General features: G+C 45.4%; 1 protein-coding gene across 3 annotated transcripts; it reads right to left on the reverse strand.

Annotated features, from left to right (window-relative positions):
* Window positions 1-29,986: 29,986 nt before the first annotated feature.
* On the reverse strand, window positions 29,987-60,479 carry XPNPEP1 (X-prolyl aminopeptidase 1). Of its 3 annotated transcripts, none has more exons than XM_064431254.1 (21): window positions 60,341-60,402; window positions 58,711-58,806; window positions 55,941-56,071; window positions 50,836-50,903; window positions 49,042-49,142; window positions 48,669-48,761; window positions 47,621-47,764; window positions 47,165-47,260; window positions 44,875-44,956; window positions 43,740-43,950; window positions 40,995-41,084; window positions 39,649-39,699; window positions 38,469-38,527; window positions 37,726-37,803; window positions 37,146-37,217; window positions 35,485-35,545; window positions 34,568-34,637; window positions 33,277-33,450; window positions 32,365-32,441; window positions 31,580-31,678; window positions 29,987-30,531 (listed from the first exon to the last, which is right to left on the reverse strand). In XM_064431254.1, exons 3-21 carry the CDS (start codon window positions 56,055-56,057, stop codon window positions 30,403-30,405), a joined length of 1,872 nt encoding a protein of 623 aa, XP_064287324.1. In that variant the 5' UTR covers window positions 56,058-56,071; window positions 58,711-58,806; window positions 60,341-60,402; the 3' UTR covers window positions 29,987-30,402. The 3 variants fall into 3 exon arrangements, with proteins under 3 accessions (XP_064287324.1, XP_064287325.1, XP_064287323.1); XM_064431255.1 differs by lacking the exon at window positions 60,341-60,402 and adding an exon at window positions 59,982-60,134; XM_064431253.1 differs by lacking the exon at window positions 58,711-58,806 and having other exon boundaries at window positions 60,341-60,479.
* Window positions 60,480-71,807: the final 11,328 nt, after the last annotated feature.

The raw sequence follows: 71,807 nt of genomic DNA on the forward strand, positions 1-71,807 counted from the left end.
AGAGCCATCATTTCAGCAGGAGCAGAGTGACCCCATTTAGTGCCTGCAGACCCAGACCTGTGTGATTTTGTCCCTGCCCACACTGGGTCAGCAGCCCAGAGCACTCCTTGCTGCTGCCATTCTCATCTCCCTGCACTGTGAGGCTGCCCCAGTGCCAGCAGGGAGCTACTGGCCAAGCCTCTCTGCCTGGGAGTGCTGCAAGCAAGAGATAAAATAGTTCTCCAGCCGAAACTGAGAGCAAGAGGAAGCTTATTCTCATCCAAGGCATGAGAAAGCTGTAAAACAGCACGATATGTGTGGGAAGGAAATGGAGCCTGACGGGTTCATATCATGAAAGCACAGAGCGTAACCCATTAAAAGGTTTTCCTATTACTTAGTGCTGTTGCAGCATGAAGATACTGCAGGGTGGGAATCCTGGGTCTGACCACACCACAGCACAGGAGAGAGCCAGACCTGCCCCTCTGCATGCCTGTGTGTCAGGCTGCGTGTGATGTAGGTCAGGGCTCAGTCAGAATACACCCGTTTGTTCAGCATTCCTCTCCTCCCCTCCTCTCAGAGAGAGAGGGAAAAAAGAGAATGAGAAATTTATTTGTCCATGAGGCCTTTTTAAACAGACAAGGTAATTACCTGAGCACATCTATTATATGCAGAGCTGCTCCAATCATCACAGAGCACGATTGCTCGACTATAATTAACTGCCAAACACCCAACCCTGTTTAAGTCACCTTAATGCAGGCACACGGAACAAAAATTTCTATTGTCAATCCCATTGTGCAGTGTCAATGAGAGAGCAGGAGGCCAAGAGCAGGGCTTCACCCTGAAATACATATCTTCAGCTCACTGTGTCAGAAATTCTTAGCACTGTATTTTATTTTTTTTCAGAACAAGTCTACTAAAGAGAGTTACTAAACATCCATCAGCAGCCCAACGCGGCACGAACGGGAGCGTGCGGCAATCAACCAAACGGACCGAGAGAGAGCCGGGAGGAAGAAGTGTGGGAGAATTGCAAGTGAATTGGTGTGTTCATAAAAAATGACAAATGGCCCAAAAGGCTCAAGGTTCCTTTTCAAGGAAAGATGGAGAAGCAGTGCAAGCCCCAGGAGGGGGGGTTAAAGTCAGCTGGGGCTGCAGAGCTTGTGGAGCTAGCAGGGCACAAACCCCACTCCTTCATCCCCACTTCTGTGTAGCAGCAAAGCCAGGTCACTACAGCTGGTGCCTTAACTCATATCCAAGAATCCAGTGACTGGGAAGAATTACAGAATACCAGAGCAGGAAAAAAGAAACATCTCATTTCACCACCCCCATTCCCATGTAATTCCACAGTGCTCAAAATCAATTTGTCCTGACTACCACAAGCATGGAGGGAGAATCAGGAGCTGCATATTTTTTGTCAGGGTGCTAAAAGGAAAAAAATAAAGCAGAGGGCAAAGCAATATTGGGGTTTTTTTTTTTGCTTTTTCCAGTCCTAAACTTACTGGAAGTAAGGGGCATGCATTCAGGGCAACCCCCAGAGACACCCCTGTCCTGCAGTTGACTTTGCCCATTGAGCAGATTGCTTAGTTGCATTTACACTACCTGACCCACTTTTCATCTCCCTGCTTGTAGAAAAAACAACATCATACAGAAAAGGAAGCACAGTCCAGATGCTCTAGAGAGGGGCTTTGAATTGTGAATCACATAGAAAGGAAAATTGAGGAAAAGAGAGGTCTCATTTTACCCAGGGAACAAAAGGCACCAGTGTCATAACCTAAACTAGATTTAGTCCCCAGTCCTGCCCCACATTACACATCATGATTGGTCTGATAGTAGACTGAAATACTGTTCTCAAAGTTCTGCCTAATGAATGTTATAATTTGGCCTCACAAATTATTTTCATCCAAATGAGAATGAATGGGCTTGGTCTTCAAATGAGAGACAACTTGCAGTTCTCTGAGGAGGAAAAATCATGTCTACATGATTCTCTATGCACATGTACTCACACATGCAATGAACAAATTTTGTCTATTTGTTACCAGACCAGACAAATTTCAGGCAGTCCACTCCAACAAAGTTTCTCCTTCTATCTTGCATTTGTTAACATAACACATCATGGTGTCCTATTTTCTCTTGCATTTTTAAAAGTGAGAGCTCTAGAGTAATTTAATGTCCTCATTTACCACGGGTTTTATTGAATATAGAAATCAATAACAAACTGCTGGTCAATAAAGAGCTGCTTATGGAAGGGAAAAGCTTCTTGCAGGTGCTAAAAAGAAAAAAATAGAGAAATAATTAGTATGTGTTTGACAGTGGCCACCGGGCGGTAACTAATAAGGGGAATGTATCATCTGTTAGGAGAAAGTTTCCATTTCATGGCTGCCTTGAAGACCTGGGGACATTTCTCTGGCTGTCTGCAAGAGCCAGGCATAGGTAGTTACCATCTCAGATGGATGTTTCTGCCAAGCAAGGAAAACTTATTTCATCTCTTTCAGAGCATTTACTGTTGGCACAGAATAGTTTCCTCCAGTCCCCAGCAAGTCAAAAACCACTCTTATGTTCCTGTGAAGCAGGACACAGATCCTAATACCCTCATTATCACCACCATCACCATCTGGCTGTATCTGTTGTCTCATCATGGTGCATACCCTGCTCCCTCACTGACACAGATCTTCTGGATTTTTCTGCATGGCTGAAGCTGCTAACTGCAGCCTGCCACCCTATCAGCCTGCCATGGTTCAGTGAGCTTGGTATCATCCAGCAGAGAGGCTGACATAGGCCCAGCCCAATGCACTGCAGAAGTGATGATATTCCATCCCTATTGAACTGGAGAAGAGCCTGGTCACCAGAACAGGCTGGCTACTGCTCGTGGGAATAAAGCAACAGGGGCAGGAAAAAAAAAGTTACAATTGATACTCTGCAAAATAAAGGTGCCCATAAGAAACAAGCTCTCAAAATGATGGAGAACTAAACACATCAACAGAAATTCACAAATTAGTTATTAGACAGTTTTAGGACCTTTGTCTATTCCCTTTGGTTTACAAATCCTGCAGTGAGCTGCTTCAGATAGTCAGGGTGCCATGATCAGCTCTGCTCAGCCTCACTCCTCTGACCCAGGGATCCACATGGCACTGACCTCATGCAGACCAGGTGCACAACCTCTGTGTGTCAGATTGCAGCCTCATTTCTTCCTTTCCAGATGAAGACAGAAAGATGGAAGAAGAGGATTTCAGTAGAAAATAGTGAGTCTACAAGGCAGATTTCAAACCCTTTTCCTTGACAGCAAAGCTCTGTCACCAAGGTTTTGTGGGCATATTCCTGCTGTTATATCATCCTACAAACAACTCAAATGCACTTTTTACCTTCTTTTGCTCCATAAGGTTTTATTTTCTCCTTCAGTGCTATCACATTTTAGTTAGAAGTGATCACTCTAAATTATCCCACAGCTGTGACCCCTCAGGTGCCTCAGCTATTAGATTAGACTGCCCCATCCGTGAAGGCAAGGATATCGATATCATCTGTACATCCATCCTGATGAACTGCTAACCACTACAAGATCACCTTGAGGGGAGAGACATTTAAACTGCCCAAGAAATGAAATTTAGAGGGGAAAAGGACAAAGAAAAGAAAAAAAAAAAGACAAAAAAAAAAAGACACTTGCCTGCATGGGCTACAAGTCCATGGAATAACTGCTTCCAGCAAAAGATATCTTCTTCTGATGAAGAGAAGTCGCTAAGTTGCTGCTGCTGTTGTTTTTATAGGAATAAGAACAAAGGACTGACCTGTTCAGGTAGGAGAAATAATTGAGCCTGTAATCAGTTATAAGTCTCCAGATGGAGGCTCATTAGCTTTCCAGGCAACATACATTAAAATTCTGACACATTCATACAAAAGTCCCAGCAAGTCAAAGCTCTCCCAAGCATGTCTGTGACCTGTAAGGATCCCTTGTAACCCTCACTGCTGCAATATTTTAGTTAGAGAGGCAATGAGGAGAATGCTCCAGCTCTGAATGCAATCCATTCACAGCAGCAACACAAAGGCATCAGGATGTAAACAGACTGACATTTGGTATATTTAGGGTTTAATCTATATGCAAATCTCTTGAACATACTTCAATAAAAAAATAATTCACAGAAATTTATGTTTACAACTTTGGGCGTGATTCTTTATGTCTTTAACTAATGGTCTCAGATCTGTACTGTTGTATTTTATAACACAGAGCTGATGGATTGTTTGAACAGGAGCAGAACGGAACATTCCCTTTTGTAAATACAGAAGAGACCTGAGAGTTTTTTCAGATGAGTAGCACACAGTGGTTACTTGTGGTAAGACACACAAGACCTCTAGCAAGTTTAAAGTTCCACTTTCCTCTCCCTGTCCCCAGCCCACTTGTCTTTTGAATAGGCACACAGAGCAGCACAGATGCTCCAGCTGGATCCTCAGGCTGGAGAATCAGTGTTAAGGACTCTGGACACCTCTGTGTAGGTCATGTGCCCCACAGTCTAAACACAGAATGCAGCCACTTGAAGATTTGCTGAAAGTGAGAAACAAAAATATCATGGAGGAGACCCATAGCATTGTCCTACGTGAGCTCCAACCAAACCAGTGTCAGGTCAAGTGCATTCCTAAGGACACACACAACACTGTCAGCAGGAGCTGAGGCCTCCAGGGGATCTGGCTAGACTGAGTGTGAAAAAAGAAATTTGCATCAGAGACATCATTTTAGGGCCAGAAAAGGGCCTTAAAGAAAGACATAGGTCACTACCTCCTCTGGTTTCTCCTATACTGAGAACCATAACTCTTCAAGACAGCCAGCCTTGATTGAAAGTCTTCAAGCAATGGAGATTCATCATTCCATTAATTCTCACAATTTCTCATTTCTATGGCAGCAAACCGTAGTTTTCATGCAAAATGAGAAGCAGGCATTTTGAAAGAAAATGTTCATACATACAGAAGAAATGAATCACAAATGCTCATACTTAATATCCACCTAAATCTCTCACAGCAACATGGAGGTTATAAACAAGGGACCCAACAATTTTCAGATCTTTATCTAGATGCAATGTTCTTTTTAATCTTAACTCCTGTATAATGCAGGAAATGCTAAAACATATACTTCTGCATATCACCAAGCAATTCATATGGAGATGTTTTAATTGCCTATTTCAGTCGGAGCCACATTAGTTATCTGTATGTAATTTCCAGAATATTTTATTCATATCATGTTTGTAAAAAGACTGAAAAAAAAGAGGACTGTATACACTTTGAAGTCTTTCTCTTTAAAAAGTAGGAATATTTACATGCCATATCTGATTTCAAATGTACCAGTTAGTAATATTGAATTGGGAAAATTTAAATATAGTTTCAAGGCAAAATACATGAGGAATACATAGAGGTAAGTTAAGAGCAAACCTGTTGCAAGCAAAATCAATAAAAATATTCATTAAAAGCCTTGGCTGCTCAGAGTTAATGGTTCTCTTAGAAGGCTCTCAAACACCTTAAGGGGAAGACAATGCACAATGAAGACATTTAATTAACCTTAACTCTGACCCCCATAGCAATAGTATTCACATATCTTGCAATCATTATTTCTTCCCTACCTGATATGTACCCCTGAGAGCACAGTTTCTCATCACCTTCTCATCACATGGATCTTTCCGTGCTCTGCTAAATTTCTCCAAGATAAGCATAAGGGACACTTATTGAAATCACAAAAGGAATCATAGGCGATGGAATGAGATTAAATATAAGCATAGTGGAGATCATCTCTTCTGCTGGGAAGGGAAAACCTCCAAGATATGAGAAGATGATCTGTATGGATGCAAATGCAGCTGTTCCTCTCCCCTGGCTGCACCACAACAGGAGATCAGTGAAGAGAGGGGAGGACTTACAGAGAGAGACAATCTTCTTTTTGATAAAAAAGAGAAACTACATGATTCTGGGAATGAGGAATAATCAAGATAACCCTGTTATCTTGATTCCCTGTTTGTAACAAATAATAATCATGGTTTTCTCATAGGCGCCAAGTAGCAAGCCCTTTGGAGGTAAGATGAAGGATGGGAGGAAGAGATTGGTCCAAGTTCCTTCTCAGAAAATTTGCTCAGAAAACTTCCCAGGTTTCTGCTAACACTCAACACTGTAACCAAGATTAGAACCTCAGACTGCAAATTGTTAAAGATTTACTCTTGGTAAGCTTTTTAACTCAGGTTCCAAATGCACAGCTAATTCACACAAGATTGCAAAGAACTCCTGAAAAATATCATTTGGAAAAAAGACTGGGGATTTTAAAGATGTGAATAAGAAACACCTGATTTACACACAGACCCCTCAGCATTCACAGAGGTCTGAGGGCATACCAGTTTAATGGAAAGGGAAAGAAACCCCATACTTCACAGCAAGTGAAAAGAAATCCCTACCATGGAAGGTGATATAAGAAAAGTGTCATTTCCTTGCCCTACAAAGAATAGTCACAAAGGAAGTCAAGCAGGTCTTAAAAAGGCAGATCTGCTAAAGGTCGAGGTGCATTAAGCCTTCAGCTGTGCTGGATGAAGAGCAAAAATCACAACTGAAAGATGCATTTGAAAGTTATTTGGAGAAGAAAAGAACTATCTGTTCTGCACAATTACAAAATAGACATCCTAATATAGCAGTTATGTGAAACAGTGCCAAAAAAACAAGAATGCAGACTATTTAAGAAAGTAAAATTTAGTCTAATATGTGTTATTTTTCCTTGACTTGTAATGGCAGTATACTTTTACTGTATCAAGTCTTAACTGTGAACCCAAAAATCCTCTTAAGTCAACAAAGAGACTGCCATTTACTTTATCAGACTATAACTCCAGTCCCAAAGAAGATAAGTGCAATGTGTCATTGATAAATGATGGAACTGAGGAGAGATATTTTCCAGCCATAAGCAGTTCCTCCAATCCTGAGAGCATTGTCCTCTGAAGCACAGCCTCTGCCAGGGCATCACAGGGCCTTTTAAACACAGCAGGACTGCAGCATGACCTGCTGTGGAGAGGAAAGCAGCTCAAGCACTCACACATGGGCCAGGAGCAGGTGCCATGCTCTAGGAATCCTGGTGGATCCCCCAGCTTGCCCATGGTTGCCCAGAAGTGTGTGGGTATGTTTAAACAGCTGGAAATATAAGAACAAATGTGCTGTCTCAGGCTCTCAGTGCCAGGAATTCAGTCTCAGGAGAGATTCTATGGTTCCTGCAACCACCAGCTCCACTCCCTTGGAAGATGCTAAGTCAGCCTAGAGGGATCTGGACATGCTGGATTGATGGGACAAGGCCACCTGTATGAGGTTCAACAAAGGGAAGTGAAAGGTCCTGAGCCTGGATCACACAATCCTACACAGCACTACAGGCTGGGGCAGAGTGGCTGGAAATCTGCCCAGGGGAAAAGGACCTGGAGGTGCTGGTCAACAGCAGCTGAAAACGAGCCAGGTGTGCCCAGATGGGCGAGGAGACCAATGGCACCTGGTCTGTATCAGAAATGGTGTGTCCAGCAGGAGCAGGGCAGTGGCTGGCCCCTATGCAGCACTGCTGAGGCCACACCTGGAATACTGGGCTCAGTTTTCATGACCAGAAAGACACTGAGGGGCTGGAGCGTGTCCAGAGAAGGGCAGCAGAGCTGTGTAGGGTCTGGAGCACAAGTCCTGTGAGGAGTATCTCAGGCAGTTGGGGGTGTTTAGCCTGCAGAAAAGACTCAAAGGAGACCTTATAACTCCCAAAGGAGGGTGTAGTGAGATCTAGTTCAGTCCCTTCTCCCAACTAACAAGCAATAGGACAAGGTCTTAAGATTATCAGAGTAGGTTTAGATTGGATATTAGGAAAAAGTTCTTCACCAAAAGGGTTGTCAGGCACTGGAACAGCTGCCAAGGGAAATGCTGGAGTCAGCAGCCCTGGAGGTATTTAAAAGACATGTAGATGTGGCACTTAGGGACAAGTTAGTTGTGGACCTGGCAGTGCTGGGGTAATGGTTGGACACGACCATCTTAGAGGTCTTCTTCAGTCCAAACAATTGATGATTCTGTGATTCAATCCTGTTTAATTTATGAGATTTGATGTGATGATAGGCCAGCCTATCCAACCTGAGGGCAATGGCCTTTTGCACCCATATGCAAAGCAAAATGTCTGAAGTCATTACTTGCTGGAGCAGATAGCCTGTGCTACATCATGTCATCATGCAGACTGTAAAAATAAATGGCTTTGAAAGATCTGGTAAAAGATACCAGAGGAGAGGCAGACAGATGGCTCAGATGTGAAAAGACAAACTTCATCAGAGCTCTGATCTGAGCTCACAGTGTCTTCATTGTTTCCTTGGACCTTTCTTTTCCAGGCCTTGCAGACCCTGCATAGACAGACTGACTTGCCTGCAGGTGAGCTGAGATAGCACAAAGAGAGAGTCCAGACCCTGTCTGAGAGAGCTGCTACCTCACTGCTGCTGTTTCACTCAGCCCTACGTGTAGCTCCAGCACAGCTTTGACATGCTTGCTAAGAGTGACTCCAGGGGCACCTTGCAGCAGAAGCTTGGTCCCTTTCTTTGAACCAGACATGGAAGGGCCAGGCAACACCACTGGCCTGGATTATCCCCACCTGAGCACCATCCCTGTGTCCTGGGTGTTAGATTCAAACTCAGGGACTCTTCGATTGAACTGCAGAAGAATCTCTCTGGCAGCAGATATGAATGACTTTGTGATAAATAATTCCTTCCCTGCCCTTTGAAATCCACATGATGATGATAACTCAGCTATTGAGTCATATTGGAAAAGAGTGGAGGCCTTTTGCTCTGCCAGCTCTTGTTTTAAGCCTAACTGCTAGTTCAATGCAGCCATGAATTTTTGCCTCCTTGCATATAATATTTTGCTATCTAAAGCAGGAAAAGCATGAGGGAAAAAAAAAAACCCTCATCCTAGAAGAAAATTAGCATCCTGCAGCCTAATAACCCATTCTCTGCATCACATGCAGGGTGGTGTAATTAAAGCCATAAAATATTCAGAATTGATCTCCCCATTTGGAAGATACACTTGCAACAAAACTAATGATGGCTGCTGCTGTGTGCCTAGGAGAGGATATCTCCCCCAGAAGGCTTCTCTCCCTAGGAATCCTGCTGCTTCTATCCTGCCTTCTCCGGGGAGATGAAGGTCAGATAATTCAGGTAGCAAATACATTCAGTTCCTGCCCAGCCCCAGCTCATGGGGTCACAACTCAACGCTTCAAAATTTGAGGTGGGCTGTTCTCCTGCACAAAGTTCCTGGAGCACAAAGCTCCCCAGAACACATCCAAGTCCAGCAGCACGTCCTGCTCAGCACAAAGCTCTCCAGAGCACACCCAGGCCCAGCAGCACGTCCTGCTCAGCAGTCACCAGCCCCTGCTCACCCCTCAGCAGTGACAGAACTCGTCACCAAAGCAAGGGGCACCCAGGCCTGGCAGATTAGTGGCTCCTGCCCACAGACTCTCAGTGCTTGTGGGATTTGCCCCAGTTCCCCTGAGGCTGATGGTTTACCAATGCACCCCATGGCACAGTGGTGTTTGCAGGTCTCCTCTCACCCAGGACTGTATTAAATTTCCTGCCTGTGACTTCTGCTAGACAAAAAACACTGCCCCAAACAAGGATTTTGTTTTGATGGTCTTGGTTTCAGTCTGTAAGTGTGAAAGTCTCTTCAAGTCTGTTAGCTCCCTTTAGAAGCAGGATAAATTCTCTAGTTTAGAAAGTTTTAAAAGGATGAGAAGTCAAGACAAAAAAACCTTTTAAGCAGAGTTGATTGACAGTAGTGTTTTAAACTGTACAGTAAACAGAAAGTATCTGATCTGCTTTAAGAAGGTATCTTTAAAGTCTGTATTGTATTTTTGTTCTCTGCTTTCTACCCCTACTTCAGCCACTGCAGTGACAGCTTTGCCATGTCTCTTCATGCTTCAGGGCAGGGCTCTGAAGCCAGTGCTCTCCTTGTACAACCAAGTGTCTCAGAAACATTTGGCAGGACATCACCAGACCTGGCCTCCTGCCAAGTCTCCATGCACCTCATCCCAAGAGAGAAGATGAGGAGCCCTGTAGCCAGGTCTAGCTGCACTAGACCTGCTGCAAAATATCACTTATCCCAACCTATTACATGGAACAAAACTCATTACTAAAACCCTGGACATCAGAGCCACTAACTACAAGAATTTACATTATAACCCAGTAGCTTCTCCCACTATATTCCATTCTGAGAACTAGATATTCTTCTGGTATGTGTAGCTAAGAAAGCAAATGCAGCCTGAGATCCACCCTGCAGCCAGCTCTGAGCTAGAAGAAAACTATTCCTACAATTCAGTTTAATTTTGCTTCCTGTCTGTTTCAAAAAAATAAAAAGCTCTCTTGTAGAAAACATTGGATGACTCCCCTTGATTTACAGCTGGAGCCTTTAGGAGATGTAAGTAAGAACTAATTATGACCTCCTTCTTAAATGTCTTGCCTCTGAAAGCCAAAAACAATCTGAATAAAAAATTAATTGATCAATATTCTCCCACCATTTTTTGCCAATTAGGCCTGTAAGTTAGTGCACCTTAAATAATGTGCCAGAGCAAAGGTTTCATGGGCTCAGCCTTGGCTGTTCACCTGTGAAAATTAATATGCTTAATTTTTATGTGATAACAATTATGTAACTTATTTTTGTAAGTAAATAATTCAGCACAGACAAGAGCCACAACACAGAAGAATGGACTGTACCTGTGTTTTGCCTACTGATAAGGGGCAGTTTTGCTGTCTCTTTGAATCCCTGCATGACCAGCATTAAACTCTGCAAGCATCTTGAGAGAGAAATATAAAATAGCCCTCCCAGCAAAGCTAAATTCCAGTGCCAGCTGACATTTGTTTCTTTTTATCTATACATTTGTCTAATTAAGAAGATACAGTGCCGTTTTAATTTTCATATAAACTCTTAACTTCAATGGGGATGCATTCTGCAAACCAAACAAGAATTTATTAAGATAATAAAGCAAGCACTTCATAAAAATTTAAATGCCTGCTCTGAGCATCTTTTTTTGTGGAACCAAGGGGCCAAACTGGGGGAAGGATCTGCAGCAAACCTCTTCAGCAAGCTCATGCCCAGGCTCATGTGTGAAGTCTGTGTGTGCAGGGGGGGCTTCCCATACCTGAGGCCACTTGTCCCCACAACACCAGCAGGATTTTAGCTGTGTGCCAGCTTTGCACCTTTTCAAGCACAGGGGTGCCCTGGTTCAAATTAATGGATTCATTTACAAGGACCTTGGCTGGGGGAAGGCATATTAGTTTCCCTTGCTTGTGCTGCATCGTCTGTTTATAACAACACAGTTAATCAAAGGAAGGGGAGATGAAGATCTTTTTTTGCCAGTGTGGCAGGAAAGACCGTGAAGCTTTAATTGACCCCTCGAGAGACAAAGTGAAAAGCTTGTGGAATTAGTTGAATTTTTAACACAAGGGCATGTTTTCCTTCCAGATCTGCTCTAGACACCAAAAGAAAGGGTCATGCTCCCAGCTCCCTGCTGCCCTGGGTGCAGCTGCTGCACCACCTCCTTACCTGAACCATTTCAGAAGCAATGCAGCTATTAATACCTCAGGGTAATGACTCACAGTAATCCCTTAAACCCCGTAATTGAAAAAAAAAAAATGGCCACTGCTGACTAATGATTTTGAGACTGGGGCATAATTAATTGACTTCTGGATAAGGTGCCTGAGGATTTTAATGTGGTTGGTAGTTCTGCCTCACTTGTCTGGGCTCTGCAAGCTGTTCCCAAAGGCAACATGCTGTGGATCAGGCAGGAAAAATGGTATCCAGGTCCTTTGAGACCAGGGCTGGGGGGCACAAGGATGTCCCATGTGCTGTGTCCTCCATCCTTCCCAATGCATGGAGGCACCAAGGTGGATTTGGAAGTCACAGCACTGGCAGGCTCCCAGCAGGGCAGTGAGGAGGGACCATGGTCCTTGTAACTCAATCAAAATTGTGCAAAATTAAAGAGGCTGAGAGAAGGCACCATACAGCACATCTGATTTTTTGGGGTTTTTTTAAGGTGGGCTGAAAAATTCCAAACTCGGCATTTAGAAAGATGGGGAAAGAGGAAAGGATTCTCAGAAATACTCAAAATGTGATGAGAAGCTCCTGCAGAGAACTGGTGAAGTGTGCCTGCTATTCCACAGGCTTTCACCTGGCAAACTCTTCTAGTTACCTCTATCAAATCAGGTTTTCCCCCTCCACTTTATTTCTGGGTGGGAATAGAGACCAAGAAGCTGAAAATACGTGTTACAGCACAGGGCAGAAAAGGACAAGCTTCCCACTCTCTCCTCCTTCCCTGGCCATGACTTACAGCAAGATTGCACAAAACTGAGGACAGGCAGGGATTAGCTGGCTGGCCAGATGAGGAAAGATGTGCTCAGGAGTAGTTTGTTACAGCAAGACCTGACCGTGTTGGCCCTCCACAAAATGAGCAGCAGGTTCCAGTGGTGAGGTTACTGAGGATTGCTGCAATTTGTTCCCACTGCTGCATGTGAACTCTGCATCTCCTTTCCTTCCACTCTCCTGATAAATCTGAAGTGCAGAAGCAGCATTTTCCTCAGTGGAACCAGTAGATGCTTTAACACGTGGAAATTCGTGAAGGAGATAAGCCTATAGCTTTCAAATGCAATATTGAGGAATCATTCTAGCCAAAAAAAGCAGATGATCTGCTTACAATTTGCACAATCACTCTGCAGATGTGGACACATATATGAAAACAATGAAAAAAAAGTGGGTTTAGAGGTTTTTTACCTCTTCTAAAAAATCTTTCTGCTCTTCTCTTCATACCACTGCAGCTCCAACAGTATTATCATAAATAATAAACATCATAAGCCATGTGGCAAGAAAATCTAAACAACACTATAGCTACTCATCACTTGACTTAAAATATTCTGGCTGGATTTTCTCTCAGCTGTAACAAACATTAGGGTTTTCCTCTTCTTCTCAAATAACTGTGACACAACCACAATGCAAGAAAGCTCCATGCAAGCCCCCAGCATTATGCAGCCTCATTAGGAGCTCTGATTATTTATTTGGCACATCTCCAGCTTGCCTGAGTGGCTGAGTCTGTCAGTCCTGCAGGCTGATTCATATTGCCAGTGGCTAACACAGTTCAAGTGCCAAAGGCAAGCCAAAGGGCAAAGTCAAAATAGGTAATGGCATCAGCTGGGAAAAGTAACCAATGCACGTCATGTCAGTGACCTCATGATGACCCCACTGAGCCTTTTTTTTAATGGGAGGCACTGAAAATGAAGATTTCATGCCGGGGGATGTATTGATAACTTCATGGAAATTACCATAGCCCCGCACTCTTCTTCTGTCAGTTGTCCTTTTAATGATTGTTAATCTTGTTTTAAGACAAGAAAAACTGCAGTTTACTTGAATACTCTGGGTCTACAGGGAGGTTTCAGAATTTCATTCTTCCCTTCCTTCCTCTGAAGTACCAGATGCTACTGCACAGGATTAGAGAGCAGTTTGAACTAGAATGCAAAAAAATAGCCTTAAGAAACATTTGCATTGCCTTAAAAGTCCTCTTGGAACCAGACATCCAGATTTTGGTCCTCATTTGAACCAGCTATTTTTTCCTTCACTGCAGCAGTGTTAAGGAGGTTGACTGAAAGTCAGCAAAGTTGTCTTACATATAATGTCCCTGGGACAACAGACCAATGACCCATTAACCATCTCCAGGTTTTAGTCAGCAGGGCAGAAACATACCTTCAGCCTTGTCTGGAAGTGCCCAGTTTTGATCTCTTTATCTTATACTAAAGTTTAAAAATAGCCCACTCTTCGTTTTGTAGGAATCAGTTTTTGTAGAAACATTTCCTCTGAATTTTCAGATCAAATCCTCACCTAGAAATTCTTCCCCACCATATCAAAATATAAGCGATGAATATTATTGCCAAAGGAAGCAACAGATGAATAATAATAGCTTTATTTTTAACTTATCCCTTAAAAGGCATAAGGACCCCAAAGCTGTCCCACAGGAGTTATACTTTACCACCACTGGGTAAATAGAAATTTCTTTTGGTTTATGATTTCCAAACCATCCATATTCATGTCAAACACATAGAGTTCCTGTCAAAAAGGCTTTAATCAGACACAAAGCAGAATGTAGGTTACTCTTACACCAATAGCTCCTGATATTGTGATCTAAAAAATGTCATAGCAACCAGTCCTGCATTAAGCTGGATTTTCCCTGAGTCCTATCAACAACTCAAATCATGTCTTGGTATTCATGCCAGAGCAAGGAACCAATCCCAGGGACTGCCAGCACCCTCCTCTTCAAGCTGGTGAGTTCCTAAGTTGCATTATAAGAGGAGAAAAAAAAATAAGTAAAAAAAAAAAAAAAGCCAGGAGGAATTTGGACTGCAAATGCACTGGTGTTAAGCAGTACATGAAAGTTGGAGCATTATGTTCAGGATCCAGCCTTTGAGAGGGTGAATTCCCCACTCCAGGGGGCTGCTGGGATGGGATTTGGCTCCAGGTACAACATCCTTCCTTCCTAGCACCCTTAAAGACCAGCTGGCTGTGCTGTGACCTTCTCAACATACCAGCTTGTAACAGGAGAGACACACCTAGACCCAGCCACACTCCTCCAGCCCCCCAAAGCTCTTGAGGGACCAGCACCAGAGGGTCATGACCTGGACATTTCAGGAGAACTAGAAATGTTTGTGCTGCATACAACTGATGCAGCACAGTGAGGCCGTGGTGTGGTGTCAGACAGAGAAGCCACAGAGCATCCCTCAGCAAGGCACGGTGTTATGGCTCCCACCACATCTCCAAAAAGCACTCTGGGACTCCACTGCTGTACAGCGGGCAGCTCCAGCAGCCAGGCAGAGCAGCTTTTCCCACATTGTGTTTGCCTGTGTTTCCTCCCAGTCTGTCCTTCACAGTGCAATCAGCCTTCAGACACCCCTCATCTCCTTGAAACTCAGATTCCCATCTCTTCACATGCACACCATGTACTCCTTGTACTTTGCTGGGGACAAGGAGAAAAGAGGAAGGGGTCCTATCCCCCTTCAGAAAATGCTAATTAGATTGTTCCAACCTGCTCCATTCAAAATGTACAGTTATGGACCAATAAATTGCACACGCAGAGGTGACATTCCCCAAATAAACGATTACTTAAGGATTAGTCACGCAGCTGTACGAAGGCACATGGCTGGCTTTGCAGGAAGGATTATTGGAGCACACATGAATACAGATGACTCAAGCAGCCAGGGCAGGGACCCATCTTCCACTTCAGCTGGGTATAAAGCTTCAGGCTTCAGCTGTCTACCTGTGTTTGGCATCTCCTAGGCACACCTACAACACTGCAGCTGGTAATTATGAAAGAAAACAAATCCTCCGCAAAAAGAAAGAGTGACAAACTGAAAAAAGTGTTTGGCTTCCTGAAAAGATCTTGATCAAAGCACTTAAAATTCTTCCCCCTCCAACTGGAAGTTTCTGAAGGACAGTGGAAAGACAAGAACATTCTGAGGCATTTTCAGCAGCAGAATTCATAGGGGTACCCAGGGAGCTCTTGGAGCAGCCTGAGCACATGGGCCTCAGGCTGCACAGCAAACGCCTCTCCAAAGGGCCATTCTCACAGAGAGCTGAAGCTGGGGAGTTTGTGTTCTCCTTCAAAGCCAGGAGCTGCACTCCCTCTAAGAAAAACTGTTCTCTGCAAGTGCATAATTCATATTTTAGCCTTGATTGGGTGAAAAGAAATGCTACAGCTGACTTCACTAAAGGTTTCAAATCAACCCCATTATCTGTTACATTAATAATTGCAGCTCTTAGCATAGTGAAGCCAGGCAGTTTCTTAGGATGCAGCAGATGCCCTTTGATTGCTCTGCTTTTTTTCCTATTGCTAATTTAGGATAATGGTTGGACTCGATGATCTTAGAGATCTTTTCCAGCCTTAATGATTCTATGATCCTATTTATTACTTACAAGACACTGATGGGACATTTCTTCCCTTTCTTTGGAAGGAGAGGAGGGAGCCAGGTATGACACTGGCTGAGGCACCAGCATAGCAGAGGCAAATGTTGTTCTCCAAGCAAAGACACCTGCACCCTGCATCCACCTAAACCCATAATCACTCCCTACTTGTCTTAGGGCCCACAAAATCATGAATAAGACTTACAGAGCAAGCTTGGTAGCAACAGGCCTTAGTTTTATCAAGACTACATAATTTCAAACACTTTGTCAACAAAAACTGCTGGAAAAACAGCAGGTAACTGGAAAAACTTGATTATTGGCTGTTTCCTTTCCGCCTCATCTGTTTTTCCTTCGTCCACAGGTCTTTCCCAGGCTGGCTGGCTCCCGCAGGGCACGGGGGATGCGTTTTGGGCCGGCAGCTCCCCATGGCCGGTCCGAGGGGTCCCTCTGCCGATGGGAAGCGGCGGCCGGAGCAGAGCGGGGGATGCCCCTGCCCGGAGCTGCCCGGGATGCGCTGGATCCGGGACAGCCCTGGGGACCACGCACCCTGCCGGGATGTGCTGGCTCCGGGGCAGCCCTGGGGACCACGCACCCTGCCGGGATGAGCTTGCACCCCCGATCCAGCCCAGCAACAGCAGACTCAGTTTTCTACTTTCGGTTTTGTGCTTGTTTTCAGTACCGGAAGAGCACCGAGGTGCTGGAGTGTGTGCAGAGAGCGCTCATCACATGAGGAGCATCTGGGGGAGCTGGGGTGCTGAGCCTGGAGAAAAGGAGGCTCAGGAGACACCTTGTCCGTCTCTGCAACTCCCTGAAGGGAGGGCGTAGCCAGAGGAAGGGCAGCCTCTTCTCCCAGGTAAGAAGTGACAGGATGAGAGGAAACAGCCTTGGGTTGCACCAGGAGAGATTTAGACTGGATATTAGGAAAAATTTCTCTGCCCAAAGGGTGGTCAGGCATTGGAATAGGAGCCCAGGGAAGTGGTGGAGTCACCATCCCTGAAGGTGTTTGAAAGAAGTGTAGATGTGGTGATTAGGGACATGGTTTAGTGGTGGTCTTGGCAGTGATGGGTGAATGGTTGGACTCAATGATCTTAGAGGTTTTCTCCAACCTAAACAGTTTTATGATTTAAACAGTTTTATGATACTCCCCACGTCCAGGGCCATAGGATTGCTTGCTCCTACAGAAGTGCAGGTGGCAGTGTGTGCCCACAGCATCCTCTCCTCCACCTCAGAGCAGGGAGGGGATCAGCAGGGCACAACCCAAACTCAAAACAAGGCACTGCCTGCACTCAGGTTGTCAAGCTCCCAAATAATCTGAACTTTCATTAATGGAAAACACTATTCCTCCCCAGGCTTAGGGAAATGAGTCTATACGTCCTCCCCTCGACAGGGACATAAACACAAATTCCAAATTCCCACACAGGAAGAGAAGGCAGAATGGGGCAAGGATGAATGATCTTAGTGCAGCAGGCAGAGGATGGACCAACAGCAATTTTCATGAGTTCAGCAGCTCATACCCAACAAATTGTCTTCAAATACTTTTCACACAAATCATCTACAGCACATTCCCTCTGATGTAGTCCAAAATAATGAAATCTTATTTAGATCACTATTTACATTCTAAGTGCCCCAAATCACTGTATTGAAGATATGGATGATTCACCACCTCTAATGACCTGTCAAACCTGGGTAGGGAGGTCAGAACCAAGGAGTTTTTCCTAAACTGCCCTGGGCTTAGTGGAGACCATAGCAATTCTACTAAGTGGAAAATAATTTGATGCTGGTTCCAATCCTTCTTTCACACTCATTTAGCCAGGTGCAAAGCTGTCAATAGCAGTGGCAATACACTGCTTTAACACAGGTATAATTTACCAGAGGGTCGTGTCTGCTTTTTCCCTGAAGAGCCTTTAGGAAAAGAAATCTGTCAGACCTTCCTATTCAGGTCATTCCCAAGTCGTGTTCTGCACTACAGTCCATAGAGAATAATGTAGAGTGTTTTCACTTTAAAGTGTGATGATAAAAGAATACCTGGTAACCAGCAGGAAATTTTGGGGGGTGAGAGGAGTCCTTCCAACTCCTCTGGGGGTCTGACATTACATACTCTTCAGACAAGTAAGTTATTAAGTTGCTTCATTCACACCCTTTAGTGGGAAGCAGAACTAAGTGCAAATCCAAGTCCCAAGTATTGCAGCTTTCATTCCTGGTTTGCCATATTAACCATAATAGGTGCTTCTCACCTGAGTAGCTCAGCTTTAATGGCAGAAAAAAAGTCCTCATGTTTGCTGAATACAGATGTTTGCAGCTGCACCTTTTCTGGGGGCAGTGTGCCAGCTTTCTGCCAGTGCTATACTGCAGCAGTAAGGTGTTCTACAAACCAGGGAGGATGGCAGCTCAGAAAGCTCTAAAGCATCTCTTCTACAGACCACAGAAACTGCTGTTCCAGCAGTGACACCCTCCAGAAAGGTCCCATCTTAATGTCCCTGATGGTGGCAATGACCCCTCATTCTCCCTGACACCTGGACTATCTAAGAGCTGTCTTAGCCCCTGATGTGGCTGGATGCTTTGCTCCATGATAACACTTTTCATGTGTTCACAGCTAATGGGCAGGACTGGCCTTGTGACCAAGTCTTCTGCAGAGCACAGAAATCTCTGCACACAAGCAGTTTCCTTTGCAAAGGCACTTACACATCCCTAAGCCATTTTTAGCTTAACAGAGAGGAGTTACAGGTGCCATCCTGAGAATGCTTTGCTCTTCTTATTACTTATCAGCAGAAGGTATTACTGCAGTCTTACACTGCACTCATGCTTAGTGCTTCCTCTGTCTGGAAAAAGAGCACTAACAGGAAACTTTATACTGCAATTTATTCCTATTTTACTTTCTTCTCATCAAAACTGCTCCCAGTCCAGCTTATAATGACAGTCATATTCCCCAGCAAGGCAATCCTCATACCCTCAGAGAGGCACTTCCCTCCACAGTTCTCACAGTTACTAATGAAACTCCACTTTCTTGGCACCCTTAACCACCAAGCACTTTGGAGGAGTGCCTGTGCCCCACTAAAGGGAACAGACAAACACACTGCCTCTGATTCTGATGGGCCCAAATTAGTCTACAGGGTCAACCCCAGTTAGCTCCATCTGCAATGGACTCCAGCTCTTTGCCTGATTTGCAGAGGACAAAAGCATTCAATAAGCTCCAAATATGAAATCAGTATTATGGATTGATAACCAGGTTTCACACAACAATGTTTTAATTGCCTGTTGTCCCTTTTCACAACCCAGGCTGGGAAAGAAAAATAGGTTTGTTTCACAAGCAGTACCATGCCAAAGAAGAAGCAGTGAGGACTTGGCAGTTCAGAAGCTGTCTGGCAGCTCTGGTGCTACCAAGAAACTTTGAGGGAGTTCAACACATTCTGCAAGTTCAGCACATTGCAGTGTGTTGCACAAAGAAGCCATAAGCTCTTTTCTGCACCCAGCCCTGGGACAAGGATCCATTTGATCCATATCCCTTTGAGGCCCACCAAAACTTTCCCATTAGCTTGGATGAGGTTTGAGTTGCATGCAGAGACTATTTCCTAAAGAGTCACCTAGCTTTTGATAAGGTCCAGTATATGAGGATGTGAGGTATTTGTCCCTGCTTTGTGGATTTAAGATGTCCCTGTTGTAAAAATAACAGGGACACCCACGCCTGTAATTTCTGACTGGCAGGAGTGGGAGGCCAGGGCTGGAAGGGAGGAGAGCAGTGACTGGGTGCATCTCTCCACCCAAAAGACAGACAGAGCTCACCATCCCCTGTCCCTGCCAACCAGCTAATGAAGCTCTATTTTGGCACCTAGGTAAAGGTCAAACTTTCCAAAATCATGCCCTAGGCTCTCGAAGGGTGATTTTCCCAAACATATGAAGGAAGAGAATATGCCCAAAGCAAAATTAGGATATAGACATATGAAGTGTGAAGCTGAAGGCTTATGGTACCTTCAATGATGTCTCAAACTCCATTAACAAGTTGATTTCTTTTCCAGAAGGGTTCAATCCTGTTCCATACTTAGGGAAAGGCTGGTAGTTCACAGTACTTCAGGCTTCCTTGAGAAACCCCTCTCTTGTTCCCCTGACTGGAAGCAAGGGCAGGCAAGATCTCCCACTTCTCTAGCACAGGTGGATAAATTAGTGCCCAGGTGCCTAAAGATGCAATTATCACAGATTTTCTAAGCTTTGGGACTTCAAAGAGTTAAATTTGATTCTGCCTAGTTTTGGTAGACTGTGTGTGTGCAGGGATATACTCATCCTGTCCAGAAAAAACAGAGCCAGGAGCACATCAGGACAACCCAGCCTTAGCACACCCATGGCAGGCAAAATTAGTGGGTGGTGCACAATATTAATTCAGCTCCTTACCCATGTGCGCCAGGATGCTGCCTTTAATTAAATTAGCATAAGCTATCTCTTTGACATTCTGATTTAATATTATAGACTCAAGGTTTTATCCCAGTAAATGCATAAAATGTGAATGCATCCCAGGGTCATTTTTTCATGTTTCTCTATACGTTCGCTGTTTTTATTTTCTTAATGACCCCGTTTGTCTTTGCCAGCTGGAACGTGTGTGTTACAGTGCAAGCCAAGGTTTGGTCCTCAGAAGTAGAAGGCAAATCACTACACTTTACTGCAGCCAGGGTGGAGGGGTCCCCAGTGGGATGGAGGAGATTTATGGCTGCCAGCTTCCCAAAAGTCATCCTGAGCCTCAGGAACAAGCAGTAACTGAGACCAGTTTGTGCTGGGCTTGAATCTGCTGCTGCCCCATTCACCAGGGCAGATCTCACACAGGTCCCTTGACCATCCTCCAGCAAATTATGAGGGCTATGGAAAGACTCCTCTTCTTGGGCTGTTTCCTCTCTTTTAAGAGCATTTTGGCACTGTTGAGTCCTGTGAAAATGTCACAGATAGCTGAGAGTCATGTTCAATATGCAATATACACAGCAGGGCTGGGTCCCTCTGCCTTCCTCCTCCAAGGAGATCCCCTGCACTCTGTTTGGGTGGGATTCCTTTCAGGCTCCTTGTGCATGAAGTCTCTGGACCACATCTGGACCACCTGGCCAGGCTTATGTCCAGATCACTGCCCAGCACCCTCCTGGATGGGTTTCTGACACCCAGGAGCCAACCCAAACACCATTCTGGACCTTCCCCTTGGTACCAGCACTTTTCCTTCAGACTGTGTTCTCTCTTCCTGTGTGCAGGAGGTTTGCTCTGGGGTGGTGAACCCAGGGGAGCCAAAGAACTGAACTCTGGTTCTGCAGCACGTAATCTGTTGCTTCCACACAGCCTTCACATTTGCATGTTACTGAATTAATCACTTTAAATTAATGCTTGCTGGTTTTCTTGTCTCAAGAAAAGCACTGAATGCAAAACAGTGTCATCCTTACAGGGACTATTTCTAGCTGTACAGCAGATTAAAACTAAATTAGCTGATGTTTTAAAACTGGCAAAAGCATGTATCTGCTGTTCAATTTGTAATGCTGGCAGACTGTTATTAATGGTGGGCATGTATTAAAAATTCTATGTTTATGAAATGTACTTTTAAGTGCTTGGCTGTAGCAGCAGAACACTCCCTTGCTTTGTTCTGTAAAGGTAAAGGGAACCTGCTCTACTCAGGGTCATTATCAGGTAGGTTGTGACTCTGCTGCTTATCTGGTACCATTGCATATCTCCTCTTGATTCAGCAGTTGAAATTTTTCTGAATTTTTACAGGGTTAACACCCCACATTGGGAACTCCTCCTGCTTCAGGTCTAACTGTGTCCCCAGTGTTTCACCCTACAAAGAGTATCTGGGCTGTGATTGAGTGATCTCCCTCTGCACACAAAGAACTGGATAAGTGGAGCTGGAACATCTTCTGGACAGCCTCCTCTGTCGTCCTCAGTGTTTGTACTTTTCTCTTGCAGAAAACCTCCTACTTTTTCAGGAACTTTTGCATTTATCCAGATCTTGCACAGCAGCCTGTGATCACACACATTGCATGATTAATTTCATATCCTCAGGCTTGAGGAAAAGATGGGTGTCCCAGCTGCTGTTAGGATGGTTTGCACTGCTCAGGAGGACGAACACAGGCAGGAGAGGATGGATGAACCCTGCCCTGGAGCTCCAGAACAGGAGTGACAGGACATAGCAGTCCATATTGATACAACTGGGAATGCTCCTGGGCAAGGCTGTTCCCTGGGGACAGCCCACTATTGGACAGTGCCAACACCTTTCCTAGAGTGTTGAATTCACATTATCTCCACTTTTTGTTAAACAGGACAGACAGGCACTGTGCCACCCTCCCCGAGACAGCAACAGAGAGCTCAGGGTGCTCAGCTGGTGATTAAAGTGAGATCCACGCAATTTTACAGCGATGCTTGGTAGGATTCAAGGTTTATTTCTACTGAGAGATGATACTTAAAAGCAACAATAATTTATGGTTGTCAGCTTTTACTGCCAGCTACTATTCCTGCTCTCCACCCTGGTGTCAGGGCCCACACTGCTCCCTCTTTAATACTGGCAGCTCCCTGGTGCTCAGCTGGGGCTCCTTGCAGAATCCAGAGTGGGTATGAAATTATAGCCATTGCTGCAGGAGCAGGAGAGAGCATGCAAAAAAGCTGTCTCTACTGATATTTCACAAAGAAAAATTGAGTCCCACTAAGCCTCCTTGTAGCTATGCAGAACCTTTAGTATAAAATGGGTGTGCAGCTTTTGGTGGAAAGACCCTGTGAGCAAAGGTGAGGGAGCTGGGAGCTCCATCAGGCTGCTCACGTTACCATGATGTTTTCAGAGGAGTTTTTGCAGGAGAGGTTGTATTTCAGCCTGGCTACTTAAGAGGCTAGTTGCCCCAAAATAGACATAGTCTCACATATTGCTTCCTGCCCAGGAAGAGGTTTGTGTTGCTGATTGTGGGACAAACACAAGTTCACCTCTCATGGTGGTATGGAAACACACAACTTTGCTCCTGTAGTAATAATAAAACCAGTGCACTTTTCCTTAAAGAGTGCTCTTGTGAAGAGGGGCTATTTTGTAAGCAATGGCCCAAAGAGACACCTGCCTCCCATCACCTCCACTCTGCAGCAGAAGCAAGGCAAACTGCAGGAGACATCTCCATCCCATCCCACCCATCCCCTGCACTGCCAGGCGTGCAGGTACCCACAGCCTGCAGCAGGGGAAATGCAGGAGCACCAATGCCCAGGGTTATTTGTGTTGCCAAGCAGAAACATTTGGCCTTAACCCCAGGACAGTAACAGCACCTGCTGCCTCTGCCCCGGGTGGGGAGCCCTTTCAAACTGCCTTGCCATAACCCGGGCAAGAGTTGGACAGACACAGCTCAGCTGTGGGCAGCAGAGGTGGGGTGCACACGGGTCTGTGCTGGCTGCCCCCAGACCCCACAGACACCCCAGCAGCAGCAGGGATGCCCAAACAGCTGCTGGCCACAGGCACAGTGCAGCCAGCTGCTCACCTGGCAAGCTGCTCCTTGTGCAAACACAAGGTCGGAGCCCCCAGAGGATGAACCCACACTTGGATGTCTCAGCTTGTACTCCTCCTTCTCAGAAGCACTGCAATCACTCTAGCAGATTTTCAGCAAAATGTTTTACTTCAGGGGATTTTTTTATGCTTTTGTGTTTCTTGTCTGAAAAGTTCAGGTTCTTCAAAATTCAGCCCGCACAGGAGTTTAGGGCCAGGTTTCATCAGGTTTATGTCAAAAAATATTTTAACAGTGTTTCAAAAAATGTCAGACTACCTTGCTCCAACAAATTCTAAATGGAAAAACTCTAACTAATATTTTTCTAATGCTTTGAAAACTAATCCAATCTTTTCAGTTTAGTTAGAATAGCCAGTATTTACAAAATATCTCTATAATAATAAAAATTAAAATAGTTTATGGATGTGACACTTTCAGCTCAACAATTTTTATGGTTTATTGTAAATAAAATTTTTTATAATCTTATCATCTCATCCCAGAACAGGATAGACCTACAAAATATTTTCAAAAGGCAGAAAAAAAGAATGATTTTCTGTTTGTCTCTTGTTTTGACCAAGTCTAAAATTGCTGCACTGTTGAGTTCCCATAGGCATTCAGCCTCCTGAAGGGAGAAAGTGAATGCTAATTTCATGGTTGGCTTTACTTAACGAAATAAAAATATTCTTGCCCAAATATTGTGCAAATAAGGCAGAATTCTTCCCAGACTCTTCCCTGATCAAGCTGCACTCAGAAACATGTGATCTGATTATCCTCATTTGAGCAAACTGACTGTCAGGCTTTGTGCCCCAGCAGGAAGATGGGCTGTTAACAAGTCAGGTATTTACAGCACAGATGTCAACAATTTGGAGTATTTAATCACAGCGCATTTCAATTTGTCCTCAGCTCAGACAAACGAGCTGCCTGTGCCAAGGGTCATGGGTGTGTATGGAACTGGTCTGGGTCTATCTAATTTCATTTTATATATCCTTGGTTTCATACCAAAAAAAAGAAATAATCTCTAACCAACAAGTGCTGGATTAGCCCATCCCCAGCCAAGGCCATCTCCTGTATATCTACAGAGGCTGAGCTCTGTCTGGACTTAGAAAAGCCTTGGGTGGGGATGAGGAAGATTTGCTTTTTCTGACTAATGGCACAGCATACATTTTTCTTGCAAAAGGCCTCTCAGATATGAAATTTCACAAATACTATGAAAAGGTCTTTTCTGAGTGCCCAGAGACAGCGCACAAGGTAAAGCTATAGCACTGAGATGATAAAAGCACACCCTGAAGGAATGAATAATTGAAGCCCAGCCCTAAATATTAATAGAATACAAGGAGAAGAGGACACATTCCTCAACTTTGCACTTACCGAGCTGCCTGTTTGGATTTGAAGCACAGATATTCTCACAACCACTCTAAGCCCCTTAAATCCCTTCCTGGAAGACCACGGTGCTCCAAGCTAATGCTACATTTGTCTGAAACTCCCCAGCTCATTTTGTATTCAGGCCTCAAGAGGAATGTGGTAGTGTTTGTTGGAAGATGTGTTTGTTGGAAGATGTGTTCCAGAAGCAGATGGAAGCAAAGGACACTGTCTGCTCCCACAGAGGGAAGAGCAGCATTTGTGCAGGAGAGAGGATGCACAGAGGGACAGCTGGCAGTGAGTGGGGACTTCCTCCAGCTCCAGAGATGCCCAGCCAGGGAAGCCTGACAGGATGCTGGGTGACAGGGGGATACCAAAGGGACACAGCAGGCACCCTTCAGCTGGGCCATGCTCTGCTCTGGGAGATGTTTACAACATCTGGCCCCAGCCTGGTTTCTAAACAGGGCCAGACCAATGCAGATTGGTGCATGACAGTCACAGGCTCTGAGAGCTGCAACAAAGGGCTCACAGCCAAGCACACACATAGGAGCCCATCCACCTTCAGCCTCTGTGGGCAAAACCCTGCCCTGACACCAGGAAACAGAGCCAGCCATGCATCCACAGGGACATGCAAATGGACAGAAATTGATTTTCTTAAATTCAAATGCCATCTGAGAATGGAGGTTGCTGTGCACCTCGTGGGAGCAGGACAACATTTCTTCAGCAGCCCGTGGCAGTGGGCAGCTCTGATGAACCAATTCCCCTGCAACCTTCACAAGCCCTCAGGCCAGTAAAATACAAGCAATTTAAATTAATTTTTTAAAATTGCATTTCTCTGTGTCGGTTGACATGTCTTAGGTTGATGTCTGCTGGCACCAAAATAGCCTTAAGTACTTTCTGGCTGTAACTCAGAGCCATTTCAGGCATCAGAGCAGCCACACTCTCTGATCACCTCACACAAGACTGGAGGGGGAACTCCCATCCCTGTGGCTCAAATCAGAGGAAAACTCCTGAAAGGTTTGATACAGAGATGGGACAGCCAGGGAACTGGCAGGATAGCTTGGGACAGCCAGGGAACTGGAAGGATAACTTGGGACAGCCAGGGAACTGGCAGGATAGCTTGGGACAGCCAGGGAACAGGCAGGATAGCTTGGCACACCCAGATGGCCAGGTTGGATGTGCCAAACCAGCACACCCCACTGTCAGCATGGAGCTGCCCCAGGGCTGCCAGCCCCCTGCTCCTCCTGCAGCAGCTCAGAGGAACCCTAAGAAACAGGAGGGGGTTTATGGGGCCAGCATCACAGCCCTGCCTCTTTGCCGTGTGAATCCCATCAGACAGACATCACTCTGCTGCCTCGTGGAAGCAAACACATCCACGGGCATCCGCCACTTCCCAAATTTAGAACGATTTTTAACAAGCTGGAAGCAACAAAATAAACAACACTTGATCTGCAAGCTCCCCGCTCTTGACAGCGTCCCCAGAGGTGGTGGAAAGCTGAGGAGATAGCTCCTTGCTTTAATTGGTACATTAAAATTCTTCCAGGCCACTACACAACTGTTAATAGGCAACTTAATTAAGCACTAACACAGTTCATATTTCTACCCTCCAGAGGTTCTTGTTTCATTTTTTTTTCTTATTACATCCAAAGCCATTGGGAGTTTTGTCCTAATCATGTAAAACAAGCTGAGGGCAGTGACACCATGCAAGTTATTTAACTCCTGATCTCCAGACACTATTGCCAGATGTCCAGGCCTGCAGTTTCTTCTCCAAAAAGAAGCCAGAGGACTCCAGGAACAAGGTGTGAATTGCTGCAAGTCAACAAAAATAAATGTTAACAATCCTTAGCACCAGCAGCCAAGTCACCCTGCTGAGTGCCAAAAGGAAATGGTGTTGGGCAAAGTCAGGGCCTCTGCAGGCATCAAGTGACAACAAGCAGGTGGGAGGGTTTGTCCATTGCCTGAATGACCACAGAGCCTTATTCAGCATACCATGAATATCTTCCAAAATGCCCCATGCTGTCCTCTGCCTCATGCCACCCAAAGGAGACTCCTGAGGAACAGAAGTGGCAAAGAATCTCCAGATCCCCGGGAGAGCTTTGATATTTGGCTGCTCCCACCACCTGGCTCTCACTGTCCCTGCTGAAGGAAGCACAGGAACAAGCACCAATGCCCCACAACACCCCCAGCCCTTCAGTGTTTCTGGGCAACCATTTTCTTGTGTGCAGCCTGCACATCAGGCTGGTTTGATGGATTTGCTGAGGAGGCCCTCAGTGACTGTGTTCTCAAAAGCTTTCTTCTTTCTAACACTGTAAATCAAAACTTGCTCCAACAGCTGTTGTGGGAAGTGACCAGTTTTACAGTCATACAAACAATAGTGGGGTTTTGATTATAGGTGAGTTACAAGCCATTTAAGTTAAAAAACAACTGAATTTTACTGCTACCAAGCACACTTAAGGTAATACACACAGATTGAGGAAGAAGGGGTGACTGGAGAAGCCAAGCAGTCACCTGGTCTATGGAGGCAAGGAGCACACATTCCTGGTGATGAATGAATATTAATGCCTCTGTTCAAGGAGAAATGGTTTATTTGCCTCCAAAGCCTCGTACACCAACAGGCCCATTGCCAGTGTGTGCATCATGATCCATGATGGAACTGTGGAGCTGAGGAGGGTTTTCCTTCGCTGGCAAATAAGGTCTGTCTCCTGCTGTAACATTTTTAGTCCAAGGGAACAAAGAATTCCAGAGCCCCTGAACACAGCAATAGGGTAGTTGGAAATTTCTAGCACAAACATTAACAAACAGCTGGGAAGGGGGCAGAGAGGGCAGTGCTCTGGTGACATAAAGCAGGGTGGCCACATGGACCTCGAGTATGATTTGCATTTGCTGAGGTCGTGTCCCAAGGGTAGAAACAGGATCACGTGGTGGTGCTGAGGTACAGCCACCAAGCTCCTGGGTTGGTGCAAGGATAGGGCTGGATGGGCTGAACCCACAAACACCCCTGCAGGAGATGCTATCTCACAGCACAGAAATGTGCTTTGCAGCATGATCTAAAGCTACAAGGTGCCCACTAGGTTAAAAGTACTACAAAACAAAATTGTTTGAAAATAGACCATGAAGTATTTTGTTATTGAAAATGCCCCTTCCTTCCTTCCTTCCTGCTTTCCCACAACAACAACAAAAGCCTCTATGGACTTTTTTTCCCCCAGAATTAAATAATTTTTTTCATTTGAAGAACATAATTTTTTTGGCTATTTCTGTGCATGGTTCACACAAAAATAAAACCCCTAAACCTGGCATTGGATTCCATTCCATTTTTCCTTGCTTCTTTCTTCCTTAAATTTTTCCTTCCACCAGGAGAAGGGAAGGGAGAGACAACTCAGGGAAAGAAGGCACTAAATGGAATAAATCAAAACCTGATAAAAGGAAAAGAAGATAATCCAAGTTTAATTTCCATTGGAAACCTAAAGCTCAGAGAGGACAGGATACAAAAGGTAGTGTTTTCAAGGGCTGAATAGGGAGGGAGATAAATGCCTTAGCTAGGAATGTGTGTCACAGCCTTGCCCTATGAAACACCGTGTGCCCCTGCTGAGGTGCCAAACCCAAGAAAGGGGAAAGATGTCCAAGCTGTGACCAAGAGCTGGTGTCAGATTCCCTGCAAGGAAAGCCCACAGGGTTGTGTGGGGAGGGAGGATGGGCTGGGGAGTGAATGGTGGAAGGGATCTGATGACACTCCAGAACTGGTGCCTAGAGCAGAACACAAGTGTGGGTTGTCCTACCTCTGACCCTGAGCAGGAGAGGCTTTGGGATGGGAATGAGCCATGAATTTCTGTGATCTGTTAGGGAATAGTCCCAGGGTGGCATCTGGTTGCAAGGAGGGTATTGAGGTGGGGATAAGGTCTAATAAGGCTATTCACACCTAGAAAATTCCTTTTGGTGGAAAGAAAAGTGTCCAAGCCAGCCACACTGGCTTTAGGCTACAGGGACAAAAGTGTCCCTAGCTTCTGTGTTTCTCTGTTTGGTAGAAATCCTCCTCTTCCACTTTCCTGTGGGAAACACCTGCCCTTACACTTGAAGAGAGACCTTTCCCAGCTGGGGCACTGCCGGCAGGTCGGGGATGCTGAATCACCTCGGGAGCACCCGGGTGAGCAGCGCAGCCCCACAGGCCCACAGCGAGGGCAGAGTCTGCTGGAGCTCCCAGCCCTGCCCAAAGAGCAGCCCCGGGGAGGCTGCCAGCAGCCCGAGCTCAGCCCCACCGAGCACACACGGATTTTCCTGGGAAAAACCTGCCTTGTCACAGCACAGCCTCTGCGGAGATCCCGCACTCGTCCTTTGACCCTGTACTCACAGGGGCACCAGGCTCCTTCGGCAGAAAGGTTCTGCCCGTTCTGTTTTCATACTCGAGAGACACCTGGGAGAGGTTGAGGTGTGAGCTGGGTTTATGTAGACACAGCTGAGCTGAAAGCTGCTGCTTCCAGCGGGTGGTGAGAAACCACTTGACTATTTAAATACATGTACCTGTCTGCAGTGGCTGAGGGGTGATATTGACCTTTTAAAGCACTTACTGCACTTCCGTTTTGTCACCTTCTTGGAAAAAAAACACCTGCGGGTGGGGGGAAGAGGAAAAGAAAACTATGCACACAAACATTTCCGTTTGCTCAGAAAATTTCTTTAAAACATCACGAATTTGGTTTTCTGTTCCCGATTGCTCCTTTATTATCGGATACTGAAGCGGGGATTGGATCAAACACTCGCAGGGAGCCCGAGGAATCCGCTCAGCCCGCACTACCTGGCTCGGCCACGAGGTGACGCTGCACCCGGCTCGACTCCGCCGGGGAGTTCGGGCTTTGTCCATTGTGGGCATATTTATTTATTTTAACTTACTAATTGCTTTGTGTCCAGGAAGAGCTGCAATTCCATGATACTGCCCACGCATCCTGCACTGCCATGGGCTATACAAGCACTCAGTAAGACATAACAATAGACAGAAGTACTGGCCTGGGCGCTCTGCACACACAAACCTCTGCCAAGTGTCTCCATATCCTTGCAGGACCTGCCACAAATCAGAACTGACTGCTCCTGCCTGCTGTCTCCATAACCTCTGCCCAGCGCCTGGCACCAGGCAGTCCTAAACATATTTGTTCCCTGAGTTAGATGCACACATAAGGGTGGAAAGATGAGGTTCCTGTCCTTCTTCAAGCTGCCAAACCCAATACATCACTGATTGCAAGAGAAGACAGATGCAGCAAACAGCGGATTGGAATCTTTTATTCAGTAATCAGTCCTGCTGTGTGGATAACATCTTAGCAACTGGAACCCAAGTATGCAAAAATACTGAGTTTTCACAGTGAAAAACCAGACAGTATAAAATATTCCAGTATTGCCTCTTAGAACCATTATTGAAATAAGACCTCTGTTTCAAAGGCAACGTGCTTATTTATTGTTTGTTTTCTATGCTCAATCCCTCCCCCCAAAACACTTATTCAGACAGTAACCCTCCTCAGCCCCACATTACCCACACGTGCTGCGGGGCAAGAAACACTACACAAAATCCCTTCCTGATTTCCAAATGCTTATTGAAGAACGTCCTCCCGGTGGTGCCGAGCTGCAGGAAGACGCAGGCGCAGGAACAGGAGCTGTGCTGATGTTCCACACTCCAGTGCTGGTGCTACTGCCCTCGGGCCAGAGGCTCCGTCTCCCGGAGGAGCCACCGCAGAGCTTCGTGCCGGCCTTGCCTCTCCAGCTCTGCTCCCACCACCTCCCTGCACTTCTGATGGTACTCGTTCACCCAGTTACACTGCAGAAAGGGAGGGGCAGGACATTCAGCATGAACACAGAAGAGAGTTCGCGACCTTACAAGTTATGTACAGCCAAAAACATTTGTAGGCCCCTGTGCTCTTTGGGTCTGAGCTGTTAGGCTGGGCTGGAATCCTGTCCTGAAGAGACACATCTCTGTTATGTGGAAGTGACTTGTAAATTTGGTGAGGGTAGGAATTGAAGGAATTCATCCTGGGTTTTCAGAGGAGCCAAGGGTCAATTCGGCTGACAAGTAAAGTCTCTGCAAATCACTGCCTCCAGCAAGCCTGAATAGCTACCTTGGCACAACTTAATAAATAGCTTTGCAAAATTGTAACTGGACAATGCACTCCTGAGGCACAAGCTGCCCTATTGATCTGAACAGGCAACCCTAGGGCAGATCTTGGTACCCTTCACATCTCTATTCAGCAAGTGGAAATGTAAAACAGGGTTATCATTCCAAAAAGAAGGATGTGCTGAGGTAAAATAAGGAGTATAGTAGAAAAACAGGATGAAATATGCCATGGAGAAGGTAGTGGGAGACTTAAACAGAAAGCTTAAAGTATGAAGCTGTTCAGAAATAAATGCTGCTGAGCAGGTATCAGAGAAGGCTGCTCAGAGTTCATGTGGGCTGAGCAATGGGGTGTGCCTGAACAGGGCTGGTGACAAGCAGATGCAGACAACGAGATGGGACGGTCACCACTACAGTCCTTGGGGAGACAGCATGGTAAGACAGACATTTGCCAGAAGCAAATCAAGGCAGGAGTAGGAAAAGAGATGATAGCAGCAAGTATCCTATTAAGGGAACTACCACAACATAATTGGTGGGATCTTCATGTCTTCATCATATAACATAGATTGGAAGGACATCTGAAAAGCTGGTTTAGTTCCCCCCCCACTTCAAAGTGGGTCAAGCTTAAAAATAAGTCAGAGTGCTCAGGATTGCTCTCCGGATCTATGAAATGGAACAATGGCCAGTGGTTCTAGTAAACAAAACAAAATAAGCTGGTTCTAGTGCAAAGAAGGCAATGCAAACCTGTTTTACTTACCTCCTTTTCTGTCAGCAAATTGACATCAATCATTTTCGTCTGGATTGGAACCAGGGTTAAAGGTTCAAAGGTCAGGCTGCCTCTGTTTTTGAAATTGTACTGCAGCAGAAAGACAGAGATTGTACAATTTTAGAAACAGCTCCACCCTGATCACACTTACTCCTTGGTTATGTCATCACTACAGAATAACCAAGGCAACATTCAGATGAGAGGGTAGCAATTTACAGCAACATTTTTCTTACAGCTCAAGCAAAGAATCTCTATATAAGCCACAGTTACTTCTTTCAATGGTCCCTTTCTAAAGGTGAAAATTGTACAGGACTTCAGCTTGATGACTACATGATCATTTTCAGTCTGACATTTCTAAAAGCATAACCCAGCCAGACTGGCAACAATAATGTCAAAATCTGCCCGTAGTTTTGTTTCTACTGCCACTGATGGCTACCTGCCACAGAGGAAAATCCCAACTTGAGATCAACCAGTTCTACAACAATGACTCCAAGGGGCTGAATAAAGATGCTTCAACACAGAAACAGAAAACAATTTAAAACAACTCTCACACACACTTTTCAACCCGTGGAAACTCTGCAGAAGCAAAATTGTCTTCTGTGCTCCCATTATCAAGGGAGATTTAGAACCAGTGCTCATCAATAAGGAGTTTTGGAGACCAGGAATCTTGAGCAGGATTTAACTGTCTGCAGCATGGCCCCACATCAAGTTCCAGTACTTTAAGTTTTATTGTCAGCAAGTCATGAAGCAAGGTGCATCTTGAGCAGGTCATTCACCTTGGTTTCAGCAGGGATGACGAGGACAACGTTTTCTATTCGGATCCCAAAGGACCCATCTTCATAATAGCCAGGCTCTGCAGAAACAGACAGTAATTAACTAAGCCACATTGCTGCACTCTGCAAGTACTTATTCCCTATGGCCAAGCTTCCCCTCTATGTCTTTAGCCCACTGAAGTCACTAAGCAATCTTGACATCAGGCAACCACAGAGGCAAATTTCTGATGCTACTAAATTTGCACAGAAGCCCCGAGCAAGGTGACAGCAGAAGGAACAAGACAGACAGCCCTCAAGCTTCAGAATCTCCTCGGAATTCAAGAGAGAGCACAGAATACTTGTGTTTAAATACCAGAAACTCTGAAAATATGAATGTCTTCAAGAAAAGCAGGTGGGGAACCCCTTCCTCAAAACACTCTTTTAGACACTGTCTCCCTGACTTCCTGAGAGGACTTTGCAGCCCTGAAGGAATGTAAGTCTCTCAGCAAACCCCAGCAGGCTGTTAATTTACTACTGGAAGAATAAGGCATGCAAAGATTTAACAGCTGCCTCAAATAGCCCATAGCAAAGACAGGATTAGCTCCTGAAAGCTTGGTGTCCACCTTGTACTGCAGCCAGTTCTTCCAGAGTATGCCAGAGCCAGCTGGTCAGCAGAGCTCTTCCAAGGCCTGTGCTGTAGAGAGCAGGAAGCAGCCCTGCAGCACCCCATTGCAAAGGTGCTTCATGAAGGTGAAAAGCTAATGTGAGGGTCTTTACCTAGAGAGCTTAAATGACAACTAAAACAGCCAGCTGAGGAGGCAGGCCTAGAGCTTTTGATCCAGCCTTTCCTTTACATCAGTCACAATTATTCTCTCTGCATCTTGAAGAGCTTGGACCCTCCCCAGTGACCAGAGAGAATCTCCCAGTGTTAAATACCATCAGAGACAATCATGCCAGCCTCCAAGGGCTCATCTGCAAAGGTTTTGTAGCTAATGCCACAAGGACCCTCGTGCACATTTAGGAAAGCACCAACTCCATGTCCTGTCCCGTGCAGGTAATCCAGGCCACAGTCCCACAAGGCAGAGCGGGCAAAGGAGTCTAGAAGGTGACCTGTGGACAGACAAGGAGAAAGAATTCAATCAAGTCAGGCTCCCTCAGAGACACTGATAATCATGCTGAAGGTTCAAACCTGGAAAACATACAAAAAGGAAAACAAACAAAACCTACCACCACCCCATCAAAAAGGCTCATCACCCACAAAGAAAGCAAGTCATTGGATGGCTAGAAGTCACAGGGCAAATTTGACAATTCTGATATTCAATCCCCTTTTCAGCTAAAGAATCCTTCTCTCTTCCATTACACAGATCTTCAAGAAAACAAAGACGTTTTCAGGAAAGAATCTAATGGTTAAAAGTCCCACAGAAAATTCAGTACCGGTCTTAAAAGGAGCTGCACTAATTTAACTGAAAATAGGAGACCTGCCAATTGTATTTGGTGGACTAATCAGCCAGGCTTTTTACCTGGAAGGCCACTCTTTTCACACAGCTTCAACCAGGGGGCACAGAATTTCTGTTGCCTGCATGTGAACACCAAGCCCACGTAACAAAGTTCAGACACCCTTCAGTTTCAGTTTGGGTTTCTCATAGCACTGTGCAGCTGCTTTTAACTTGCCTTCCCAAGAATGCAAACTGAAGAAATCTCTAAAAAGAGCTGGTTTTGTATGAGGTGTGACCAGGGATAAAATAACTCTGTAACAAATTCACCAGAGGTGGATGATATGCCACAACTTTTCCTGCACCAAAGAAAAACAGCTCCTTTGTGTGTCATATTCCCATGCATTTTCCCACTGATACAAGAGATTCCACAGTAATTGGAAGAGAATTAGCCAGTCCTTATGAAGCTGGAAAGTCACTTCTCACTTTGATAGGGCCATTAGTAAAGAATAAAGACAACCTCCAAGCACATGTGTTAGAGCACCACTAACTGATGGAAGTCACTACCACCCTAAAGCCAGAGCACTTCCAAAATCCTTCGGACTGCCTGCCTCAGAATTTTCAGCACTGGCTGAGACAGAAGGCATCAGCAATCCAGAATCCAAAATCTTGTGATGGAAACAGACAGTTATATCAACATCTGCCTGATCTGCCTAGACCTCTCAATCATAACGCTGTTCTCAGACCACTTAATGGTTCTTCAGAGGTCAAAACACTCCAACTCACCAACCCACCTTTGGTTCCATTTGGGAAGATGGCAGCACTCACAGCTATATGTCCCTTCAGGACATATGTGAAGCATTCCTGTCAAAGAAATGTGTGCCATAAGTAAAGAGGGAAAGGAAAAGCTTTGTATTCCCCAAGAAGGAAAAGAGAGGATGCATCTTGTAGCCAATTGCAAAGGATATGGAAAAACTTGCTCATGCTCTTTGGCTGGTAATGCCAAAGCAAACCGTGAGCAGAAGGAGTTTACATCACTCTGAAGATCCCTCTCCAGTAACTACAGAGAGACTATCACAAACTCAGACTGCAGGTTTAGCAGCAGCATTCACCTGACCTACATGACCGATTCTCTTTGTGGCTCTACTTTTACTTCCTGGGCATATCCTACAGCATATTTTTGTCACTAAGTGAACTATAATAATGAAATTAGTTTTAGTTAAGACTAATAAAAAACTAAAGAAGCAATTTAAAATAAAATTACATTGCTAAATTTCAAACACAGACCTTTTGAGGTAAGTCTGAGACTGATTTTTTATATCATACACTAGGCACAATCTGACTGGAGCCTTATATCAGACACTGAGCTTTGCACTAAATTAGAACCCCCTGGCTCCCTTATTGGACAAACCAGCAATGTTTATCCTCAGTCTGCTGATTTTCTTATTTCTTAGAGGAAACATGTTATTTTGCAGATGACAGCTGTGCATTTTAAGATAGAAAGGTGTCAATTCTCTAAAACAGTTTATGTTTTGGAAGTCTGAAGTACGATAGTCTCCTTTTCAGTCCTTATCCAAATGCTGCCACATACTGGTAAATAAAAGGTAACTCCACAGAGAACTTTGACTGCATAGCAATAGAGCACATTACTAATTTAAGTATCTCCAATAATAAGAGGCAGATCACAAACCACACTGTGATCCCAATTTACCTTTTCATAGGCTGATGGTGTGCCAAAATGCATTGTCCTGGTCACATCTGTTGTACCATCTCTTCAGAAGCAAACAAAGATGCAGGAACCAAAGGGATGGGGAAAAAAGAAAGATCAAAGTGAGAATGCACAGGAAACCCAGCCATACTGCAGCAAACCAACCAAGCTCATAAATGGATAAAGTCATCTGCTCTGGGCTACACAAGGCTGATGATGTAACTGCTCCTAATCTCAAAAATTCCTGAACACAATGCCCCAGATGTAGCAATAATGATTTACAATTCACACTGTTATCTTTCAATCACAAGCATCCCAGAGCTCTTCCCAAATTAGAATCTAAATTGCTTATAAAAACGATGCTAATTTGAGGTTTAGCAACAGATACCTGTCCATTGAGAACAGGCCAAATTCAGCCTATTTGTATGGAAGACAATTCATAACAGCTTTAAAACATACTTGTGTAAAAATGACAGCTACCAGCTCGGAAAAGGGAAGTGTAAGGGGGGATAGTATCCCTTTCATCTTCAGGATGTCTTGTGCTAAGATTTCTACAAATCATCCTGCATTTGGATAGGGGTTAATCTAATACGTCAGAACCTGGCTCTAAGTTCCTTCTGCAAATAGCATTTTGAGCCTGCTGTCAAAAACACAGTGGCTCTTGAAATAACGAGTTCCCTTTGAAACATTGACTCCTGTCTCTGTGCTCTTCCCAGAGCACACAGGCTGTGGGCACAAAGAGCTCACGGTTTAACTTCTCAGCAGGGACAAGCAAAGCACCCCTGTCACAATGCTGTGGTAAGTGCCATTGATGTCCAGCTTACATTGTATCCAAAGGGCTGCTTTTCATAGTGGCACTAAGGAAATCGTTAATTAGGCCATCAGAGGAGAGGAAAAAAGATCTCCTTGTAAAAATCTTATCAAAGGATGTCTGTATGGTTCTTTTACAAAGCTCTTCCTGACTGACATAACAAAAAGGCATAGCTCTAAAGACAAAGCCCATCTCAAAGGAGCAGCCAGGCTTGTCCTGCATCTTCCTGAACAAGCCACTTCTCATCTATTTACACTGGTTAAAAACATCACTCCTTTCATTTTCCATGGAGTCAAGAGTTCCACAGTAAAGGAACTGAGGCCACTGAATGGCACTGTCAAAACAGCATTGAGTTTTCAGGCATGATGCCTTCCCAAAAAACCAAGTAGCCACTAGGATGAGGATCCCCGAGTCTCAGTCTCTCTGAAAAGGCAGAGAGCACCACAGGGCAGTGATGTCCTGCTTCTTTGCCCCACCTTGTCCTAAGCTCAGTATCAGTCAAATCTGCCCACAAGGCAGATCCTGGCAGGGTAGGTGCCTCACCCAGCTGTGCAGGCTGCTGAGTAGGCACCCCAAGGCTAAGCTAGGGCAGTCAGGCCTGCTCCCTGTCCCTGCAACTTAATACCAAAACCACCAGCTAAAGCACAGCTCCCATCACACTGGGGACGGGTGGGACTCAGATGGGAACTGTACTTTGACATCTTGTCCCTGACCCCAGCAAGGCCTGTCAGCAGCCCTGATCTGTCTACTCAAACTTCCAGACTGCCTTGCTTGCCAAGGCAAATGTGAGCTGACCCTGCAGAGGTCATGAGGAAAAGAACACATGGCAGTTCAGCACCATTTACCCACTCACTTGTACTGTGCTCCTGAGTCCAGGAGGTAGATCTCGTTCACAGACAGCGTTCTGTTGGTCTCAGGAACTGGCCTGTTCAATTAAACACAAAGGTTTTTGTTCCACAGTTTTAAGGTCTCCAGCCCACGTCTGCAGTCCAGAAACCATATTAACTACAAGCTTGGATGTGTTGGCTCTGATTTCTTGTGGCAGTGATGGAAATCCCACACATGCTGAGCCAAGGATCATACTGAGGAGAGGATTTGTATACAGCAAATGGCACCACAGTACAGAGCTCTGCTGCTTCCAGCAAAACCCTCAATATCTGTTTCTGGATGTATTTCAGAATAGTTGTGGCACTTCATACTCATCCTTCCCAGACTTCCAGCCCCAAAATAGCCCTTTTCTATGGCCCTGAGCAGAGCAGCATCATAATACATGCATGCTGCCAGCAGGGAAAGATCTTTACTTAGTAAGGAGTAAAGAAAGATAGCAAGCAACATCTCCCTGGAGTACTCTGTTGTGACTCCATGAGGAAGTGAGACAGCTCATTCCAACTATGTTTGCTGAAGGTTGAAAGGAAAAGCTGTGTTTCTCTTACTTGTAGTGAATGATGGCTCCATTTGGACCTGTGCTTGATATGGTAGCAAAACTCAATTCAACAAAGTCTTTCTGCTGACTGAAAAAGAAGATTGTGATCACTACAGCACAAGTGAGAAGAGCACACCAGGCACCTAGAGTGCCCCATCCTCAATTTCACATCACCTCATCCTTCCCCTTGGCCTTAAAAGACACCTGGACAAGCAAATTTGAGAGGAAGAAATGTACAATTTGAAGCCCTCTTCTCCCAACCATCTGTTTTCCAGATCTACTTTTTCCTTAGAAGAAAATTCACAACCCAAATCACCCAGGAAGAGATCTGCTGAACAATTTCTACTTGGTTACTTATTTACTCAAAGGCATTTTAGAGGTCCTGCTGATGTACACAAGGGAGTAACTCTCAAAATAAATGGTGCTCCTTCTCTATCAGAAGAGGAAGAAATCTGACTTTGAAATATAAATTTCTTTGTGGTAAGGAAACAACTGTTTTGTATTTAAGTGTCCTAACCTGCAGTGCTCCTCACTGCTATCTCAAAAGGAAAGTGGACAGGATCCAGTGGGCTGGGACTTGTATTTCCCAAGAGACCCAATTCTTCCCAAACTCTTTCAAGTTTTCAAATAAATCCATTAGTAAAGGTCCTCAGGTAAAATATATCTGCAAGTGAGATGCATTTCTAAAGAATAAAATAAAAACAATGGACAAAAAATGCCAGAAAACCTCCTCAGAGCAGATTTACTTTTTACCTGCGGAACTCCTCTGCTTTGTCTGCAGCAACAATTTCTGTTACTGTTCCCTTTGGGACCTGGTGGACAAGGACATGGGTTGGATTAGTGCAAACAAGCAAAGAAAACCCTATATGCTTCAACACTGGGTCTTGTGTTGTGCCTTATGAAACCCTGGAAGTGGCTTCTTTCCAGGTTTTCTGTCCTCATTCCTCAATCATGACAAACACAAACCCACCAACATTGTGCAGGGCATTTGAGAAGAAGGAAGTGGAGACAGACACAGCAGGATTGCTGAACCCTGACTCGGGAGCAGTTAGTGCAGTACTAACTTCACTGAGATGTGCACAGGCAAAATCTCACAAGGCAACATCTCTTCACAGTCAGGTGACACTAAGGTTATACAGCTCTCTTTAACAGCTCATGCTGTTAAAAATCTTATGCTTTTAAATCAGGAATAGAAGCAGTTGCAGAAAAAACAAAGTGTGTTAAAATTTACTTTAGGCATCTGATAAATTCAAACCTGTGACCCAACTTCCCCTGGACTGGAAATAGGCAAAGCAAGGCAAGAGCTAGGTTTCATAACCCCTGAGGCTGTCTTCTTGAGGTACTCAGACATGTAAAGAGGCACCTTCTGGAAGTCATCAAGCCTTCTCCATAAATAAAGTAACAGACTCAGACATGCAGTGGCATGGCTTAGTAAGGTGCTGTGTAACACTTGGCACTCTGCACATCCACTGAATACTTCTAACCTAGTGAATACACAAATAACTTGTTTATATCCCATTTTCACTGCACCTCCCATCCATAAATGCCAAATTTGTTCATACTGGCAGACAACACTGATTATCATGAGAGTAATTCCAAAGTATTGTATGAAGTTGAATATTATTTCATGATTTACACTACCAAACCAGCACAAGACAGCATTAACACTACACTAAGCCTGCTCAGGTAATTTCTCACTTGTTTGAGCTTTGGTCTGTATAAAATGAATGGGAGAATGTTTTCAAAAAAATTAATTCAGCCTTGAATAAAAGAATGTTTGAAATCCTCACAAAAAAAACCCAAACCACCAGATAAACCCCCAACTGTTTCCCCACTTTTAGTAAAGACACTACAAAGACTAACAAAAAGTTTATGCCAATAAAAAATTTTACACAGCAATAGAACCTCCAAGTTAAAAAAAGTTATACAATACCTCTTTTTCCAGCCAGTTAAAGAGCTCACACAGGGCAACAGCATCTTTAATCTGTGTTAAAATAGGCACAAGAAAAGGGAATTGAGAAGGAGAAAGATTTATCAAGCCTCAGTATAAACAGGTTTTGATGCAAAAGAATTCAATCTGTAAGTTTCAGAAACACAAACTAAGAGATGATTCAAGAGGTATTTTCAGGTTTTGCACCCTGTAATTAATATAACACTGGAAATTTATCTGGAGAGTTAAATGAATGTTAATAATTACTGCTGGGACATATCTTACTGTGTGAAGCCTAGCTTTACCCCACATATCACTTTCAAGGCTATTTTGCTTTAGCAGCCAAGATCTTGCATCTCAGATGGTAGAAGGCAACCACACGACACATCTGGTGATGTGACAGGGGAATGTGTCCTTTGGACACACAGCCACCACACAGTCTCTGTCACACAGCTTCTGGCTCTCTTGTCTTATGACCCCCTTTTTGTTCTTTTTTTTTTCTACGTGCTTGCAGTATGTAGGGGCAAGAAGCAGGAGATGTGTACAAGAACAAGGCACAGTTGTCCTCAGGCAGCAGGTGACAAAGTGCCTCTTCTCAGTACAACTATTTTTACTTCACCTTAACTAACAGGGAGAGAAAAGCATTGAAATAGAAAGTACTGGTTCCCGAGAAGTTCCAGAAAATATGGGACAAGCCCAGAACTGCCAGCCCTGCTTCAACTGGCACATTTCTCTTGTTGTGAAAACTGCTGCTTGAAAACTAAGAGGAGATAAACAAGATAAAAGTTCAGCTCCACCATGAACCTGTTTTATAGGCAGATTCCTTGTTTGAAAATATGAAGCTTCCTGGGAAATCAGCCCCATTTCCAGTGTCCTGATGACAAGACTAAGAGAGTGCTTTGAGGACACTGGCTGCTTCTGAACATCTTGGCCTGGGCTTGCACCATGTGTCGAAGAATTTCTGTGTGTTATTTAGGCTGTGTTTATTCAAGTGATAACAATTTGAAGACTCTACTGACAAAGACAACAGAACTAGCAAAGGGGAAACAACATCCCTTTAAGGGCCCACACTGCAAACAACATTTCTCAAGTCTTCACAGTCTTCCCACAGAGCAAGGCTGTTTCCTCACACTATTGCAAATGTTGTTCTTCAAGGGAATGCAAAACAAGCAAAAAACCTGCTTCAACAGCAGTAGATGTCTGACAGAAGACCTTTTTTATCCTGCCATCCAAATTCTTATTTGCTTTTTATCCAAAACATTAAAACTGAAAGGAAAATGTTATTTCTTTCCCTAAAAGTAAAGCAAACCTGTTGCCATGTGCAAGGAGACACTCAAGGCTTCACTTACGTGTGCTCTTCTCATGCCTTCTGTTTCCGCTGCGTTCTTCACAGCCTTTGCAATGCAGATGGGGGTATATGGGGTGAGGTATCGGTAAGCCTGCAGCAGAAGGACAGGGATTACTTGTGGATTAGTCAGACTACATAATCCTACAGATTTAATAACTCAGCCTGGCCAGAATTTGTACTTTGGCAGCCTCTCTCAACCTTCAGCACTGTGAGATGCTGGTTGCCAACAGTCAGCTAAGTGCACTGGGGAACAGAGAGGAGAAACAGTCCCTGACTGAAGGAAGGACAGCTATAGGAAAATCCAAAGAACTAAACAACAGCTTGTCATGAAGCAGGGTGAAGACCTGGATATCCTAAATACCATATATCTATATCAATGTCTGAGCCATAGATTCCTGCTGCTGATGGACACTGAAGGCCCAGAGGCCAATGAGAAACACTAATCCCTCATGATATGGCAGAACTTAGGCTCTGGAAACAATCTAAAAGTCACCTTGATTTGTTACCTGACAGTCATCCTCAAGTAGCAGGGAGCAAAGGGTACCTAGGCCAGGTACCAAGCACTGAGCACCACCACTGTTAATGATCAGCAGCTCTGACAAACACATCAGGAACTGAGGAAACATGAAAGGTCTTTGCAAAGCTCAGCTTTACATTCTGCCAGTACTGAAAGGAGCTTACATTGGTGGTTTGAGACAAAGCTTTCCTGTGCTTGGATGGGGTGACCCTGCATTAACAACTAGTAACTGATCCTCTATTACTGCACACTTCCTCAAACACCAGCTGTCCTTAGATTAGCAGGAATGCTTGGCTGGTTTTAGCACATCTTCTGAAATTCACCAGCTGAGATGACTTGCCTAAACCTCACCACACTTGGCATCAGAAGAAGAACCAATTATTTTGCACAGTTCTCTGCTCTTAATATATATGAGGAGGTGGGATGAGCATCTACAGAAGCACAGCCCAAGCAACATGTTGTTTCCTACCTTAAATGCATCAGCATACAAATATATATCACTCAAATTCAAGGAAAGGCCCAGTAGATCCTCTGCAAAGACTAAATTCACATAAATCCTACAGGTTTACAATTTCCAAATACTTAAAAACAGCAAAACAACTACACTACATAATGCAGAAACTGAATTACAGAAGAAATCACAAGGAAGTCAGAAAAGTCCTTTTATCAGTCAGGATAAATAGTCAGATTCTTAGTTTGGCTTGCCCTTTACAGATACTGGTAAGTACTATTAATCTTCTGTGAAAAGTATATTTACATGCAGCTGTAAACAAATCTGTAAAGGGTTTGCAGATCTGTGTTTAACAACGGAATGGATTTTTGCCAGTGTCAATATTTGGCTCTGATGGAGACAGACAGTAGATGGACTTTCAGCACTGGTGTTCTTCACACCAGCTGAGCAACTGGCCTGGAGTGCTTTGAAGTGGTGGAGAGCCAGGGAGGAACTAGAAAAACTCTGGCTCTTTCAGTGACTCTCTAAGTGGCTTTTAATCAAGACATTTCAGTCTTCCTTGCCTGCTTTCTAGAGCTCTTGAGACAGGGACTCTCCCCACTGCACACAGAGGGCATGCAGCACTGCAATGACTCAGTATCAGGCAAAATTTCCAGTGCTCACAGGGTAAATAATGTCACTCCAACTCATTATACTCCTTTCTCTAGGTCAGACCTTCTGTACTTCACATGGATACTCTACATAAATCAACCACAGCAGCTTACCCAAAGTGGGGATAGACCATTGGCTGCAACTACAAAGGGCTTTCTACTCTGAAGTCAAAAGAACAACAATTTATCCTGAATGCTCCATAGACACTATGCTGTCAGTATTCTGTATTAGGAGGCCTAGAAATAGATTGATGGTGTCTGAAGATTTAACCCTGGACAGGGACAAAACCAGTATATTTACTCACAGTATCTGTTAGTTACTAAACATCACTGCAAACTGGATGGTATTCCAGAGAATGTGATCTCTAGCAAACAAGATATGTACACAAGAAGCATGGAAACCAGTTTATTTGTCCTTCCCCAGGTATCTTTCATAGCTATTAAAATATTAGGTGGACAGTGGGAGTCCCAGACAGCAAGTTCAAAAGGATAGCAAGACATAGCATGTATGGCTGTGCAGAAATTATTCTGATGCTACAACTGTCCCTCGGCAGAAGTGCATGGACAACCAGTGCCTGCAGGTCATCTGTGTCCTCACAAGATTCCCTGCTACAACAACTGTCATCTTCTCCCTCCTGCCTTCAGTAAAGGACATCACATATTGCCTGATATCCTCAAGGCACTGAACTAAATAAGGGCAACCACCCTCAGACACTCAAATCAAGCCAAATGCACTCTCCCAGAAGTCCTGCTCAACTTTCCTGCTTCAATTTCTGCAAGTTTCCAGTTCTTGCTGCTCGTCCACATGAGGCTGATGCTGCACCCGTGGGCAGAATGACCTGAGTTCACCCTGCTGCCTCTTCCCTCCCCTCTCTCACTTGTTTTATCTTAAGCTGACAATTCTTTGGATAAATCGGCTTAGCGAGCTGGAAGGGCAGCTCCAGCAGGAGCAACCCCAGGATTATCAACCCCTCGATACCTCAGCATGGCTGGATCCCTTCTGCACAAGCTCCAGCCTGCACTGGGCTTGGCAGAGGGGAAACTGAGGCCAGCTGCCCTCATTAACACCCTTCCTAACCACAATGAGCAGAAAAGAGAAAAGCATTTCCCCCTGCTAGGGCCACTGACCTTGGGAATGGTCTCAGTCAGAGCATAGCTGGCTTTGTCACTGAGCCACACTTTCTCCTTGGGTGAGAGGCCTGCACCAACAGCCTGCAGCTCCGACAGGATAGATCCATAGGGCATCACCTGGATCTTAAACTCAGGTTCCAGGGTGGAGTCAAGCTGTAAGTGCTCTCTCACAGCTGGGTCCATCATCCTGTCACCATCAATGAAGAGCCTGAGAAACAAATTTGAGAGATCAAATAGGTGAGACCACATCTAACAGTGGCTGGAACAAAGGAGGGCAGGAAAAACCATTCTGGAAACATTTCAGAGAGAAAGGAAATGATGAATTATACACTCTACTTTGTCCTATGTCATTTTAACCACCAGCTTTCACACAGTTTAAACCCCAACTTAAATTAGGATGTGCCACCCCAATGAGAGGAAAGAACTGATAGCATTTCTATTTGTATGACACAGTCAAAATGGCTACATCCCATCACTGTGCTTGAAACAGGAAAGTAACAGAGGCAAGTAACAGCCACTCTCTAATTTTTAAGGGCACCATCTGGAAAGAGAAAAGCTACTGTAGTTCTAAGTATCACACTGCTCTCACTTTCACTGAGTTGAAAAGTTCAGCTCAATCACCCAGCCAGGTTTTAGCTCTGATGGATCCAGGTAGCAGCTTACAGGTGCCTCCAAAGGAACCATGCTTGCTGAGGATCAATGTATGGGGCAGTCACAGGAGAGAAACCTTCTGTTATAAGCCAGCCCTGAAACTTTCCTGCACTGTCCCTGTAGTTTTGAAGTGACTCAGCAATTAGATTTTCCCCTAAAGTTTGTAATGTCCAGGCCAGCCACATTTCACCCAGATCCCCAAAGGCCCTACACATTATCTCAGGGTGACAGACAGGAGTCTGCCATCAAGCCCAAGGTCACCCAGCAAGACAGCCAAGGTGCTGAGGAGTGCAGCAGAGCTCTTGGCTGCCTCTCCAGCTCTGATCAGGGGAGGAGAGTGACTAATGTTGGAGACAAAAGAGCTCAGAAAGGACACTAAAGTACCCAAGCATAGGTGTTTTTGAAAAGACAAATATTTTGCTAGAACAGCTCTCCCCCAGAAAAATGCATCTTGGGGAACAGAGGAAGGGAATTCAAGCACCTGATTGTGTTCATTCCTATGACGGCGTATGCAAAAAACACAGGATTGTACTCGACATCAGAGCCTCGAAGGTTGAAGAGCCCTGGAAAATAAGAACACCAAGAATCACAGTCCTGGTTCATCTTCTGCAACATCAGAGAAAGCCAAAAATAATCTCACAAAAACACAGGCAAGCAAGGAGACATCACAGGTGCAGGCTGTGAGTCCAGCTCCCACCCAGCCATCCCACAGCCTGCTTCATTCCTGGCAATCCTAAATTTATGCCAGGAGATGGCACCAGAACCACAGTATGAACACTCCCGGGTGTTTAAACTGGTGTTTAACTTCTAAAGGAGGGCTGGCTTGGAAAAAAGCAGGTACAGGCAAGGAAGACAAGGACACAAAAGGTAGGGTTTGCCCCTTTCTGGTCTGCGCAATGCATTTAAAGCTCACTTTGTAACAGCTAGAAAACGTCAAAGTTACAAACTATCATTTCATTCCAATCCTTTTGACATTTGAGGGAAGAGGAAGACACAATAGGCAAGACTACAATACCCCAAAAAGGCCTCTCATTTGGGCCCCTCCAATATCTCAGATTCAGACTGTACAGTCTTAGCTGTTTTTCACAAAGATTTTATCCCACACAACTCCAAACAAAGTCAAGAGGGGAAGTAGATGTCCAGCATCTCTAAAATCCTGATTTTAGGGTCAAATAAAAACTCCAGGGTACCCAATTAGCTGAAATGAGTTACTCAAGCCAATAAGGCCAGCCAGCAGGACAGCTGGGAAAAGAACCAACATGTCCTAAATTACAACCCAGCACTGTATTCATCGAACTGTGCAAATTCTGCCATGAAAGTAAAAATACAGCTTAATTCTCTCCAGGGAAGCAGTAGGTCACTTGAATGCAGGAAAGAGCCACAAAGAACTTTTTACTGCATGGGTACAAACTTCCTCACTCAGCCAACTCCCTATGCAGTAAGAAGGCAATAATCTCCTTTGTGGCTCTTTTTCTGTCCCCAGAAATTTGTCTGGAGTTTAATACAGTGAACTGAATTAGATAAAATTAAAACAACTTCTCCCCTTCCCCCTTTAGGATAAGAAATCACCCAGGCACCCGAAAATGAGCTGCTGTCGTGACCTTCTCTGGTTCATCTTAACACTCTTGATTCATAACCAAGCTTCACTTTGCTGGAGACATTTAATCTGAAACCACCTCAGAGCACCAATTTATCATTAATTTAATTGGAGATGCGCCTGAAAAGGTGAGACATACAATCTCTGCTCATGCAGGCCTCCCCAGGGAGGAGTCGTATTCTCCACTCTCAGAAGTACTTCTTTCACAAAAAAAGCTCTTTGCTCAGTGTCCCAGATCCAGAACAGCCCACAGACCTCATCAAGTTGGCTTCACCCAGTGCCAGGGACATTGTGCTGGCAGTGCTGCAGTGAGGAAAACAGCACCCCCATTTCTACCTTTCCAGATCAGACACGGGGCACAGGATGAGCAGCACTCACACCCTGCCAGTGTTACACTCCCCCTATAGCAGTGTGTGCACTGGTGATTTCTGCAAAAAGGACACACAGTACTAGGAACAGCAGTCCTGGGGAAATCACTGCTGTTTCTGGCCATTATCCCTTCCTACACACTGGGCTGGGAGCCAGGGTGTAGAGACCCAGCCATCCTGGGGCCCCAAACACAGAGGGGACTCTAGTGAGACCCTGGGTTGAAATGATCTGGAAAAACAAGTTGAGCCCTGACATACTTGTTTTAACCAAAGCATTGGCTGAACACTGGAGAGGTAGAGACTGACTTAAGAAGTTGTGACAATTAGGAAGATTACTGTGAATGTGGTGTACCCCACCCTTGCTTTATGTATACAAAGCCACATGTTGCACTGCTTTGTTTATAGCCCAGACTCCACAGCAGAAAACAGTCTCCATTTTTCCAATGGGTGAGGCACCATAAGGATATTTTACAGCCAGAAAATCTCACAGGTCTTTTTCTTTCCATCACGCTGCCTCAGGCTTTGTACGTGACCTTCTCCCTTTGCCTGGGCTGTTTTTTCAAAGGTGGTGATTTGCTGCATTTCCTGGGCCAGAACTGTACTCAGGAGCTGCACTGGTGTAACGAGGCATTGTGCAGAAATACAGGCATGCTGCTTGTGACCTGTTACTTGATAAGAAGTTAATTGATGTCTAACGAACATGCTTTCATAAGGGCCTCTCACCCTGGCATGGGGTTCTTCCTTTCCAAGGCAGGAAGAACATTTAATTTGTAGAAAGAACTGAGAAAGGAGATGCAAAGACTTACATGCTACTTCATCCAAGGCCGTTACCACAAACCACATGACTTTCCTCTCAGCCATTTTTGAACGGAGGGCTACAATTTTGTCTCTCCAGCTGACCCCTGCAAAACACAACAGGAAAAACTACAGTCTCTAACTGTGCTGGAGATGATGTAAACACAGACCAACACATCATGCTTGTGCTCCTCACTCCTTTCTAATAAGTGATACAAACTATCTCAAATGAGCTGCCTTCTAGATGCCATGGATTTGTTTTGAAGTCATCCAACATCTAGAAAATGGTATTTGAAGTTTTGAGGACAGAGGGGTCATTTGCTAAGGTTTGATCACCTTCTTCACCTATTCACAGTGACCACATTGTGCTGCAGCACTGTTTTACTCTCTCCTTTGTAAGAGAAGAGCAAAAGGGGGATATAGAGCAATAGGAACAACCCATGTCTATCAGGAGTTCAGCTCCTCACCTGTGTAACTCAGGTCAAGTGTGATGAGAGACTTGCAGGGGCGTTGAGGACAATCTGTCCAGATTGTATCAATCAGGTTTTCTTTGACAGGCACAAGGTCATGGCCAGCACTTCTCAAGACTTTGGACATTCTCTTCCACTGGTCTGCCAAAGAGAAGAAAGTCAAGTGTGGGGCTTGAACGAACACACATATGTTCAACTCTCTTCACAAAAGTCAAACTCAAAAATCACAGTCTTCTCCTTTCCTTCTTTCCATTCCCTTAAAAAAGGCCACAAAATTTACTGCTGTTACAGTTCTACAAACACACCACAGTAGCCACTGGCAGGTACAGAACCTCACAGTGCTGAAGTGTCATGCTGGAGCTGAAGAACTGCCCCATCTGGGAGACAGAAGTCTCTGGAAGAAGCCACAGCAGAAGCTGCCCTAAGGGTGTCCTCTCCCCCAGTGCAGAACCATGCCAGATCTAAGCTAGACAAGATGAGAGGCATTTCCACACAGCCACAAGATAGGTCCTTAATCCATCTGAACAACCAAGTATCTCCCCTTGCCTCCAGTGACCTTTTCATTGTGCCTCATGTTTTGAAGCATGAATAGATGGATACTCTGATATAAATGATTCCTCTCCCTGTGCTTCCTACAGGGAAAGTTGCAGAGATCCCAAGAGCACCAGCAGGAGTAACAGCTTGAATTGTGCCTGGGTGTTCTTGCTCACATGCTGACCAAGGCATTCAGCACCTTTGTACTGAAGTGCCCATGACAAGCCAAAACACAGACAGAAAGAGGTGATCAAAATTCTGCTTTTCAGATAAAGTCACTGCAAGTCTAGAAAGCAGTTCTCATCCCTTGTGCTTCGGAGTCAAGGAGCTGTTGTGTAACTCTTGTGATATGTGGCTAAACCAAAATCCAACCTGTTTTGCATAACAGTTTAACCACCACTACATCTGAAACATGGTTAGCTGCACACCATCACAGCACAGCGCAGCTAGAAAAGCAAGGAAGAAAAATCCAGTTGCCCAACCCAGAGTTATAAATATAAAGAAAACCAACCTGCTGGAATAATGAAAGGGTCTACTCCCACCTTTGAGCCTTCTGGGAGGACACTCACTAGCCAATCCTCCTGAGTTGGTGTATCTTTCAGACCTTCAAGGATTAAAAAAAAAAAAAAAAAAGTTCAAAGAAGCAGTCAGATTGAAACATTCCCACACTATGCAAAAAGTCCAAGCTAATGCATTAGATATGTCTACTTATGAATGTCTAGACCCACAGGCAAGGGCTGTCACAGGACACTAAAGCAGAAGCTGTGTATCCAATATGTCCCAAAGTCCCTGCCTGATGGGATATCCCTACAGCTCAAGCTGTACTCGTGGGAAGTGACTGTTCTCTGTAGATCCGTGGAGCAGTATCCCAGGCTCCTGCATACCCATTTTCATGAGTGTCCAGTTGCTGTCCATTTGATGTGCAGCTTGCAGGAAGTAGCGTCCATCAGTCCACATGGCTGCGTGCTGCTCGGTGACTATGGCAGTACCTAGGCAGGGAGCAGAAAGGGGATTCAGGGCAGGCAGCCACCATGCAGACACAGACAGCAGGGACAGTGCTTGAAATTCACCCTAATTCCCTAAAAGGCACCTCTGATCAGTGTTCAAAAGTTATCCTGTTTCAGTGGAGATATTCACTGTTTCCCCTGCCCTGTGACCTTCCAAATCCTATTGGAGACAGTATGCACAAGGATGTACCTTAATGACTTGCCTCAGATGAACTCAAGCAAATCTCAGGCAGCCAGTGGAACTGGATAAGTGGGCCTTCCAAACCTTCTGTAACAGAGACTGTGGTCTAACTTGGCTGCTGTCACAGTAACATATACTGTACATCCCTGAATTCCATCCCAGCCTCTTGTGGGGAGGAAGCCTGGGCTCTGGCCACCCACAAAACACAGCTGATACCAGGCCTGCAGATGAGGGTATCACCCCCAGCTGTCAGCTGCACCCCTTTCCCAAATGTTACAGCTTTAGCAGAGATGGCTGAACAGGAAACATGAACATAAACTTCTGTTGGTTTCATTGTCTGTGGTGTTCCTCTGACTCCAGATGGAGGGACACAAACAGACAGCTGAGGGGCAGTGACATCCCAGCAAGGCACTCAAGCTGCCTTGCCCTTGACAATACAAAACAAAACAAACCATGGCACAAACTGAAACTGAATCCAAGTCTTTGGAGTCTGCATCTTAACAATACTCTGTCATAAAAAACTGATTCTCAGATTAGCAGAGCAGAGTTTCCAATTATTAACTCATTGTCTTCTACCAAATTCCCCCAACACAAACCCCATTTTAAGTTGCTTCAGCCTGAAAAGATGAAGCAAGAAACACAAGGTGAGCCCCTGTGTGAAACCTCACTGACTGGCTGTGCATTAGGCTGGGAACAGACATTCCAAGTACATAACAAGGGCACAAATTAGAGAGGAAGGTTATGAAGAGGCTGCGCAGAAGGAGCAGAATTAATAGAGGATTCATGTTAGCCACTAACAGCAGCCCACAGCCCTGGATTTATCACCTTCCAAATGAGGTTCCAGAGCTCATAGGAACTGATGAATAGACCCTCCAAACATAGGTACCAGTATTTATTAAAATGATAAACAATTAGAGGGGGAAATAACTTCAGCAGACTAAAATGACTTTCCAACAACCACAGAACACAGCAATTTGCACAGCTTAGGGTACAGCCTGGGTAAAAACTAGGTCTCTTGAAACACAGACCTATCCTACAGCCAAGAAAACATCCTGTCTCGGCAAGATAAGCAAACTTTTCCACAGTGCTCAGTTTCCAAATGCAGTTTCTGGCCCTGGCTCTGTTCAAACAGAAAGGCCAGCTAAAGCCCATCCACTATTCACCCAGCCCAAACGGGCAACGTAAAAATCTGTTCATACTGGCTGCACATCAAAAGAAATGACCACAGGTTACAGGCACCACATTAAACAGTTAACAGGATTTTACTTTATGAGAAGTTCATTTAGGGGTCAAACATTTTGTGAAAACTTGTTATTCCACTGATATTACATAATTCCAGCGGGTAGCCAAGACATAATTCTGCAGATGCTGAAATGGGAATAAAACAGTCCAAACAAGCTGGATAGATTTTCTTTTCCATCCTGCCTCTATGCCATGAAAGGAACTATTTCTTTAGAGGAAAATTATGCAAGAACCCAAGTTCTGGAAAGGTACCTGCAGAGCCATCAAATCCAGAGATGAACGCCCTCCTGCAATCACAGGGTGCAATGTACTCACTCTAGAAAACAAAAGAGGCAGCAATTATTTATAGCAGCAGGGAAAAAAAACCAATCAGCTGATGACAAATACTTTGATAAGCTTTTTCTCCTAAAGGACACCACAGAGAGAACAAAATGAGTTAAAAATTCCTGGGCTCTACTCCACTGTGATTATACTGTATTTATGTTCAACTGGTGGGTTTTTTTAAGCTGCAGCACTTTTCTCCCACAAACATCTGTAAACACTGAAGTGCTTCAGAGTTTGCAGACGTTTATTTCACACTCAGTCTCCCCTTTGGGCAACAAACAAATCATGCCTTTGAAGCTGCAACGTGAAGGGAAGGGAAACCAGAAGCACCCCTTCATCTTGGGGTAATCAGCACATAAAATCTGTAAAATTCACTATCTCCACTGAAGTCCCCTCACTGGCATTTATAATAATTCCTTTAAGACTTCTTTTTCCTGCAATAGTGGCATTGAAAGAAAATCATTAAGGTGGTAAGACTGTAAAAAATGTAATGCTTGGGACTTTTCATAAATAGATACTGATCCTTTCACATCTTCCTTGCCTACTCAAAATCAGACTACAGCCAAAACCACAAGGGCATGGTTTGATGGATGAGAGGGAATAAGAGGTTATTAGTCTATCTTCATCCTAAACCTGTTACAACCTGTGTTTCTGGACACTTCTTTTCAGAATGTTATAGAAGAGCCTGAGAATGCACAGACACCTGATATTAACAGGAACTGCCAAAATTAAAAGAACAACTGAACCTTCACACGGCCCACATGACTTTTTTATGGGATTCCATTCTGGCAAGTTTGTAGGTCAGAACTGCTGAGTAGGCCTGTTAATGAACTAGTGCAAATCAGCAAATCAACTTAATCCAGGCTGATAGCACTGACGTTTGAGCTGCAAAACCCCTGGATTTGTACCTTACAAATGGTCTAAAATCCAAGTCTGTTTCTCTGCCCCCAGCTGTGCTGGGGCAAAAGAAACGTCTTAGGAATTGAGCTAAGAAATCACAGCCCAATTCTCAGGTGCTTTTAGTCCCTACTGTGATAGAATCACCTGATTGTGAAAATATACTCCCTTCAAATCTGTTACTCTTCACTGTACTAAGGAAGACAGAGGGTTCAAAGCACAGGAGTGAACGAGCAGCACAAATCACAGCACCTGGGACCAACTCTTTATTTCTGCTCCAAATCACACCATCATCAAACCCCTTTCACAACAGCCATGTCTCTCTCCTCCTGGGAGAAGCCAACCAACCATCCACCACAAACATTCTGAAACTGAATCTTGGGACAGCAAATCTCGTGGCTCAAAAGAGGATCTTGTTGAGTGGTTTTTGCTCCCAACTGCCAGGGAAGATTGCTGGTATATACTCCAAAGAAATCCTCCATTTTATCCAAACACTAGTACAAGTTGGCAGCTCAAAGGTGAGACATCATCTCCCAGGGTCCAATGCCAACAAGAGATACTGGAAACTTCCCATCATGGATCACATCACTTAAATACATCCCAAATGATGTACTTGAGTACAAAGGAGAGAAGTGATTTATTTTCCATTTCTCTTGACCAACACAGCAGAGACTACAGGCTAGTTTCCTTGTGAAAACCTCACGCTATCTAACACACATTAGAGTGTTTTGAGTGTTTACAATGAGGCAGAAGAGCTTTAAAAGGGAGCATCAGGGATCTGGAGGGAAAGACAGATCATTCATCTGTCAGTCTGAATTCTTGCACACCCACCTGTTCTGTTCCATGCAGCAACCCCCACTGTGCAAAGATGAGCCCATGTTTTGCACAAGCTAAAATTACATGGGGAACACCTGTGTATGCCACACAAAGCATAGACCACAGCTCAGTGAGAACCAGGCATTTCCCTGAGGCTTGTCTTGCAGCTCTGATGGTCTTCAACCCAGCCTTCCTCAGTGCTTTCACATCTGCTTCTCACCACACCTGTCAGTCACACAGACAAAATTGGGGGCTACATCACAAAAATACCCTTATCTAAGCCAGGAAGAACCCCCCCAAAAAGGAGGGCTGCTTATCCCCAGAGCCTGCATGGTTGTGCTGTAAACACGCTGAAGCTCATTCTAGTCTAATGTCAACCAAGATCAGCAATGCAAAGTGCATCTGGCTACCCTTAGAGGCACGACACCAGTGTCATTAAAGAACAAACACTGCAGTGTTCCTGGAGGGAGGGAGGGAGGGAGGGAGGGAGGGAGGGAGGGAGGGAGGGAGGGAGGGAGGGAGGGAGGGAGGGAGGGAGGGAGGGAGGGAGGGAGGGAGGGAGGGAGGGAGGGAGGGATTCACTGCCAAAAACCTAACTGCATTGGTGAGATCTGGAACACGCCAGAGCAACCTGTGCACAAGCCCTCTCCTGCTTTATAATTTGGCTGATGGCTCAGCTTAGCACAAGTGTGTGTCAGAGGAGCCAGCCCTGAGCAGAAGACAGCACCTCTGCCAACCCAAACATGGGGCCCTAAGCTGGGCAGGTGCTTCCTTCATGTGGACAACCAGCCAAATCTGACCAAATTTGTTTTGAGTCAAGGCCTGGAGGGTGAAGCCAGCCGCAGTTAAGCTGTGACTGGCTCCAAAACCAAGCTCTAATTCAAACATCATTCCCTCCCATTAAGAAGCAGCTCTTCCAGTCTCTGAATAGTCCCATATGGGTAAACTCCAGATTCAATGTAAACACACACTGACTCAACATGGAAATGGATCCTGCTTTTACCACTGCAACATCCCAAAAGCTCTGACATTTTTAACCAAACCACAAAGGGTTTAGGTGGCTCATTCCTAAAAGCATGGCTTTTCATCCCTTCATGATCCTTGGGCACCTGCAGCCACCCAGCACACATGAAGAGAAGTAGGACTCTTTGGGCTTCATTCCACTTTTGGCTGGGACTGTCCTCCTTTCTCATCAGCCTCTGGAACACCCAGGTCCCCAAGGAAAGAGTCTGTTTCTCTGACTTCTTATCACCAGCATCAAAGTTTTCAAAAATTAAAGCAGCCATCCAACATCCAGGGCTGAGTGCAAGAGCCACAAATCCAAGGCAGCCTTGGTTAAGTCTGAGTCAGAGGCAGCTGTGTTTGAGAAGCTCTACAAGTTTTTCAGTTCCTTGCACAACTAAACATGGAAAGCAAAGGCTACAACTGGTAGCAAGACTCCTGGCACTATGATAATCTAAGCCACCTTGCCTTGCAGGAAAAACAATATCAAAAGCATCACAGAACTCAAGAGCTCATCAACATTCCCAGTATTACAAAGTGAAAATAGTCAGCAAGTTGCAGCATCAGGGTGTATCAGCATCAGTCCAATCCAGGGGTTCCTTTGCAACCCAGAAGGGAATAAAGTTTCCTACAATCTAAACCCTGTGGCAACACCACAGGAGGGAAAGCCCTATTTGTTGACAAGTTCTGTGATGCAGATGCCAGGACAGCCTCAGGAATAGCTGAGAGAGGCAAGAACAGTAATACACATCTTGTTTGGACTGTGGGGAGGAAATGGCTTAGGCCACCAAACACTTGGGTATCATTAAACTACAGTATTCTGACTCATGGAGGGAGCTGCCTACGAGCAAAATCTGACTGCAAGGCTGTAAAGTTCTTGTTTGCACACAGGAAACAAACCCTTGCTTGGAACATGGAAAAGTTTCAAATCAATTTTACCTTGAATCAGTAAGGCTGTTCTGGGATCAACAGGTTTCTGTCATTGGCAAAAACTACATTAATTCCCAGCCCTTACAGAAAAAACCCTGCACCAGCTATTCAGGAGGCACCAGAATCAGCAGTTTTCAGTAATCACTCCTATTCAGATAGATTCCCTCTGCAGAGAAACCTGACCAACTCGCCTGGCAGGAAATAGCAACATGGGGTTCTCTGCTCAACTGCACTCTGTCAAGAAAAAGAAAGCAACAGAAAAACCCAGAAGTCCTGAGGGTCACATTCTTCAACTCACATGACAGCATTTAATGTCTAGTGAAATGAAACCAGAGTTATATATGGACAGAGGCAGCTTGAGGCAGGAATGCAGCAGACAATAGCAGCTGCAGAAAATGCCTTCCCCCTACCTGCCCAAGTTTGGATCTCCCTGTGAGGAAACATGATGCTGCACATATGGTCCCAGGGCAGAGGCAAGTCTGGACCCAGCTCACCCCAGTGCCAAGTCAAGGGCAAAGGTTCTGATTCAGTTGCATTTTGCTCTTGTGCACCCTGGGGTAAAAGGGAGCTTTGGGTGTGTGCCAGTAAAGCTTCAGGTCTTTTGTTTCCTGAAAATGGCTGAGGAGGGGAAAACCCTCAGCAGTTCTTGGGTCTCCTAACAGAGTGAACAGAAGAGTGAACCTTACACATGAGCAAGCAGGGGAGGTAAAAAGCAGTTCAGCAATTTAAAATTTATGTCACGGACTACAAAATTCCTAAAGGAAGCAGCACACAACAGTTACTGCCATGGGTTACCACCCTAGGCCCAGACTTGCCTCCTGTCTTTAGTGCACATGATGCAGAGCAGCACAGAAAGGGAAATGTCACTGTAGCCTGTTCCTTCCCTGCCTCTCCTAAGACCCCTCCATCTGGGATCTGAAGGGCATAGGCAACAAATTTCACCAATAACTGGATCTAGCAAAGAGAAAACTCTGCAACTAAACCTTTGCTACCTTGCTTAAGAGTATGTATTGATCAGGAGGTGCTACTGGAGAAAGTAAAGCCCAGATAAGGCCTGTTCCTCCCCCAGCAAATCCTTTCTTCCCAACAGCCAGGATGGGCATAGCAAGTGCCCTGGCAAGCTCCGTTTTCGCAGTGTGAGCTCCCTGAAGACAATGTGAGGAAAAGCTGTTGGTGGAACATCCAGTCTGATTTGTTACAAGAACATAAAAACCTCAGTCTCCAGAGATGATCGCAGAAATGTTTTCCAACATATTTCTCAGGTTACCCAGACTTATGCTAGAACCATTAAAGTGAGTGACAAAGGATGATTTTAGTTATACCTGGCTTTTATTTTTTGCAGGGAAGGAAAGTATGACCATTCCCATAATGCATCCATCCATACCTGGTGGGCATCTCCAGAGGGCACTATGTAGGCTTGGACAGGTTCCTGTACATATCTGGGGTTCTTCATCACCTGCCGCAGTTGCTTCAGCAGCTCTGTTGTAATTTTCGGACTCATCTTCCTACCTGCAACTAAAACAAAGCACGAAACTTCAGTGTTTCTCCAGCCATCCCAGGTCACCCACATGCACAGGCTGGAGGAAGCTGTTTCCACTGGAAACTCCCTTTGAGGACAACTGTGCCAACATCACCCCTCTCGGACCAGAATTTCACCTGTCTTGTCCCTTCACTTCTTGAGAACAAGAAATCAGGTTAAGGCCAGAGAGTCCAAGCTGGCCTGTCCTGGAAAGGATCTTTCCTGCCTGGTGAAGGATGGCATGCCCTGTGGTGATACAGGAAAGCTTAATGCACCAGTCAACCCCTTCTTGCATGAGGACAGCACCAGGAACAAAGCACCTCAAACACACCCTGTGACAGCCAGGAAAGGTCCTGGCATGGGAGCCAAGTACCAACAGATCAGAAATGCCCCACCTATGAGGTGCACTGAGAAACTCTCAGTCTTTTCACTTTAGGGCCAGGGATGCTGTGGCTTATACACCACAGGAACACAGGCTGCTAAGAGAGGAAGAGATGCACATCAAGAACTCAGAAATGGGCCAATTATACATGTAACTTCTAGAGGGTTTACTGTAGCCCAGAGTTTCATGGTGAACTGCTGACTGAATTAACTCAGACAAAGGAAATCTGCTCCCAAGGACATTCAGAGGGATGCATTCACTGGCACATTGATCTCAGGGCTGCAGACTAGTTCACCTAGCAAGAACACAACTGTAACAGGAGGAACAGCCATTGAGCTCTCACAAGTGACTGCCAGAGGACAACTAAGGATGCTTATGGGAATGTTCTCTAAAGACCTTTGGCAAATGCTCTGCAGAGCTCAGCTGGTATTAGGTAGGGGTGGGGCACAGCCTGGATGGCACAGCAGATCAGAGGGAAAACCAAGGGCACAGGCCAGCCTCCCTGGCTGTGCTTTTGCAATGGATGTGTCTTTGGCACTGCAGTGAACACCAGCCTCTCAATGTGCTCCTCCAAAACCCTCACCAGCCAGTGCCCGCTGTGAGCACCCTGCTGCTGTGCTGGCACAAGAGATGGCTGCAGTGGGAGGCACACGCTGGCTGCAGAGGATGACTGGCCAGAAAAACTACAAAAATCAAGTAGCCTGAACCTCAGAGTTTCTCCACCTTTTTCTTCACTCATATCTCCAAAGTGTGCCCAAAGTGGGATTATTCCCTTCCCAGTTTTCTCCCCAGGCCACTCACATTTTTAAGAACTCTTATAACTTTAATGCTGTCACTTTCCAGGGCAAGGTGTGTTATGTCTTGCTTGAAGGCCATGCTATGAAGTATTTTATTCTGACCAGTTAATTTCACAGCTCATTTCACAGCCATGTCTACAAACAGGTCATAGAGAGGAGAAGCAAGCAGCACACAAGTCTCAAACATTTTTTGCCTATCCAGGCACTTATTCTATTTACACCTCAGTAGCTACCAGGAGTCCCAGATGACATTCCACTCTTATGGCAAAACACAGTAAGGCACAGTCCCTGCTCTGAGATGTTTGCCATCTGAACAGGAAGGCACAAGAGCTGCCTCCCTTTCACGAGGTTTGATTTGACCAAGGTCACACAGTAGCACTGTGAGCAAATCACAAACTGAACCAAGATGTGATGCATTCAGGTGTAAGGAAAACCCAAGACCACCATTCACAAGTCTCATCACAGGAGGTTTAGAGCACACCAGACTTGTGTGAGACTGACTCTGCCCACAGTGTCAGGTACACAGGCACACTGTCTTTTAAAACCCAGAACACAATAAGCAAATCAAGCCCAAAGGCACCATACTAGTGTATCCTCAAACTGGTATCTCATCCCTTTGCAGGGGATTACACCTCAGATTTATTTCCAGGACAAATTTGTTTTACAAAGTGTTTGCAAGCTACACTGAACTTTATAATATTGTGATTGTTTCTGTTTGTCCTCCACAGCGAGCTGCTGTAACACTCTATAACATTGCTGCTGATTTATGTTCAGATAGAGTGAAACACACAGGAGAGAGAACAACAACATAGTGACTAGCCAGCAGAAATCTGGCTAGAATCTCTTTCTATAAACTCATAAGGACACAGCTTCCTTTCTTGGCCTGTGCTTTGTCTCCAGGAGTCTAGAAGTCTCATATAAATAGGCAAGGCATGACAAGGCTTTACCTTTTAATAAAGCTCCTTGCTGACAAGCCATGGTTTTCTTAGCAAGATGAGATTCTCTCAAGGACAAAAAAAAATTTAAAAAGTACTCTCACTGCTGAAAGATTTGCTTGCTATATTAAAAACACCAGTAAGGTAGATTAGTAACAAAACCCAAATTAAGGAGTACTTCTATTTTGGATAACCCCCACATTACAAGAAATGGTTTTCAAAATATTCTTCACAAACTACAATAAAAAATGTCTTCAGTTTCCGGAAAAATAAAAGCTGTTTTCTCAGAGATAGTCCTGAGAACTTACTCTGGTCACCCCTATAAGTCTTTACAGGTGACTTTTCCTCCCTTGGCCATAATTACAAGCCTCTACAAAGTTCAAACATCTTCTCTATCATTATTTAATCAGTCCAGAGATTAAAATGAAACACATCTGAAATTAAGGTCATGGCTGTGGCAGTGCAAGAACCACCCCCATTTCCTGCCCTAACTTAACAAAGGTATCAGGCTCCCTTGTTACCTGTCTCTGCAGTTCCCCACGTCTGGATGCCACTTGTCTCTGCTCACACAAAATACCATCCAGCTCTTTGCTCGGCCTTCATAAGCTCCACTGTGCCTGAGAAAGCAAAGGGCAAAACTGAAGTGGCTAACAAACTTTGCCCGCCCATAAAACATTCTCATGCCCCAGCCACGAGCAGAAAATGCATTAACACTGTGTTCTTGGTGGTAAGATTAGAGATGCACCGAGGGTGAACCATGAGGGAACATCAAGGGTCAGGCATTTGCTTGTCAAGATTTATGATTAAATCTTGCAAGCGTCTGCTGGTTCATGCCAATTTGTTTTCTCAGTCACTCTATCAGGGGCCACTCCCTGTATTACAGATGGGGAAATTAAGGCAGAGCAGGAGTAACATGCAAAGTACCACTGCAGCATGACAAGAGTCAGAGCTGGATCCCAAAATCTGCCACTGTCTAGACATGTATTATCTACACCTCACTCAGACTGCAGGAGGCAGCTCTCCAAGAGCCCAGACCAGATCCTGCCTGGACAGCATCTCCATCAGACACATGGGGCAAAGAGCAACCACGAAATTGCTGCCAGAGGAAGCAGACACATCCTCCTGCCTCCCACATGCAGTGATGGGCTGCTGCGAGCCCCGGCACCAGCAATGGCTGGGGCCACCACCCCACTGTGCCAGGGTGTGTGCCGGTGCCACACTGGGGAGGCGAGGCCAGCAGGTCTGGCTGCAGCCTGTGCAGACCACCCTGAGTGTTTATGTCATGTTTTCTTCAGATATGCTTGTCCTTGTGATAATTTCCTCTCCGCTTTCTCTTTTAGGAACAGTCTTGTTCAAAATAAGCACACTGCCTTGCATAGTCGGGAGCCAGCAGCACCACCTCAAAGCCAGGCTGCTCTGCACACAGGGCAGCCACACACTGAGGCACAAGCCCATTGCTTGTCTCCTCTCACAGCACCTCTAACTTACCCAAGAGAATGGCAGAGCTGTTAGGGTTGAAAAGGACCTCTGGTCCAGTCCAGCCCCCCTGCCACGGCAGGGTCACCTGAAGCAGGTGACACAGGAACACATCCAGGTGGGTTGTGGATGTCTCCAGGGAAGGAGACACCAAGGCATCCTTGGGCAGCCTGTTCAGTGCTCTGCTATCCTCACTGTAAAGAAGCTCTTCCTCATGTTGAGGTGGAACTTCTTGTGTTTTAGTTTATGGCCATTGTTCCTCGTCCTGTCGCTGGGCAGCACCTCTAAGGGCCTGGCACCATCCTCCTGCACCCACCTTTAAACCATTTACATGCATTGATGAGAGCCCCTCTCAGTCCTTCCTTCTCCAGCCCGAACAGGCCCAGCTCCCACCATATCTCCTCGTAAGAGAGATGCTCGTGCCCCGCGGGGCTAAAAGCCTCCCCCAGCCCTCCACAGGACTGACGGAGCCGCCTGGGCCTGGCCACGCCGGCCGGGCCCGGCTGTCAGTGCCGGATCTCCGGCAGGGCCTGCGCGCCCGGGCTGGGCCCGGAGACCCGCCGGGGACCGGCTGGAGGGGCAAGCCAGGCCCAGGCCGGGCTCGGGGCACAGGCCCCGCTCTCCGCCATCGGCCCGGGGCACGCACCCGGGGCTGCCCCGCTCGCCGCGCCTCACCTGCCGCCGGCCCGCCCGCCGCCGCCGCGTCAGCGCCCACGTGGGCCAGGGCCGCCCCCATCGCGTCACCGCAGGGTCACGGGGCGCGCGGGCGGGACCGCGACCGGGATCAGCCAGGGAAGCGGCACGGGCGCCGCCACCGCCGCGCTGCCCGGCGTGGGGACCGCCGTCCTGTCCCCGCCGGCGCTGTCCGGACGGGGCGCGGGGCTCCGCGTCCCGCTGAGGGGAAGGCGGTGTGGAGCCCGCGGCACCGCGCTGCGTGCAGCCGGCGGGCGGGAGCGGAGCGCCTGTCCCACACGTCGGTCAGCGCTCGCCTCCGCGATCCGCTCCGCTCTGAAGGCCCCGAGCCCGGCGTGGAGCGGGGCAGGCCGCGCAGCGAGCGCGCCCGGCCCGGCCGCGGGGGCTGCGAGCCGGGGCGGCACAGGGAGGCTGGGGCTCCCAGCTGCTGCCCCGGCACCACACTGCTGAACGGACTGGAATTACACACTGTGGGGGAATTCTGTGCTGCGCGGGTGGTGAGGCACCGAAGCAGGTTGCCCAGGGAAGTTGTGGATGCTCCAGCCGTGGAAATACCCAAGGCCAGGCTGGATGGGACTTGGAGCAGCTGGTCTAGTGCCCGTGGTTGATACTAGATGGTCTTTAAGGTCCCTTCCAACCCAAACTATTCTATGATTCTATGAAAATCTGGTCATTTGCTGTGCATGAGCCTAATGAAGATACCTTCCACTGCCCTGCTCTGCCCTGGCAGTGCTTTAGGTGAACCCTACTGCCAGAGACAGGAGGCTGTTTCAGAAACGCAGATGTGAAAAGATCACCACCAAAAAGGGCTACAGCAAAATAAAAACCTCTGCTTTCTGACTGTGTCCAGACAAGAGGGCTTTGCCTGCAGCAGTGGGCTTTTGGAGGTCTCCAGTCCAACCCTCTGCTAAAGCAAGGCCAGCTTCAAAGCTAGAGCAGGTTGTGTAGGACTCTCCTTTTGGGTTTTGAGTATCTCCAAGCAAGGAGAGGCACAGCCACCCTGGGCAGCTGGTGCTAGTGCTGACCACCTTGGAGCAAAAAGGTTAATTTCAGATACCCAAGCAGATTTCCCACATTGCAGCTTGCCCCTTGACCTTTTGCTGTGCACATCTGGAAAGGGTCTGGCTTCTTTTTCTCTCAGGCTGTTCAGACTCAGCATTTCCAGCTCCCCTGCAGTCAGGCCTGGCCAGCAACTGTGCTGTTCTCCACACTGCAGATCCCCGGAATACAATGTAGGGTACAACACAGCACAGCAAAACTTGTAATCCGACAGAAAAGAATAAAAGGTCTGTTCTGCAACCAGCATCCCAGCATTGGGATGGTCATTGGATGGGGCTGGGATTGCAGACTGTGCCTGAGGAGAGACAGGAGAGAGGGGAGGGAGAGGCTGCTGACCAGGACTGTTATAACAGGAAAATTTCTTTCCTCATTAACCTCCTTGGGTGAAGCTAATTGCTGTTTCTCGATTATTCTCACCTTATCTTTCAGCCTTGCCCACAAGGGATTCCTACAATCCTGGCAGTCTGGGCCAAAAAGGCCCATTTAGTTCATCACACATCAGTGTCCCCCTCGGGGTAAACTACAGCCGTGTTTTGCATTTGTGTTACAGACCACATTATGCTCACCCTGCAGAATATTTGCTGAGAAGATTAATTTCTTGGAAACCAGCCAGAATTCAGTGATGTTCATACTAAAGCACGTGTCAGGACATTTTAAAAGCACTGCAACATTGGCACGATGATCACCATCATTTGCTGATGGTGAACTCTGCAGCTGAATCCAATCAGGGTTGTGAAATAGTCCTTTCAGCCTCCTCTGACTCACAATAACAGTAATAATAATAATTTGGGGTTAGATTTTGAATTTGGCTGTGGCTCTTAATAGAGGGTTGTGGAAATCTGCACCTGCCAGAGCTGTGCACCAGCCCAGGGAAGGGAAAAGGATCAATCCAAAACATTTCAAATGTTTGTCATGTGCCTTTCCAGCTCTCCAAGTGGGGACGCCTTCTCTCCTGTTCTGCAGCATTTTCAGTTTGTTTGAATTTAGGACAGAGGCTAAACACAAGGTAATCAGCCTGTGCCAGTGAAATTGTTTGTTTGATTATTTTTTGCCAGCAAATCATTATATATCACTTTGGGCTAGCTCATGGACCGTGGGAGCAGTGGCAGTCAAATACAGGGAGGAAAGAAAATACTTCTTGTATGTGGGAGTGTGACTTGGGGAGCGTGCACAGTATGAAATAATCAAGCTGCTGGCAGATCCCAGTGTACCAGGGGGAGGACAGGGAAGGGGAAAGCTCAGCATTTTCACAGAACTTGCCCCAGTTTCTCCAGGTCTAGAGATGCCATTCTGCCTGTCCACAGCCAGTCCAAGGAAAACAACTACAGTGTGAAAGCAGGTCTTTCCTCCCTCCTCCTGCAGCCTCAGCAAGAGAGGAGAACAAACCAGGAGGATTGAATTTTATTAACTTTCTCTACTTTGGACCCAGCTCAGGGCAGAAATAACAAGCATCACTGTGGACAGACTATCAATGTGATATTGATGTCTCTATGTAATTTGAAATTAATTAAGCCACCACTCAAAAACAACTTACTGCATTGTCTGGTGGCCAAAATGTGTCCCCATTCTGTCTTCCTCATCAAGTTCTTTATTTAATAAAGGTAAAAAAAAGACTTCATTCTCATCTCCTAAAAATGTGCTAAAGAAGCAGAAAACAGAAGGGAAAATATTGATGTCTGGAAGAGCTTCTAGGTTGTTACTGAGTGCCTGGTATTGCAGAGCCACATTGTTAAGGTTTCTGTACCCAGAGGTGACTTCTAAATGGTTCTGACTCATTGAGCACTGAAATTTAGAGTAATTTGCTTCCTTTCTGATAGAATTAATAACGACAAACTGATGGGTATTCTGCATAGGAACCTCATTCCAGAAGAGTAATGATCTTGTAAGAAAAGATATTTTCAGGTCACAAAGCATTTTGCAGATATCTCCCGCCTGTGCTGGTGACCAGTCCTCTGCAGTGAACAGCCATGTCACAGGGGGAGGTGTGACTGTGCCTTGTGAGCTGCTGCCCTGTCTGCCTGCAGGACCTGGGTCTAAACACTGCAAGCACCTCCTGAGCCAACAGGAACGGTGTTTAGCCCATGGATGAGCCCTAAGGAGGTCTGGATTGCAGGGGGGGTTGGTGCAGGCTGAATGAGCCAGTGGATTGCTGCTAAAGGCTTTGCCTGGATGAGCAGAGGAGGCAGCACTATTTATTTCATTTGAATAATATATGACTAATAAGTTAAATAAGAGAAGGCAGAGTGAGCTTTCCGGTTAAGCCAAAAGGTTTCATGCTTGTTTCCTGGGCATCTTGAGTCCCTGGGAAGCTTTGAAGTGGTCCTAATGAACTTGCCAATGTAGATAATGTAAAATCTTTAATAATTCATTTATCAGGCAGAGCTGTCTATGATATATGTTATGAAATGTTTAAAGAGATGAAACTGTCCTAAGTGGTTGCTTGACCTCAAATAAAATGGTAAAAATTCTGATGCAAAGATCTTTTATGGAAGCACTTCAATCTACCTCGCTTTGGATTAAATTTTCCTAATTGGGCTGTCTTTTATGCCCTTATAATACTGCTTTTGCATGAGATAACAAAAAAGAGGAGTGAGGGAGAAAGACCTGAGGAGTAGCAATCAAAATTCCCAGAGACCAACGTCACCAAATAGCAGCCATTAACTGTTGTCATCTTGATCTGTATCAAGTGATCAAGGCCAGGAAACAAGCCATAAAAGAACTTGCTTTATCTTATCAACCCTCCTATACCCATTATACCTTTATTGTGGTAGGAACTTTCATTTCCTTCACCTTCGTCTTTTGGGGCACCTGTGAAATTTAGACTCCTGCTTTGCAATCTAATCACCAAAAATGCCCCCTGCCCATCCCGAGCATCCCACAGCCTTTTGATGGCAGATGCTCTTTGACATCTTGGTGAGACTGTGGTGTCAGAAGTGACCCAACAACCAATCTGTGACCAGGACATTTATTTTCCCCCTCAAAGTAATGCAGATTGTTGTGGGAGAGAGCAATAGAAACTGAGGATTTGTAGCAGGGGGCTGAGCATCCACACAGCTCTTGCCAAGGACAGGGGATGCCAGTGGTGTCTGCCAGTGGCTTGGGACATCTCCTGGCCACTGGGCAGATGAAAGGATGCTCTCAGCCCCTCTTCCCTGACACACAAGTTGGTGAGCACCACTGGCTCATTGCCATGGCCCCAGTGCCACAGCCTCTGCACTGTTTCCAAGCTGGGAAACGCAGCAGGAGACATGCAGGGGGTTGGAGGTGAAGTGTGGGATCACTTCCTCCCTGCCAACACAGGTCCAAAACACATTTTTACAGGGTTACACGCATGACTGAGCAGTCCCTCCCATCGGTGTGAGAGCTCTGGGGTTGCCTGGACAATAACCACCCTCTTGTGTTTGTGTTTCCAGGGGCTGTCCTGCACACTGTCACGTGAAAGTTGCTTTACTCACAACAACACAAGTGAGTTTGGCCGTGCTCACATCTCAGTTCTGGCTGGGCAGGGTCACATCCTCCCAGCCCAGGGGCACACTGTGTCCATGTGGGGGACAGCAAGTGCAGTTTTCTTCCTATTTCCACTCTAGAAAATTACCTAACAACAATTAAAGCTGATGTTTTGGTAGCATTATAACAGCAGTGCTGTAATGTGCCAAGACAAGGAAGGGCCTGAGAACAGCAAAAAATTGTTTGTATTTTTAGCTCTCAGCTCTGACTTAAATGAAGGTTTCAAACATGTGGCATGAGTCCTCTTGGATCATGTTTAAAATAAATTTTGTGTGTTTGGAAACAGTGAAACTAGAAACTGCAACAACAAATGTTGTGTTTGGGGGAAAAGATAGCAGGGAGAGAAGAAACAAGCCTATCTGGAGATCTTATCTTCGTTTTTCTTGGGAGGACAATTTATCTGGCCAGCACTGGAAGCTGATCATGGCTGGGTGGTTCCCAGCAGCCACATTTGGAAAGGAAAGGGAGGCAGCAGTAGGCCAGGTAGATATCTGAGTACTTCCACGTCTGCTCTTTTAAGTCAAATACCAGATGTTCAGGCTTTGCCTGCAAACCTTTAACGACTCAGATGAAAATGAAATGTTTGCTGCATTCTCTGCCTGGCTCCCTTTCAACACCGCACAGTGCACACACATCCCCTGTCACCTGCACTTGCCTCCTTGCACATGGCCCAGATTTGAGCCTTGTGGCTATTTCCAGTATTCCTTAGTTTTCCCTCGTCCATTCTAGCAGGAAAAGAGATGGCAAAAGCTAGATCTAATGTACGCAAAAGAGACCACAGTGGTCACTGGTGCAGCCCTGGTGTTAAATGCTTTAGGAGACCCTTTGTTCAGCCTGCATAAAACTCCATTCTGCCAGGGAAGTATATCCTGATTAATTGCATACATTTATGAATACATTCCATGTCTAAATTTTAAAATCATGCTCATTGCACAACAGAACTTTATCCAGTTCCTATGATGCCCTTCTTCCTCAAAGTCTTCACTGGCACAAACATTAACAGGGTGCAGTGGCCTGCCTGTGTTTTGGCCTGACACCTGGGAAATATTTTTATTACACAAGGTTTCCTTATCTGCTCCAGCAATAAAACTAATGGAGCCAGGTGTCTGCTAGGTCCTGTCTGCTTGGGAGGTGAATGAGAGCCCTCCTGTGAGCTCCTGCCTTGGCTTGAGATAGTGTCACTCCTCCCAATGTTAACACCAGTTTAGCGTCTGAGATTGCCAGTGGATTTTGTTTCTAATTAATATTTGCAGGGTAATAGACATTTATTTGTATAAATATATAACAGGGCCACATTTTACAAGCCCAGTTCCCACCCAAAGTCCCTGCCTTTGTGAGCGAGGCCCACTCACCTGCTGAAAAATCCCTTGAGCCTGAATGTGTTGAAATAATTTGGTGTCCCAAGCTGTATAATATATTAAATGAATCACAGTACAAGAAACAGATGTTTATTCCAGTGAGTGCAGGAGTCCAGACACAAAGTATTGGGTTACTGTCTGTCTCAGATAACAGTAGAAAGCAGAGAAAAGTTGGGATTAAACATTCTACATGTGTTCAGTGTAGAAACTTTAAAAATGTAGCCCAGGTTCTGTTCCTGGCCTTATTGGAACAAACCTGCAGTTGCCATGAGGCATTTCCAGGCTGTGATCAGCACCTGGGCACAAACCTGGCTGCTGGCACATGCCCTGCACATTACACCAAACTGTGAGGCTGAGGTGCTTTACTTTGGTGTCTGGCCATGCTCCTTAACTCTCATGTCCCAGGGACAGTGATCTGTAGCTGATATCTGTGAGATTTGGGACCTCTGAGACCCCACCTGTGACATTTCAATTCTTTAGACACTGCTGTCCTGAGATCTAACTGCAGAACTGGGCTTTTCAAATTAGCTGTTTTCCTTAAAATAAAGGCTCATTATGTTAGATTAGTTGGTGTTGTCTGTTAAACCAAAACTCTAGATTAGGAGTGAGAAAACCTGGGCTATTTTTTTTTTTTTTCCAAATGAAACATGAAATATGAGGCACTCTAGAGAAATCTGGAGGCCAGAGCGTCTCTGTCAGGCTGGCCCCTTGACTCTTAGCAACTTTGTACAAGGAATGTTTACTCAAAACTCTGTACAGGAGAAAGCAGGAGCCTGAGAAAGCAAATGAGGTAACTTTTTTCTCTGTAGAAAGATCATGACTATCCTGGGATGCTCCTTGCTTGCAACTTTTGTGCCCTGCACTGATTCTTTTATCATCAGCATTACCCACATGAGTCCTGCTTGGGGTCATTTTTAGAAGACCTGGGGGTCCAGGCTGTGCCCTGTGCTTGGGGACCCTGAGGGATCTCAGCTTTTGGCCCCACAGGAAGGCAGCCAGTGCAAAGCAGTGTGACCAGATCTCCAGCAGCTCCTGTCACCTGCAACCACTGTCCTTTAGCTGGCAGCAACTGTGGAAGGTGAAAAGCACCATTTCTACATTATAAAATCTGTTTAAACAAACAGACCTTTGCTCAGAGAGAGCTTTGCCTCTTCCCACCTCCCACTGCTGTATCACAGGCAGTGCTTCCTGGCTGCACAACCTGAGCTTCACTCATAAAGGAGGAAAGATCTGCTGCTTCTTTTCTGTTCCTGTTTGCATCCCTCACCACGCTTGAAATGAGCTGTATCCTGAGTTATTCTTGTACAAGCCTTCCCATTGTTCACGTCACGGGTTATGAATTCTGTCCCTTTGAAGAAATATGAGCCATGTTATGGAAAAGTGAGAACGGTGTTGAGTCTGCACGAGATACTCATGGATGTGACATACAGGAAAAGGATGAGTGCTTTGCTCTGTCCTCATGAATGGAGCCACAGGAAGGAGATGTGACAGGGCACTGGGTGAGCTGCTGAGAAATTTCCATGGTTCGTCATTCTGCACTGGCTCAATTTGCATCCTCATCCTGCATTTTCATTGACTGCAAATATTCCTCATAAAGAGTTCCTCCGGCACTAACAGTCTTGTCTCTGCTAAAAGGATTTTTTAATACCTAGTGCCAGTGATTCACACTTAATTTGCAATATTTGTATCGTGACAACCCATGGTTTCAGGGTACAGGTAGCTCAGTACAAACTGGGATTGAGCAGACCTGCTTATATGTACCTGCTTGGGAAGGAGAGGCTGGGGAGCAGCCCTTCAGGAAGACACATGGGGCTTTGGGTCGATGGCAAATTAAATATGAGTCAATAGTGCCTGTCAGTCAAAAGGGCCAACCAAGTCCTGAGGTGCACCAGGCACAGCATCACCAACTTGTCAAGGGAGGAGATTGTCCCACTCTGCTCTGCCCTGCTGCAGGGTATTCTGTGCAGATTGGAGCTCCTCAATGTAAGAAGGACATCAAACTATTAGACTGTGCTAAGAGGAGTCCAATTAAGATGCTGCCTCGAGGGCAAGACTGAGAGGAGCAGCTGAGATATCTTGGTTTGTTCAGCTTGGAGAAGAGGAGACTGAAGGGTGTCTTCATTGCAGGCTACAGCTTCTTCACAGCAGGCAGGAGATGGGGAGATGGGCAGGTGCTGATCTCTCTTGGGTGACCAGTGATAGGGCAGGAGAATATGGAATGAAACTGTGTCAGGGGAAGTTCAGACTGGACATTAGGAAAAGGTTCTTCACTGCGAGGCTGTTGATGTCTGGAACAGACTCCCTGGGGAAGTGGTCATTGCACCAACTCTGCCAGAGTTCAAGGAGCATCTAGAGGATGCTCTCAGTCATAGGGTTTATTTGTAGGTACTACTGTGAGGAGCAGGGAATTGGACTCAATGATCCTCATGGGTCCCTTCCAGCTTGAAGTATTATATGATCTTATGACAGTCATTGGTCCCCTGCCCAACTTTCCACACTATACTGCTCCTATATTGTCATCAATTCTGCCAGCTGAACATTTGCAAGGATGTGAGAAAGCCCTTTGTGCTGACAGAGACCTCTGATGGCTGCAGTCTCCTCCCCAGGATGCCATTACCAGGCACAAGGTGTATTTTGCTGGAACAGGGGAAAAAAACCAAAATGCCGCAGCCAAAGGCCTGATGCAGGCAGGTGCTGAGCACCACCAGTCTGGAGCACTTAGAGTTTGCTGCTGGGGCTCCGTGGACTGCACTGTCCCTGGGATCTCTTGGCATTTTGTTCCCCCAGCCCCACTGTCAGCCCTGGCAGTGCCATGCTCACCGACGCCGGCTGCGCTGCCCATCCCCAGCTCCTGCAGGCTGCTATCATGTGCAAAAAGGAAGGAGAAGGCAAAACAAGCACAGCCAGGAATCACATCATGTTGCTGCAGTCCTGCCAGGAAACAGACTGTAGAAGTTCCTGTGTTTAAAAGCCAGGAGATGAGTTTTATTGTTAGTAGTTGTTATAGCAACCTGAGGTGCTGGAGAGCAATACATGCTCAGCGCCTTGCAGCAGACTCTGACAAGTTCAAGACTGTTGCCTTGCTGCTAAATCTTGTTGCCAAGGCAATGCAACACAAGGCAAGAGCCTAGAGAAATGAATACTGCTGACAGCTCATGCCAGCAGGCCTGGGCTGATTAAAAGGGAACTTTTAAAATTGATGTTAACTTGAAAAGCACAGCAGCAGAAAGGAAATGGGAGCACAGATACGGAGGAGAGGATCCAGAGGAGGAGCAATGGGTTAATGTCAAGCAACAGGTAAAGGAAAGCATTTGATTAAAAAACAATGTGGCTGACAGGATGTCAGCTCATGAGGCAAGAAACGCGCCGCATTTTTGGAGGGAGTAAAAGCAAAATCACAAAATCCTCACTTTTAAAATTTGTTTAGCCTGGGCAGTACTGCTGTAATTTGAGAACTTGGGAATTGTAATTTGGGAACTTTGGCTTTTTCCCAACAGTGTTGACAGCAAAAATAATTTTCTCAGTAAATTTGTTTAGTGGCACGGATATTGTTGCGGCTGTAGTAAAAACCATGAAATAGCTCAGTCAACTTTCAATTTTATGTTCATTTTCAGCCTTTTAAAAGTGCTTCATGGTGAAAGGTTAGCTGGAAAAGAGATGAAGCTGCAAGCTGATTATACTCTCCTGTCTATGATTCACTGTTAATGCTGACAGTATGCTCTGAATTGAAGGAAGAATATTACCCCAAGGACCACAGAGTCAAAATAAATGATCAATGCTGAAGAAGTCAGGTAATTATGTTAATTTCAACTACACATACAATATTTTTACATTGCTATGGGATACTGGAGTTCTAAAATTCAAGTACTGCAGAAGTACCTCAGATACACAATGATCTCAGATGAACTTGTTGACTTGACAATTAATTTGTGAATAAAAGCATAACATTTCTTGGACAATTACCATAGCAGAATTCTGTTCCATTCCCACTTATGCCCCATATATTTTACATTTCCATGAATTATCAATATCTAAAAAATGACCTCATGTTTTTCTATTCACTGACGACTCCATCATGTGCAACTTTCAGTACAGTAGTACTTTACCTGACCAAATGCCCTGAGTGGGAATTTGTTCTTCTGGCACCTGCTATGGATCATGGAAAAGCCAGGTCTGCAAGTACTTTGTATTATATTAAAATGGGAAAGTAAGACATGGGAAGTGGTTTGCCAATTGTGCTGGATTTTTTTTGTGTGTGTGTGTGCATTCCTTGGCAGAGCCATCTCTATTGACCTTCATAAAAGTCAGTTTTTTTTAATTACCTGGCGGATATTTTTGTACTATTTTGAAGTTCTTAAGCCGTGGGCCAGGAAGCAGGCAGGTGACTGGTCATATGCTTGTAGCCATCATTTGGTTTTCAGCAGCTAAATTATATTCAAAAAAGCTGGCAATGTGTTACTTGCTCCCTTACTACTGTTACTGGCATTTTTCCACAATTGCCAAAGCTAGCTGTGAGATATTATACAACCAGAAAAAAAAGGGAAAAACTGGTTCAGACAATTGTGAAGAGAGCATGGCATTGCCCCAGAGGATGTTTTTATTTGGAGACTGTCCATTAGATAAAGAAACATGAGAGTCCAAGATCTGGGCATTTGGTTGTTTTTTTGTTTGTTTGTTTTTTGGGGTGGGTTTTTTTGTTTTGTTTTGTTTGGGGTTTTTTGGTTTTTTGGTTTTTTTTATAAGAAAACAAAAAGAAACTCTATTTTTATTCTTAGTTTAATTTCTCTGCTGGTGATTCCACACGTGGTGTTATTTCTTAATATATTCAGGAGAAGGTTTTGAAGCCCTCCAGAATATCCTTCCTTTTTCTGAAGGGAAGCATACACAGAAGTCAGGCTAGTAAAAAGGCAAAACCATATGGGCAGGTCACACAGCAACATCAACATTTAGCTGAACTGCAGGACCCCAAAGCACTTCCAAGACCTGGCTCTCCTATCTGCAAGTCCCATCTGCCCCTAAAGCCTGTGACAAAAGGATCCTTCTTGGAAGCTTTCTAGACCATATTTACCAGCCCAAACCTGTTGTGTGATGCCTCCTCCAGGACAGATGGGACACTCAGGGGAAGCTCAGACCCCCCAGAAAGAACCAGGGCTGAAAAGCACTGCAGCTAAATGCACCTTGGACAGCCTCTAAAATAGGTCTGCAGAGCCCAAGGGCATCCCCCTCTGCTTCCTTCTGCCTCCTGCCCCCTTCCCTGCTGTGCCCTTGCTCGAGAGCCACCCCCAGAGAGCAGGGAAGCAATGTGGAGCTGGGACAGTGTGTCATCAAGATAGCTACTGATAGCAGAGCAGACAGAGCTATTTACAGAATGATTAATACTATTAGCACATGCTGAAGCTTTAGGCTAAACATAAGCTTTAGAGGAATGGATTTTGATGTAAAAAGTGAATAAATGAGACAACTGTCAGAACAATGAGTGGTGAACCAAGTAAAGATTCTTAGTGCAGGAGATGCAAAGCACTGCC

This window comes from Passer domesticus, chromosome 8 (genome assembly GCF_036417665.1).
Source record: "Passer domesticus isolate bPasDom1 chromosome 8, bPasDom1.hap1, whole genome shotgun sequence".
Taxonomy (NCBI): Eukaryota; Metazoa; Chordata; class Aves; order Passeriformes; family Passeridae; genus Passer; species Passer domesticus.

Excerpts from the sequence above, each read along its gene's own strand:
- XPNPEP1 (XM_064431253.1), bottom strand. The coding sequence starts at position 60,401 with ATGGGGGCGGCCCTGGCCCACGTGGGCGCTGACGCGGCGGCGGCGGGC. Across the intron at positions 38,528-39,648 it reads TTAACTGGCTGGAAAAAGAG|GTCCCAAAGGGAACAGTAAC; the intron begins GTATTGTATAAC and ends CTTGTCCACCAG. Across the intron at positions 33,451-34,567 it reads CTTCCCAAATGGAACCAAAG|GTCACCTTCTAGACTCCTTT; the intron begins GTGGGTTGGTGA and ends GTCTGTCCACAG.